A 72,089-nucleotide genomic window follows, 5' to 3' on the forward strand; every position below is an offset into this window, starting at 1 on the left:
ATGCCAACAGTCCCCATGTGGTCGGGACAGTCCCGATTTCCGATGCATAGGAAGAAAGTCCTGTTATTTATCCATAGAAAAAAAATCATTTATTCTACACAGTAGAGTTAGTGAAAAACCCACGGTGTGCTCTTCGTGCGGCTGATACATCTGCTGATCACTAACTTATACAAAGGTAAGAACATTTAGTTACGTCTATTTTTGCTGTCATGATGGTCGTCTCGTGTTGAGTTGGGGGGATATGTCTATTATATGATAATGACTGTTTTTTGTGTATGACCCCTCTCTTGTGTATGATGCATATGACCCCCCCCCCCCCAAAAGGGACGAGCGTCCCGCTGACCAGTTTACAAATGTTGGCAAGTATGTGTAATGCGGAAATGAATGCAAAGCAGTTCATTTTCGGTCAATCATTTATTAAAATTGTTTGCCGTTTACGATTAGTTTGCTATTTAAGTGCTATTTAAAAGTGCATTTATCATTAGGTCAGTAATAAAAACACACATTACTGTCAAAGCCCCTCCCTTAATCCTGACTGAAATCCAATTCCCAGTGCCTGGATCCGGTGATAGAACCAAGCATGACAAAGCATCAAGCATTTCCCCTTGATGAGATGAATTCAAAGACTGCAGGACTGTTTTATTGGATCCTTTTTCATAACACACTATAAAATGCAGCTGCTTCATTTTTGGATTTGTTTGTGATAATGTTTCTCTATCCCAACCTTTAATTGCAATTAATCAGCACTAAAAAAACTCACAAGTGCACACTTTTAAATCACTGAGCTCTTTATTAAAATCACTAATACAATAGGATTTTGTTGGAAAGGGGTCTGAGATTTACATGCAGCTTTAGGAGCTTCGTAATAAAAATAATGTAAATATAAAAATGAATAGCAACCTAATAGATCAGTGATGGCTGGCTCTTAACAAACACCCTCCATGTACATCATAGTTGAATCGGGCAGGCGTTCTATTTCTGTGTCAGTGCTCAATGCTCATCTGCAAGGTCTGTACAGCAGTCAGTATGAGTTGCATGAGCTTAAGATGTCTGGCTGCAGGGAGGTCATTTCTGTCGTTCTCAGCAGAGGAGGAGGGGCTGTGGGGACAGTGAACGCAACTGAGGGCCTTTGAAACCATAAAACACTATATAAAGGGTTAGATTTACATTAACATGCAAATAACTGATCCATGTGCCAGCAGCAACAATTACAATTAAAAAGAGGCCCAACCATGAAACTGTGAAATGGAGCATGGCCTAGCAGCCCCTCCTCTGCCTAGTCAGCATTGAATTAATGGGTTTAGAATCCTCAGCGGCTCCGCCCCCTCATAAATATTTAGAGAATGCAAAACCATCCTTAGGATACAGATCAGGGAATTTGCCAGTGTACTGACAGTAAACAAAACAGAGGACTGTTCTACTGTTCTACTGTTCAATGTGTTCAGAATGAATCTGATTATCCTCCTCCCCATGTACACTAAATATAATAATTCAATAGTATAAACTACTATAGTTATATTACAGTATTAGCAAAAGTATTTTTATTCTGTTTACTGTATTAAATGCAGGGACTATAGTACTTTGCTAGTCCTATTGTATTATACCATGGTATACAGACTAAAGTGGTTTGACAATACAATAGAAATACGCACCTTAACACTGTTAACAGGGTTTAGTGCAAACAGCAGGGAGCCATGACAGTGGTTTGGCGTGATGAGTTTGCAGCATTACACTGTTCTGCAGGGGTGCATGACCATTTGTCAATGATTAGAGCCTTTACTTATTTCAGGAGGCTAGGGGAATAAATCTGCACGTCATGACTGCTCTAATAGTGAGGCATCAGAATCCTGAGCAGGCTTGGAGTGTTCTAATAGTGAGGCATCAGAATCCTGAGCAGACTTGGAGTGTTCTAATAGTGAGGCATCAGAATCCTGAGCAGGCTTGGAGTGTTCTAATAGTGAGGCATCAGAATCCTGAGCAGGCTTGGAGTGTTCTAATAGTGAGGCATCAGAATCCTGAGCAGGCTTGGAGTGTTCTAATAGTGAGGCGTCAAAATCCTGAGCAGGCTTGGAGTGTTCTAATAGTGAGGCATCAGAATCCTGAGCAGGCTTGGAGTGTTCTAATAGTGAGGCATCAGAATCCTGAGCAGGCTTGGAGTGTTCTAATAGTGAGGCATCAGAATCCTGAGCAGGCTTGGAGTGTTCTAATAGTGAGGCATCAAAATCCTGAGCAGGCTTGGAGTGTTCTAATAGTGAGGCATCAGAATCCTGAGCAGGTTTGTACTGATGCACCTTCCATCCCAGTTTCAGCTTTCTTGCAGAGGACAGCAGGTTTTCCTCAAGGACTTCTTTGTACTTTGCTCCATTCATTTTCCCTTGCCACAACAATGATTCACAGTAGGGATTCACAGTATATTCTTTGGGTTTGTGCCAAACACAACGCTGTGCATTTAGGCCAAAAAGTTCCATTTTAGCTTTGTCAGACCGCAAAACTGGGTGAACACTTATCCAACCAAGCTATTTCAGTTCTTATTTTTCAATAATTTTCTATAAATTTTCTAGAATATATTTTTCACTTGAAAGTTGTGGGTAAGATGTGTAGATAAATTTAAAAAAAAAACTATTTTAATGCACTTTAATTCCAGGCTATAAAGCAACAAAAGGCGAACATTTTGAAAGGGGGTGTGGACTTTCTATAGGCAATGTGTGTATATTGTGAATACAAGTAGAATTGCATGTACCTGTTCGTCTCATGTATGCAATATTCTGCCTTCGCTTTATCTAGTTCGTTAAAGAATTAAAACGCAGTTCAAAAAGCAAAAATCCCGAATTGAAGCTGAACTTTTATTGAAAATCAATGTGACATGAATCATTTCAAAGCGCACCAAATCTTAATCCAACATGCAAGAATCCCAAACTGAGTTTTTATCCCAAATTAACCCGACATGAAAGGTTTGACATGAAAAGTTCATCAGATCCTCAAGTTTTTTCTTCATTGTTTTATTTATTTATTTATTTGTTTGTTTATAATCAATTTTGCTTTGCCGCACGGTTGCTTAACAAACCAAAAAGTGTTTTTTCCCGTGCGTGTCTCCCGTGAGTACAGACAGGGAGTTGACCGTGCATGTTTATATTATCGTTAACACACACACACACACACACACACACACACACACACACACACACACACACACACACACACACACACACACACACACACACACACACACACACACACACACACACCGATTGAGTGCGCACAGCCAATCAGCTTCCAGATCTAGCGGGCTTCTATTTTGTACAGATGCCCGTCGTAACGTTGACGTGCTTAACTGTGAATTGTATTTTAAAATTAATTCACGCAATACCTTTTTTTTCCCTCTTAACATTATAATCCCCACCTACTCTGATTACATAAAAAAAAACTACTTAAACATACTTTTTGACACTGATCAACAGACGAGGGAAATCACGGCTGTGACAGGCCACTGTGATGAAGGCTCAGTTCGCAGCTACTGGACAGCAAATCAACAGGGAAGACACGATTGGTCCACAGTTCTGTCATCGGCTGGATCCAAACAACGCCCTCCTTCAAAACCAGCCAGTCAAACTCCCGACCCCGTTTCAGTTCTTTCAGCACCAGCCAATCCACTCCCTGCCTGCTTGGATGACGCCCCGCCTCCAACAACAAGTTTCGAGTCATACTCAATACTACACGGACTGTTGAACGATTAGAAAAGAGTACGACCCCAATAAAGAAATATGTTAGCAATAATAATAATAATAATAATAATAATAATAATAATAATGTTTTCTCTACGTGTATGTCGTTTTTGTATTTTAATTATGTTAGGGACTATTTTCCTCAGCGGAATATTAACTGGCGAAATATCAGACGTTAAAGGTAAATATAGGTTTTAAAGTTTGTTTTTGTTTTTAAAGATAAAATAAATAAATAAATCATTTTCTAATAGCGATAGAGCTCTCTCGACGCGGGCTGTACCGTGTGGTAAATGACTTTGACTTTTGTTAGAATAACTCCAGTCACGGTCATCCACAACATGGTACAGCCCGCATCGACGGCTCTATCGCGTACATGTGCGTAACTGCAGTGTTCAAAAATGGAAAAACAAAAAAACAAAAAAACGAATATACACACATATAGTAAGAACATTTTATTTTATGGTAGTACAGTTCTGAAAGAAAATGCAAGATAAACTAGACAGAACAGCAGTCCTTCTGAAGTTCTTATAGGTGATACAGTACTCCCACCTAATAGGCTCTCGGTAACTGTCATCGATAAATGTACTGTAGTCAAAGTAGGTTATTATAATAATAATCTTTATGTAGCGCCTTTCATAGTGGACCAACACCACAAAGCGCTTTACAAGATACGAGACGAAGATATGTGAACTACGCACAACCACAACAGTCTCACCCGAAACAGGGAGCACAAGGAGGTTAAGTGATTTGTTTGAGATTGTGATTTTGGACAGAAGAGCAACTAAACTGATCCCAGGGCTATGAGTTAGATGAAAAATAGAAGGGTTAGAGGAGAGATGATGAAAAGTATTAAAAATGTTAAGTCAACCCCTATCACTATTTCAGACAGCACAGAGACTGGGACCAGAAGGGTTGGGTGCAGGTGGGGGTTTGGAATGAGTTGTGAAGGAGCTGCTGATTTGCTGGGTCCTTCAAGATCCATCGGAATGCAGTTCTGAGATCAATTCGCTTGTAGGAACTGGGTATCCCTTCTCGTTTTGTAACTTCTTTTGTTTCCATTTTATGAATTATTAAAATAAAGAATGATGCAAAACTTCAAGACCCATGAAATGTGGCAGACTGTCCCTGAGGGGGACAATAAAACAAAACAAAGGCAAAGCAATTGCATTCCAATTGTAAATCACCAGCCTGAGGGTAGTCTGTATATTTGAATATTTGGGGGTGATGCATAGAGTAGCTGTTCTGCCTAATACAGGAAAGATACTGGGGCCATTCTTGTGTTCTTCACAACATTGTAGGACTGAGAGCAGGAGTTTTATGCTCATTGACAATGGCTTGGTGACTTGAACAAAAACCAGACGGCTTCACAAGATAGTTACCGGTATAAGCTATTTGGAGGGCATAAGAACACAACTGTACAGTAGCTTTCAGAGACATCAACTCCTGTGAGAAATGTACAGTACTGTGCAAAAGTTTTAGGCAGGTGTGAAAAAATGCTGTAAAGAATGCTTTCAAAAGTAGACATGTTAATAGTTTATATTTATCAATTAACAAAATGCAAAGTGAGTGAACAGAATTAAAATCTACATCAAATCAATATTTGGTGTGACCACCCTTTGCCTTCAAAACAGCATCAGTTCTTCTAGGTTGGGAGGACTTTGGGATTTTGTAGGCATATAGTCAGGTGTATGATTAAACAATTATACCAAACAGGTGCTAATGATCATCAATTCAATATGCAGGTTGATACACAATCATTAACTGAAACAGAAACAGCTGTGTAGAAGGAATATAACTGGGTGAGGAACAGCCAAACTCAGCTAACAAAGTGAAGTTGCTGAAGACAGTTTACTGTCAAAAGTCATACACCATGGCAAAACTGAGCACAGCAACAAGACACAAGGTAGTTATACTGCATCAGCAAGGTCTCTCTCAGGCAGAAATTTCAAGGCAGACAGGGGTTTCCAGATGTGCTGTCCAAGCTCTTTTGAAGAAGCACAAAGAAACGGGCAACGTTGAGGACTGTAGACGCAGTGGTCGTCCAAGGAAACTTACTGCAGCAGATGAAAGACACATCATGCTTGCTTCCCTTCGCAATCGGAAGCTGTCCAGCAATGCCATCAGCTCAGAATTGTCAGAAAACAGTGGGACCCTGGTACACCCATCTACTGTCTGGAGAAGTCTGGTCAGAAGTGGCCTTCATGGAAGACTTGCGGCCAAAAAGCCATACGTCCGACGTGGAAACAAGGCCAAGCGACTCAACTATGCACGAAAACACAGGAACTGGGGTGCAGAAAAATGGCAGCAGGTGCTCTGGACTGATGAGTCAAAATTTGAAATATTTGGCTGTAGCGTAAGGCAGTTTGTTTGCTGAAGGGCTGGAGAGCAGTACACTAATGAGTGTCTGCAGGCAACAGTGAAGCATGGTGGAGGCTCCTTGCAAGTTTGGGGCTGCATTTCTGCAAATGGAGTTGGGGATTTGGTCAGAATTAATAGTCTCCTCAATGCTGAGAAGTACAGGCAGATACTTATCCATCATGCACTACCATGAGGGAGGCATCTGATTGGCCCCAAATTTATTCTGCAGCATGACAACGACCCCAAACATACAGTGAAAGTCATTAAGAACTATCTTCAGCGTAAAGAAGAACAAGGAGTCCTGGAAGTGATGGTATGGCCCCCACAGAGCCCTGATCTCAACATCATCGAGTCTGTCTGGGATTACATGGAGAGATAAGCAACTGAGGCTGCCTAAATCCACAGAAGAACTATGGTTAGTTCTCCAAGATGTTTGGGCCAACATACCTGCCGAGTTCCTTCAAAAACTGTGTGCAAGTGTACCTAGAAGAATTGATGCTGTTTTGAAGGAAAAGGGTGGTCACACCAAATATTGATTTGATGTAGATTTTTCTTCTGTTCACTCACTTTGCATTTTGTTAATTGATAAATAAAATCTATTAACATGCCTATTTTTGAAAGCATTCTTACTTTGCAGCATTTTTTCACACCTGCCTAAAACTTTTGCACAGTACTGTATTTAATTCAAACATAGTGGAGAGTGGACGACATTCACAACAGATTAAACATACTCCAATCTCAAAATGTGCAGCCATTTAAAAAATATATTTTTGAAGTAGAATTCACACTTGATGGTAGTTGCAGTAAAACATGGCAAATGTGATGACTAATTTCAGCAATTTTACTGCAACAACTTACAAAATAACAATAACAACAATCAAATAATTGTGTAACTGTCAATATTCATTAAAAACAAAAAAAGCACAAAAAACCCCAAAAAACAACCATAACCCAGCACTGACGGCCTATACGCGTCTCAAAAATCACAAAGTATACTTGATAAACAGGGCTATCTTATTCTGTGTAAGTAATCATGTGGCTTCTAAGCAATTGAAAAAATACACTATCACTATACTATTGCAATTAGGAAATGCATAGTATTGCAAGGTTCACAGAGTATTTGTGGTATTGATAATTTTGCTTAACTCTTATTTTGTCAGGTTATTGGCAATGAAAATGCTCTGAGTAGTCCTTCAAAATGTGTGCTTTTACTGTTTAGTCATGTGAAGTATAGAAATGTTGTTACAATACTCACAAACTCAATAGGCCAAAAGCAGTCACACTAATAAGATGAACTTCAAAAAGTATCCATTTGCATTTACTCATTAGGTAATGTCTTATTAATTCAGATTGCTGTACATTTAACAAATATAGCTGCTTCTACCCATAACTGTGACACACAACGCTTTCCTCTGTTTATTAAAGGAAAGGTCATTCTCTATCAACTATCTTACCTTTTGGCAAACATTTCCCATTGTGTTTCTGTTTCTGTGCAAGAGCAAAGTGCTTGCTTTTCATTGGTACGTCAGTTTTAGGAAGTGGTAACGCAGATTAAGGTTGCCAAATTTGCCTAGAGGGGCCACCTAATGCGTCCAACCCCGAGAGTCTCTACACTATTTGTGTATTACATTTTTATTTTCACTTTGTCGTATCTCAGTCAGAACCCCACCAATAATTTTAAAAGAAGCATTCCTATTTGCCGTCAGCACGCGGAACAATGAAACGCAGACGGTGATTGGCTGATAGTCTTCCCGTGTGGATTTTGTGTGTGTATGTGTGTGTGTGTGTGTTGTGTGTGTCTCCCCCAGAGTCAATGGCTCCTCCTGCCAGTGAGACACAGAGCTGACAGCGAGGAGTACGGGGGGGATCTTTAAGAAAAATATAAATAACACCCAAAAAACAACTATTTCAGGGCGTATGAGGCAGGAATTTCACGTTAGAAGAATTGTATGTATTGGTTTGTTAGTAAAAATAGTTCTGGAAAATCAGAGGGAAGGGTAAAAATTGTTTTCTTAGAGATAATAAACTCGCCAAATGAACTCCGTCAGAGCAGCCAACAGAAGACCCAGGCGAGTGTCGAGGCCGCGCCCGGTACAACCAGAGAGAAACAACGGAGAAAGAGGTAAGGAAAGATATTTTTACACGCCTAATGAAAGGTGGCTTGTTGGAAAGAAGTGTCGTCAACGTTTATTGTAACACAGAACACCGGTGGGCCTGCGTTGGAAACGGGCGTGGGGGGGTTTGAGGGCCGTGCAAGTCAGCTAGTCACAGATAGGAAAGACCGAGGCTTCACCCACAGTGGCACATAGTCCAGGCCGCGCTTTGTTTGGCTCGATTTGCCCTAATCCCTGCTGATCTGGGCACAGTGTTAGAGGCTTGATCTGTTCAGCGCACCCTGATTATAATTATTGTTTCATGAAATAAACACTTTAAATTAGATAAACGCTCCGTTTTAGGGGATAAACAACTGAATCACGTAGTTCCGCAATTTTTCCCCCTCTCTAAGGGGTGTAGTGTTCAATCTGAAGTAACTTGTGTTGGTATCCCTTCTGTCTTTAACAATAATTTGTTTTAATGGTATCACAGTTAGCAGTGTAAACTGTGTGCTTGCTGCGCAGTTGGGCTAGTGCTTGGTTACAGGGATCTGACCAACACTTAAACTGAAACAGATAACCCATAGAAATGTTTATATAGCGCCGACGTACACGAGAGTGTGATTGTGTGTGTGTGTTTATTTTTAATGATAAAAAAAATATAAATCATCTTGCTCCAAATGTGTGAGTGTGTTGTTTTTTTTTAATGACCGGGCCGTGGTTTGGATGTCGGGATTAGCCATCTGTGTTCTTCTATCATTACATTAGCCACCATTGTCTTCCGAGTGTTTGGAAACTGCTGGTCGACTAATTTTGTAATTTTTAAATGGAAACTTATTTTCGGTTTGGGGTTGAAGTACTAATCCAGAGAGTGTCAATTTTCAATTATATATGTTTGAACAACGTGTGGTTTAACATCCAGTGGCTATATGTTGAATGTCTGTACATAACTGTGGTCGAGACCCAGTATATTAACCAGTCTTCCTGTTTTGGTATTTTTTGCTATATTTGATTTGTCTTAACACTCAACGCGCTAGAGCTTTATATTATATATATTATATATATATATATATATATATATATATATATATATATATATATATATATATATGAATGAATGAATGACATTTATTGCTGGAACATCTTGCTGGAAATCATGATGAATCGAGCCCATTTATGCAGCATATTTATATCTATTCACATAGGTTTGTAAAATGTTACGATGATAATGACGGTATGTGTTAGAAGTTAACCTTGTTAACATGGTTGATGTTTGTGACCATATTTTATTTTTAAATACGAATTCTGCGTGCTAAGCATGTCGATAAGTTAGCCATAGACATGTTTTCAAATCAGTAATTCTTTATAAGTAATTCACACAAAGCTGACTCAGTTTGCATTGCTGTTGATTAAAGAAGAGACAAGTCAGTGGCTATTTGTGTATTACTGCACAACGTCAATACAAATGAAAACAAGTTTACTGTGGCCTATGGCAATATTGAAATTGTCATCACATGGACTTAAATTTGCACCAGTTTGGCAAGTTCCAATATGGATGAGAATTGATAAAACATTAATAAAGAAAAGGAGTTATATTTTGAGTGATGACTGTTTAGTGTTGGTGACAGCAAAGAAGGCTATAACCTAATGCTTTATTTATCCTCAGAGCAGGTAATGTACAGGCAGACATGGAGTGCAAGCATCACAACACAGTGAGAAATGTTCACCTTATATTTGGCCTCTCTGAAAAGATAAATCACCTGTTTAGAAAAAATAAATCAATCCCAAAGTAACAACTTTTGCTAATTAACATTGCAAATGCTACAGGCGTATGAAGTAGATTATCTAAAAGATGGTGAAAAAAATAGCCTGCTAGTTTAATTTATTTGCATTGTGACGAGCACCTGTAGGCAGCAGAGGTAAAAAGTAATTACCCATTGCCCCCACGCAATGTTGATGTACCAGGCAGTTACCATGGTTACCACCAGCAAAACTTAAGTTGTATGGAAGGTTCATTAACGCAAAATGGTGCAAAACCGAATGTTGCTGGATGAGGAAACCTCTAAAACCCACACGTTTTGCTGCACTGGGGACATGCTATAGAACAAGGTCAGTTTTGCTTCAAATCCAGAGCTGCAATAAAAGCTTCAACACTCCACACAAGAAGCATAAGCAATTCACATTTAAGGGATAAATGCAGGGAGCATTGTGCGTATGACAAGTTAATCCTTTTATATGGATAAAGTCTAAGACGGAACCGGACTACTGTCTTCAAACAGTGTTGATGAATACTGTAGCTGTAGATATTAAATTGCAAATATTTTGGTTTTTACCATTTTAAGGTACTTTATTTTAAGAAAAAATAATTGTATGGACCATGTGGAACATTTTTTTTTTTTTTTTTTTTTTTAATCTGTACCATGTGGTGGCATCGGAGTTCAGGCTGCAAAAGAAAAACTGACAACTATTCACATGGTTATTGTTGTAGGGACAGAACACATGCAATATATCTGTGATGTCATTAAAGGAATGACACTAAGATAATCTGTCACACCCTGTGCAAAGAAGGAGGCAGTGTTTTATTTAAACTGCAGGAATGTTATGTTAAACTGACGTTCCTTCCTTGACACGACTGCTATGCTTCAGGTAATTAATGCACAAGTTGCATTGTGGTAATTAATAGTAGCCTAGGACTCCATATCGTGGAGTTGTTAGTATATCACTCTTTAGAGATCTATATTTAAAGAACCGCTTACTGTCAACGAAAAACATAGATGTGGCGTTCTTTACTACAGGCTGCTGAGAGTATCAGAATCTAGGGAAATATGGTGGAACCTGACTGTCTGTTTCCACGCGGCTGCAGTGCAGCTCCGGTGCCCTTTCAAAACATGGCCAGATGTGGATATTATCTGTCTGTGACATTCTGCCTTGTGTGATGCCTCCAAACCTGTCGGCGCTGTTCATTATTGCACCCATTATTTTGGCCAAACAAATTGCTCTTGTCTAAGTGTCAGATCAAAAGACGATAATTTGTGATGGACACGTTCGTGTTGAATGGGAACCTGACTTTACGTTTTTACATGTACATTCTGTGTATGTAGGTCGTGGTGTTCTCTCTTTTTTTTTTAAATTATACAGATAACCTCTGACTTGAGTCCTGTAGTGCCATATCGACCATAAAGCCTTATGGATTATTTGTGGAACTGGGTAAATGTTCCAGAACATAAATGCAGTGTTGAGTGGCTCACCATTTTGCACTTTAGCACATGGGTAGACTTAGGGATTAAGGATGGGTTGTTTCCATAGATGATAACTTAGCCTAGCTGTCCATGAAGAAGCGTGCAGTTAGGATAAGATCATACTCCAGTGCAGAAACATTTATTTTTCAATATGTTCTTCACTCAGGAAAGTTACTAACTTCTCCATGTTTGCAGTCCTCTATCAACATATCCAGTGTGTACATTACTCTGTCACATAGTACCTTCAGCAGCTTGGAGAGATTCATTGTGTTTCTGATCTAGGAGTATCTGCTGCAGTTAATGAAAACATACTGTATCGTGCAGAAACTGTCTGGTTTGATTTGGGAATTGTCTTGGAATCTCCTTTTTGGTTCGTCGGATTACATGCCAGGTATAACGATTCAGTACAGTAGACATGTAATCTGTTTTTTTCTTTTCCTACAATAGTGGAGGGGATCACCTCAAAGGTTGATGCCTCTTGCAGCAAAGTGTAGCAAGAAAGCAAAAACAAAGTAATTATCTGATTCAGTTCTTGGCTTCTGAAATGAATGTGAGTCACATGGTTGTCAATTTACAGGTGTAATTCACCTGGTGTTGCACACCAGTTAACTGTATTCATGTTGCTATTGCTGAAAATTCTTTCTGATTATGGCTTTTGCAGATAGAAGAGAGATGTTTTTCAAAATCTGTTTTTCACAGGAAACTCTTCTAAAGCCAAGTTATTGCTAAATAATCTCTTCTAGAAGTTCTTTTGTTTTTGTTGTGAAAACATTTGTAGAATCAGTGGCTTGTTGGTGATGCAGGCATTCTAATCTGGACTCTTTCAGATACTGTGTGATTGGGCATACTATCCGTATGTGTGAGCACTGGTTTTGTATGAATCTGTTGTGATGGATTTTTTTTAACATTTTGTAACATAGAAAAGGTATTTGTTGTGGATTCATGGTGAAGTACAGATTATGTATATCATTAGTAGTGTGCCAGCAATGGGACTATGCGTCTCCAAATGGCTCTTTGTACTGTCACAAATCTGCCACGTTATAGTGAACAGCCTGTGTAGTTCTTGACCACAAGGTGATTGTAAGGTACCATTTTTTATCATGGGCTTTCTGATTCTGGAGAGAGACTGTCTGAGCTGTTACACAAACACACACACAACACAGGTGAAATTGTGGTACCAATTCCATAATTCCATTTGTTTCCCCTCGACTCCTGTTAACGTGTCAAGGTTTATGCCATGAAAATAAAATGCTGATGACATAAGAGCCCTGCAGCATCCTTGTTGTCTGGGTAACGAGAGCACAAACAAATACTACCGTACTCCTCACAATGCTTAAAGCAAACAGTATTTATTTATTTATTTTTTGTAGCTTACTGTTTTTAATTCCTATATGGATATATAACCAGTTTTAAGAGGTGAAATCTCTCACCCTGCTGTGGTTTCAAATTTCAATCACCTGGAAAGGTTTGAGAAAGCCACCACGTTAAAGGTAGTGGAGTTTTCACCTTGGAGGCTGATGCTGTATACATTCTCAACTAAGCATTTCCGTGAGTTTGAACAGACTCGTGGTGCATGTTATCTGTTCTGCTACGAATTATCATATCAACTGGTTTGTGTTTTGCATTCACACTATCAATGCAAATGTGTTTTGTAAAATTCAGTTTCAATACAGTGCAAATGCAAGAACGATTCCTGTTGATTGCTTGGTGGAGCTACAATGCTACTGTGGTTCTAAACTATATACAGGATGGCAGCCCTGAATGTAACTCTGGCTACCAAGGATTGTGGGAGATCAGAGTTAACCGTAGCTGTCACATAAATCTGAAACAGTACTGAAAATATGCCAAGTGAACCAGGAAGAGGGGAAAACATTAAGTGCTTAATGCTTCTCGCAGGCAAAACATAAAGGTCTAATGCATCGTGCAGGTCTAGCTTGCAGATATATTGTAGTTAAAGGTTCAGGTAATGCTCATAAGCCTGAGTGTTATTTTCAAGAGTTTAGGTTTTCAACGCAAGCAGGAATGTGATGTTTAAATATCCCTGTCCTAAATTATCCAATGGCAGTCAGCACCCCCAACACAGTAGTTATTGCAAATTTGGCACCATGGTGTGATATGAAGATCACATTTCCATATTATAGAAAATTAATATGGCATTTGATTTTCAGGTTTTCCTAGTTGTCAAAGAGTAATTGCAAATTACTATTTTTACTAGTCAATTGGGAATTGATATATTATCAGTGTTTAGCACAGTGCTGCCTCATATTTTTTACAATTTGATAAGTCGTTGGGCATTTGTAATTGTACAGTTAGGTTATATTTGACAGTGAATTTGTACTATACTTTGCCATGTGAAGACCCTTCACTAATTATCTGTCCCCAATATTTCACGATTTTGTAATTGTCAGATGGTGAAATAACAAGGGAGCACTGTACTGTGTAACTGTTAAAGTATATCTTTCAGAGCTTTTTTATCACTGAAATAGATGCAGCAGTGTTATAAGAATATTAGCATTATTAAAAAAAAAAAAAAATTATAACCCTAAAATGTGCTTTAATGTGGATCAGGGACCATGCCTGCCAGTTCTCGGCTTGTATGTCTGGCCTAATAAATAATAATAGTAATAATAATGTGGTGGGGGCTCCCGAGTGGCGTATCCAATAAAGGCTCTCTGCATGGAGTGCAGGATGTGTCCTATAGTTTGGACGTTGCCGGTTCACTGCGTGAGTCCGCACTGTGAAAAAAGTGGTCGGCTGACACCACATGCTTCGGAGGATAACGTCTGTTTGTCTTCGCGGCTCCTGAGACCGCGCAGGGGTGATAGCGGTGAGCTGAGCCTAAAAATTGGACATATCAAATTTGGAGAAAATAGTAAAAATAATTGGCAATGACTAAATTTAAAAAAAATAAAAATAATAATACGGTGAATACGTACGTGGGCGAGGGTTGCACAAACTCCAGCCTGTCGGGGCATCGAGTGCATGCCTTGCCAGAAAAAAACAGTGCTGCATTACATTCCTGGGTGCGGTTTGTAGAAGTCAAAATGGACTTCACTGCAAAATCTGTTCAACAAAAGAATTCTGTCGTTTGTGGCTCGCAGTTTCTCGACAGTGATTATCTCGAGGGAAACTTACTTGACTATAGCATGGAATTTAGAAGCAATCAACGAGTCAGGTTGAAGTCAGATGCGGTACCTTCAGTGCATGTTAAAAATCTATTGTTTTTAAATATATCATTGTGGTTTTATAGGAAACCACCATGAACACACACACACACACTGGTATAGATATACCCGTATTAGCCCAAATATAAGGCAAGGTTTTTTTTTTTTTTTTTAATGAAAATAAGTTTTGAAAAATACAACCTGCCTTGACAAAGCTGTTATGTTTTCAGTGGCAGTCGCCATGTGTGTTTGCCTTTTCGTAGGTAACTTCTATCCATCATGATTTGAGTGGGTGTGGCCATACACCACACAAAATCCATCATGTCTTTGTTTATTAATATTTTTTAACCATGTAAAAACTATTTTATTTTTATTGCTGGAATCTGTACAGAAATGTTTTGGTGTGTTTGACCTGCAAGATACACTAAGATTGTCACTGTGCTGGTAATTTTAGTAACCACAGATTTACTTTCTGAGATGTGTGATAATGTCTAAGCATTGAGCCTGGATAGAAGGAGTTGGTTGAAGACTTGCTTGATTTTTTTGATATGGGTCATTCCACGCCAACTCAACCAGAAAGGGGGCATTTTGTTTCCCAACCGTCTCAGATTCTGCTAGAAAAATTCACCTGGGGCTTTCTGGGCCGGCTGAGTTCAGAAATGCTAATTTAAGTGTGTGTGTGTGTGTTTTTTTTTTTTTTTTTTTTAAATTTGCCCTTTTGAGCTGTGACCTGTCAACCTAAAGTGACCATCACCAGAAAAATCACCCTGGGCTCAACTTAAATGCTCCCATCATGTGTAGCACCTTGTTCAACTTGTAATGAACAGGGCTTTCAAGGAAAAGAAATTACCAGGAGCACCTAACTCACATTTTGGTAAGTTGCCAGATGAGGGGTAAGCGACGAGTTTTATTCAAGCTTCAGCCCAGTCCTAAATCCTGTAGGGGATGTGGGTCCTAAAATGTTAGTATTGCTACAAGAACCTTAGGGACCACTCTTTCAAGTTTTGAGAACTTTTGAAAGGCCATAAAATTTCGCTTCATATTATGTAAGTTGCAACAGGATCAGGCATAATATACGTGGTAGAGATGTGAATATATGAAAAAACAAAACGCGCTTTTTCAAAAAAAAAAAAAAAAAAAAAAAAAAATCATGTTTGGTCACTGCTATACAGTGCTGTGAAAAAGTATTTGCCCCTTGTCTGATTATCTGAAATGACACCAAAGTTTGGTGGTTCTTTCATTTGTTTGGTGAGCAGTGTAAGCAAACATGCAATCTTCAAGTGTGAGAAAGTTATTGCCCCTAGTTAACTCAGTCCAATTAAAGGGATAATTAGGGTCAGCTGTCTGAATACTTTGGTTAACAATCAGGCCTGATTTGGGCCAGTCCTGTCCAATATAAATCTTATATAAAGACTAATTTTGTCCCTCACCATCAGAGTGAAGTTGTCAGCACACAGGTTCTAGAGGCACATCATGCCACGATCAAAAGAAATTCCTGAAGAAAAAGTTGTTGATGCCTATCAGTCTGGAAAGGCTTACAAAGCTATTTCCTAAGGCTCTGGGACTTCACCAAACAACAGTCAACGCCATATTGTCCAAATGGAGAAAGTTTGGGACAGTAGTGAGTCTTCCCAGGAGTAGTTGTCCTACCAAAATCCCTCCAAGAGTAAGGTGTAAAATCGTCCAGGAAGTCACAAAGATCCCTAGAACAACATCCAGGGATTTGCAACCTCTCTCACCTCAGCTAAGGTCAGTTTTCATGACTCCACCATCAGAAAGACACTGGGCAAAAACAGGATTCATGGCAGAGTAGCAAGGTGGAAACCACTGCTCACTAAGAAGAACATGAATGCTCGTCTCAGGTTTGCCAAAAAGCACCTGGATGATCCTCAAGAGTTCTGGAACAATGTTCTATGGACAGATGAGTCAAAAGTGGAACTTTTTGGCCAAAATGGGCCCCGGCATGTATGGCAAAAACGAAACACTCCATTCCACCGTAAAAATATCATACCAGCTGTCAAGCATGGTGGTGGTAGTGTCATAATTTGGGGGTGCTTTGCTGGTTCAGGACCTGGATGACTTGCCATCGTTGAAGGAACCATGAATTCTGCTCTGTGTCTGAGAATTCTAAAAGAGAATGTTGGGCCATCCATCCATGAGCTGAAGCTGAAACGTAGCTGGGTCATGCAGCAAGAGAATGATCCGAAACACACAAGTCTACATCAGAATGGTTGAAGAATTTTAAAGTTTTGGAATGGCCTAGTCGAAGTCCAGACCTAAACCCCATTGATGTTGTGGCAGGACCTGAAATGAGCAGTTTATGCTCGAAAACCCACAAAGGAGTGGGCCAAAATTCCTCCACGGTACTGTGAGACTGAGCAATAACTACAGGATGCATTTGGTTGCATTTATTGCTGCTGATGGGGGCGTACCTAGTTATGGAGTCTAAGGGGGTGATTACTTTTTCACATGGGGGCATTGGGTGTTGCATAACTTTCTTTTAATAAATAAATAAATTATCAATTTTGTGTTATTTGTTCACTCAGGGTCCCTTTTATCTAATTAGATTTTGGTTGAAGATCTGATAACATTCAGTGGCAAAAATGCAGAAAATCAGACTGGGCAATTACTTTTTCACGGCACTGTATATATTGTAATTAGAGATGGCTAAAAAAAACCCATAAAAACAAAAAAAGAAAACTCTGCACCGTTTAACCTCAATATGAAATGAACAGGGGGAGCTGAGCTTCTAAGCTTTCCAGCGATACCGCCCCTTTCAGTCTAGCTGCTACAATGATGGAACAATAGACTCAAAATGAAACCTAAGTGAACTCTGCCTGAAATTAAGCCTCTCATCATGTGACAATTTTTAGTTCCGGCTAGGAGTATTGCATACACACATTAGACGCCTTTGGAAAACCCTGAGTCTGAACTTTTAAACATTAACCAAGTAGGTGGCTTTTACGGTGCCCGAGTAATATGTGCGTAACCTTCAGTGCCCTGGCGCCCCAAAATGAATGGGTCTGAGTTTTAAGAGTTAAAGCGAAAGTCACCACTTGCAAAACAACACCTAGGTAGACTTACAATGTCCAGCACTACTTTGTTTATTTATTTTAACCAGAGCTACTTAGAATGTGGCTCATAGTGCTTTCATCACTGACACCCACTTCTTTAGAGGTTGATGTAGCTTGGTGTCAGAACGTTGCAGATATGTGGGAGAAACTAGGAAAATGCGTGATTCCCCCGTTAAATAAAGCTTTGTTTTGCCTAAGTCAGCTGCAGTTGGTGCTGCTGCAATGCAAACTTACTGTATATATTGCAAGCAGCATCAATTATGTGTAAATAAACAATGTGCATTTTGATTTAAATTATAAAAACATGATTACTGTTCTAGAACAGTGAGTCAAGCTGGCCATTTAAAAATCAAAAAATAAATAAAATAAAAATCCTCAGAAACAAAGCCAGGCAGTTTTAGCTTGAGTTGTAATCGGCTTTCCCTCTAAGCTTTTTAGATACTGAGAAACTTGCCATTTTGACTGAGAAAGGGTAAATTATCAGTGAGAAATCTTCGGCCATGCATTAACCCTTTTTAAATTTATTTTTCTTGCATTATACAATTTTGAAACAATAGTCCAACTCAAGTATCAACAACTTTACAATTTACTTTAAATTTAAATGACATTTACTGTGATTGCATGCTTAACTGGTCTGCTTAAATTGCTTTTATACTACTGCATAAAACACTGGCATCTGCACTGCCTTCAATTGTAACCAAATTTAGGGCTACTAATTGTTCCATTCTTGGGAATACCAAATTCCGTTTTTCAAAAATTCCATTTGTTCCCACTTTTTGTTAACGTATGAATAATTAAATATGGCATTTGAACATAAATCAAATGTTGGTAGTTAAAATAAGTAAATTTAATAAACATTACCACAATTTTATTTTTTTCGATGGGAATTACAGCTTGTTGCTGTAATAGTAAGTAAAGCACCTGAAGACACTTCAAACCTGTCAATGTTTATAGACATCACTTGGCTCATTGCATGCATTAAAATAAGCAGGAAACCCTAAGAATTATATTACAACAGTTCAGAAAACCAAATGTCCACAAACACAGTAGTTTAGTCTACAAATGAAGGTGTTTTGAAAAGACCTGTTTAGCTTATTCCTGGTATTTACAATAACAATACAAAATATGAAACGGTTTAGTAACAGTCCATCAATGTCATATGACAATAATTACTGGCATTATAATAATAATCAGGATAAAATATGAAACACTGATAAAGGAGTGTTGACTAACTTGTTGCTCTAAAACAGGTTCACTGCTATATTACCTGATTGTAATTTAAGTAGCGTGTGTAAATGCATAATTAATCCTCTCAATTCTTTATTTTCTAATTCTGCAGTGTTATTTGCAAGATTTAAAATAGAATGCATTTAAACAGACACGGTCTAAAAATTTAAAATTATAGTTTCATTAAAGGCAGGTAACGTTGAAAGAAATAAACTAAACAATGAAATACGCAACTAATTTAGCTTACTTCGGGAAAGCTCCGCCTTGAGCCCAGTATCTTGGGTCTTAGTTTTTCAGCATAGAAGAGTGCAGGCTTTGCCATTATTGCTGTCTTATTGGCTTTCTTATTCTCTGTGTTTGCGACTGGCATTATGATATTTAATGGTACCGAGTCATACGTGATCACGTGAATTACAGCAAAACTTATACTATCCTCGTATAGATAACACTATGTAACACAATTTTTGTTCCTGGGTAGTAAGTGTTATTTCCTAATTGCTTATGCCTCAAACGTATAGAAAATGGCTATTATTCCCCACAGACTTTGCTTTTGTGACCAGGACAGTGATATTAAACACAACGTGTAAACACAAGCGCTGAGACAAATTACGCACTAGCTTATCTCTCAAATTCTGTGTAACTGGAATTAGCAAATCAGTTGAATTTGAAGAAGACGGTGCCTCCTCTTCATGAGGAACTTCACTTCTGTGTTGCAATCGGGTGCAAAGAACTAGCAGTAATGTTTTTCTCTGCACTTAAAAGTACTGTAGCCAGTTCGAATGGCTGTAGTAGAGGTAGTATCTCAGACATTAGCTTCCACTGCTCAGTCGTGAGGTCTAAAGTAGCTGCGTCAGACTTTTTGGTCAAATCTGGGTTTTACAAAACTGCAATAAGTGGCCATTTTAATTCAAGGCGGCGTTCAAACATATAATAAATGGGAGAGGAAGTGGTGGGCACCTCGGGACACAACACACATCTGACTAAAATACAAAATAAAAGAACTCCCTCTATAATGCACACATAGTGAAGAAAAAATTAAACTTTCCGTGAATTAATCATACATAAAGCACCATGCAATGAACTCTGTATTTTTTACAAAAAAATAAATAACATTCGCACTCATGGATCATTTTAATTAGCAGCTTTTAAACTATAAATAACCTGTCTTAACGGCAGTCAGGAGTTCAATTCGAAGCAATAGACAAACAAACAAAGTGTGAAAAGGAGAGCAGGTCGGAAGAGGGAATGGGCTTGCCCCAGGTTCGGCTGTTGGAGCAGGGCTGAAGCATCCTCTCGCCCATAGAAAGCTGCAGTGCCTCTCGCAGCAAGAGAGTAAATACATTAGGAAAAAGAACCATATAATAGGCCTGATTTTTATTTAGTTATAAAATGAATGTTGAATAAGGTGTCTGTGTTATAAAGTGCCAGCGCAGCTTTTCTTCAGTTCAGCTTCTTTCTCTCCCTTTTGATACGGTATCAGAAGTTAAACGGAGTTGTTTACAGTTTGAATAACACTGGTACTATATTTACTGTAGAAATATTGCATGAATCAGAAGCCTAGTGAATTGGGGGACGTGCTGTAGGAGCATTATAATCGATAGTTATAGCGAGGGAGCACTGTGTGTGTGTGTGTGTGTAATAGTTATATATCTCATAATTTGTGCTGCAGGGATTTTACAAGCAGTAGCAGTAACTTACCCACACTACCCTGCAAACATGATTCAAGCACCTTACTGGTGCAGTAGTTCAATCTCAAAGCCTCCTTGTGTGTTTTTTAATTAAGCATTTATGTAACGGGAGAATGTTTGATATCCTAGGCTGCTGCTTTGACTGCTCATGCAGACTTCATGTTTTTAGTGCTGTGGAAATTCACTGGTAATCAAACCCTTTTACAGTACATTGACATCAGACTGAATATGGAAGCCATATTGCGGTTGTGTGACCTTTTTAGCATTCAGCATGATTGAGAAAGCAGGCAGAGTTATTTACTTCATATTTGGTACACATCTGCATTCTAAGATTTTCTGTTAAGTTCCATTACAGGTGTTGTCCATCAGATGAACTGTTTCATCAAACTTGATGCAAAGCTGAAATGTTTTACTTTTTATTTTTGCAATGTAAGGCAAAAAGCCGACAGCGAGCTAACAAAGCCTGCTTAAAACCTGTTGTAGGCCTGCTTTTAATTTTGTTCTGTTTTTTTTTGCAAAATTGCGTGGGATCTCATTCAGGTAGCATGTTTCTTTTTAAAGTAAGCTGTAGTTAAATTATTTGGTGGTAGTGTGGTGTGTGACTAACAGAATTGTAAATCATTGAACTTTGATCACGTGGTCTTCGTCCATTTTTCACTTCCTCCAAGCTATATTTTTTTAGTTTGAAGTTAAAGGTCTTAAGCTAGTGAAACATGTTTGAATAATGTTCAGTGTTAAAAAGTATAGAGCAGTGTGCTGTAAATGTTAACCTGCATAATGTTTCAGTCTTGAACCCAAGCTGTATAGGTCATGTGCTGCCTTTATTTCGCTGAAGTCTGTGGGTATGTTAATAGGGCAGTTAGTAATTTTCCATGAATACATTGTAGGTTCCTGCTCAGTAGGCTGAGGCAGCTTTAACCCTCCAACTCTTCCATAAATGGATCAGCAGCACTGCTGTGTGCATTCAGACATTATGTTCCTCCTTTGGCACAGATGATCCTGGTCTTTACAGCTGCCCCTAGCAATGCAAAGTGTACCTGCTTTGAGCAAAACTGCTGCCCTTAAACAAGGGCTGCAACGAAGGGTACATTTTGACCTTTGAAGGTTCGGCACACATTACCGAAGGAAGGTTTGAACCTTCGATGGTACACGTTTGCATAATTTACTGGTGACGTCACCATAGCTACTAGTTTTATATTTGATTGAAAATCCTGTTTTAGAAGCAAGCCATATAAATGGAATAATACAATCGCGTGTAGTTTTAAAAAAAAAAAAAAAAGTTATGTAGAACAGTAATCATGTTTTATAATTTAAATAAAAACATTCATGTTTGTGTACACTTAATTGGTGTTGCTTGTGATATACTGTATACAGTAAGCCTGCATTGCAGCAGCACCAACTGCAGCGAACTTAGGCAAAGCAGGGGGCGGGGGTGGGTGGACGGACAGACAGTGCTCAGTTTTCAAAATTAAAATTATTAGTGTTTGCGTATATTTAATATTTGAACTTACTGTACCATAGCACTTCTCTTACACTGCAAGGCTTGAATTTCAGCGTGGAATCGCACATTTTCCAAGTTCCTCCCGCATATCTGCAACTTTTAGTGCGGGAAAATCCTGCAGAGATATTTTTCTATCTAGGTGTTTTGCAAGTGGTGACTTCTACTTTAACTCTTAAAACGGAGCCCTATTCATTTTGGGGCGCCAGCGCACCGAAGTTAATGCAGTGTATTAACTTTTTTTATTTTTTTTGTTCGGGATGTCATCTGATAATCCAACAAGAATACCGTAGGCCAAATCGTAGAGTCTGAGGCGGGCGTCAGTGTTCAACAATAAAGTCACAACTAGTAAGAATGGTCTTCAACAAAACCAGGCCGTAAGTGGACTGTGGCACACAAAAAGACTGGGAGAGTTGTTATGCAAATAAAGCATAGTACTCGAAAACACATTTTTTAAAAACGTGATTATATGCCGACTGTGTAGAACGGTATATTGTGGTGCATGAACGAGCGTAAATTGTAAACTTTTGTTTTTAAGGGATCCTGTGCGACACTCGTGTTGCTCAAGGACCCCAAGATTGAGTGTCACGGTAGTTTAAAAGCTAAGTAGCAGGGTTCCGAATAATCTATGCGTGTACACTCGATCATCTCCCTAGGCTATGCCCCCCAATCAGGCGATGTTGTTGGGTAAGTGACTTATTACTCCACTAATTCTTCAACTAGACATACCGATTTACTCAGAGGGACCAAAACTGGATAGGGTTTGTATTAGCTAATGAATAATAACTTCAAAATAAGACGCGCTGTGTGTTGGGTAGTAACGGAAAAAAGCCGGGAAAAAAACAACCAGAAAAAAGAAAAATAAAAAAGGGAAGAAAAACGCCCAGAGCGCACCCTTTTTTTTGGGAAGCAGCTTTCTGTATGAGGTTTTGAGATGCACATGTGTTGTTTTTTTTTGTTTTTTTTTTGCAGTGATATTTTAGCGGACTAGATCTTAACACCAGCTGTACTACAGTTGCCACCTTTTGTGATAATGATAATGAAGTTTGATATGACTCAGCCACTTAACATGCAAGAAATTCACAGATAGTAAAAAGAAACAACAGAAAGCGACATATGTTCTAAATATTAAATACTTGTAATCAAGTCACTAAAAAATGTGTCAAGGTTATAAAACAGTTTTTGTTTGTATTGTACACAGATCAATATTCCTCTTTCTGATATTTAAACACAAGCGCAAATTAGGCAAACAATACAAAAATCCACTACACGCAGGATGAATGTTTACTCGCGACTTTTCTTGTTGTGTTCGCGTGCTTGCTGCATATTGTTTTGCACCTCCCTGTTGTGCGCATCTTTGTGGGGGGCAGATCGAGCGTTCTTGTAAGTTGGAGACTTTCTGCTGGATTAGCTTTGGTAACGGACTATCTCTGTTGCACCCAGGACCAGATTATTATGCAACCCATATCTGCTGGGAACTTCCTCATTCTGTGAAGACACACAAACATAATTGTGGAGGGTGACGGGCAGAAGGTTAGTGTGCCCAAGAATTTACACAGCGGACATTTCCGGGAAGCAGGGCGAAAGATCGCTTCTCCGTATCTTTTTTTGGTTAGTCGGTTGGTAAAAATTTTTGTGGTTTATATGGGTTTTTTAGTTAAATTATAGTGAAAAAATAGGGTGTCAGTAAAGAACAAAATAATAGAAGAAAAAAAAATAAAAAAAGTTGTGTGTGGGGGGGGGTGTGGGTGCGTTTTGTAAAATGTGTGTATAGGGGATGTTAAATGAATGAAAGATTAAGACAAAGAGAGAAAAAGTGAAAAAAAAAATTGAAGGATACAAAAACGTACAGGTGGGCAACAATGGGAGGGGTGGGGGCAAAAAAAGGTTATAAGGTGAGGGGCGTGGGGGGGCAGGGTGGGGTCGTCCGGGCGAGAGCGAGGGCGGTCTGGGGGTGAGGGCGTGTGTAGGGAGCGGAGGAACCGGATAGAATGATGTACGAATGTTTGTAGGGTGTTGGGGCGGGAAGGGGGGGGCTTTAGGGGGGGTGAGGGGGGGGAGGGGGGGGTACAATATGGGGGAGGGGGGGAAAAATAAGCCATAAGGGAGAATGAGATAAAAAAGAAAAGATAACAAGAAGTGAGAGAAAAACAGGAAAAGGGAAAAAAAAAGCGAATCATCCGCTGGGCCAGTCTACCCTTCGCGCCCCCTGTCTCAGATGGGGTAGTGGAACTTAATGGGGGTGTGTGGGGGGTGTGGGGTAGGGTGGGGGGGGGTGGTTGTTGGGGGAGGGTGGCATGGGTGTGGGGGTTGGGGGGGTGGGGGATTGGTGGGGTTTTGGGTTGGGGGGTTGGTTGCTGTGTTTGTGTTTTTTTTGGGGGGTTGGGGGTTGTTTTCTTGTTTGGTAGGTGATTGTGGGTGTGTTTTGTGGGGTTTTTTTTATTTTGTTTTTTTTTTTGTTTTTTTTTGTTGTTTTTTTTTTTTGTTTTTTTCTTTTTAATTGGTTTTTTTTTTATTTTTTTTTAAGACGTTATTGCCATTGTGCTCATTCGCAATGTTTCAGTAGAACGACCTTTGCTTTTATGTTTTGGAAGTTAGTATATAACTGCCCCCTCTACCGGTAGTCCACGCTGATGCGCTGGCCTTTCGTGTCTTTCTGGACCCTGTAAGAACAACAATACAGGAAGCCCAGGACGAACTACGCCGAGTCTATAGTGGTCGCGACCGTGCCAGTTCATGCAAAGTGAGTGTTAAGTTTTTTGAGCAAGTGTCTGATGCGTGACAGCTATGATCAGCGTTAGGAGTTCAAATTTTGTCCGATGTCCATGCTACTTACAGTGACTTCGCCTGGGATCGACATGCTATGCTGCATATTGAGATGCATATACCGATTAGTGCTAAGAACCGAAGAACCCTGAGACCTATTGTAGGCAGTTTATTTTTCTAGTTTTTTGATTGCTTTTTCCCCCCCCCCCCCCCCCGCCCTATTATTTTGCTTTGGCTAGTGAGTAGTGTGTTACGTAATTTTTAGAGCTGAGAATATCAAGAGTAAGGTAACAGGTTTTTCCTGTTGTCTAGGAACACTTTTAAATCTTCTCTCTCATCAAGTATTTCCTAACTGATAAAGACGCACACGTGTATTATTGCATTTGCGAGTATGCAATAGATAGGCTCGTATTCTTTATTAATAGCAATCGATGATATGAGACTTGTCTAATTTGTGAAACATGAAGCATCACACCTGCTAGAGACTCGCTCTGTGACATGCGCACCATGACAGTTTTGTGTTGCTTCAATTTGTAGTTATACCTTTGAGCAGTTCAAAATAGACCCCCATTGTGACTCATTCACAATAGACTACGAGCTCATACGACTAAAGTTACAAGTCGTATCATCTCGCTAGGACATAGGTGGGTGATTACGGCAGGGCAGAGCCGCCGATTTGTCACCGACCATGTCGAGCTTAATTACTCGCCGAGCCAGACAAGAGTGGCACTGGACACTTAGGGATCGTGTAGTTAACAGAGAGATTAGACAATAGTGCCGGATGTTACAATGCATGCGTGCGGATCAGTAGGCAGCATGAACATAGTTAGCTTTCTTAATAAGTATATAACAGTCGTCTACTAGGTTCTGATTTTGCTAGTCAGAGAGCTGTGACGTTTTACTCGAAGTGTAGATGTTGATATGCACACGTATTTTATATTTTTATTGATGTTTTTCTATGGATTCAGTCACAATATATTGTATGGTAGTCACTCGCGCACCTGAATTAATTAGACACTGACTCACTGATCAACACTACTAAAATCAAGCTTAGCTTGGTGATATGCTTCGGTAGTACGCTTAGACTCGTGTTACTTGTGACCTTAGATGCAAATATCCTTGATGCCGACACTACTCGCGCAATGTTCCTGTTCAATTTGCAGTTGTGAGAGTTTCCCTCAAAGCGTGTGAAAAGTTAAAGAGGTTTACTATGATTTTAAAAGTGTCTTGTGTCACTCCTTTTTCACTCTTGATCCTTCGAGACCAATGATGTCATACTCTCTTTTTTCTATTTTGTTGATCTTTATTTATGTTCGCAACTGGTAGATTCGATCAGACATTTGTAAGTCATCTTATCACATATGATTGCATCAGTGAGTGTGAGCGTTATTTAGACCATCACACAGTGACTTACCCATGCTAAACTCGAATTATCGTCACTGACTTGGCTTTGAGGGCAAAAGACTAGCCTGCAGAAGTTGTTTAGTGTCATGTATTAGCGTCAGGTGTTAAAAGTGATCAGCGGTGGATTGCCTGTGACCGGGACACGGAGATGAATAGTGTAGCTATGTGTGTGTTTCACTCTTACAGTGTTGAGTTTAGTCGAAGAGTCGCGTGTTGTCTGGAGCTATTTAACTTGTACAGAACTCGCACGAGTTGATGAGAGCTCTGTAGTTGATCAGATGGGTTAGGACCTGGTTATTCAATGCTGTGACTACGCTTGTTGATCAGACACGAGGCAAGTTTTGCTTGAGTACTGATATGTCAATGAGCGTTATTTACATTCTGGTGTGATATTAGGATACAGTGAATGCTAGCGTACTTAAATGGTGTACAGAGGTCAAGGGTTATGATTACGAGGCTTAGCACACTTTTAGCCTATGCATTCTTATTGTTTGCGTTTGGTATAACGTGTTAAGTCAATGCAAAGGTTACTATCTATTGCCATTTAGGCTCTCAGGCTGCATGGTACTGGGAGCGTATTTGAGACTATATAGATGGGATGCCTTTTCTCTAAGTTTATGATGATATCAAAACATGTCTATATAGAGTACCAAGGAGTTGATGGGACCCAAACATTTTTCACAGTTTTGTAACACGATGTTTGAATGTATCCAGACTAAAATGTATTGATATTTATTGTTCATGAATGTAAGACGTTAGCATTAGAACCGTACGAAGATTGTTCTCACTGGCCTCCTGCATACGTATGGCAATATAAGCCATTCGGGTCCAGGTTCGACCTCAATTTACTACTCTTGAAAGTGTGTCGCTCGTTGTGTGTTTGGTTTTTGTCTTTCCCCTCTGTCTCCTGGCCTCTGTCTCCGCCTGTTTTTCAGTTTTGCTGTCTTGCCAGTTTGGTATTGTTGTTATGTTAGCGGGATGTCCTTTCCCCAATGGTATCTGAGTGCGCGCGCCGAATCGAATCTAGTGCCTATCAGGAGCATGACAAGGCAGTGCCCTCCAGGCTTATTTATCAGACCATTGTTCCGCTAGCGCTAGTTCGTGTGGACCTCTGTTCTCGTATGTGCTTCTGCCTGCTTAGGACATGCTCTGGCACCGTGCGTTGCCTGTGAGTATGTAGTCCGCAGCCGATTGTGCTTGTTGTACGATATGAAACTCCATGTCGATGTCGTCGCATGGCAAGGAGGAGTAGTTGCCGCGTCAGTTTCGCTAGCGCATCTACTAGACATGCTCGCCAGGGGGCAAGGTGGTGTCGCCGCCGTCGAGTGGGCCGTTTTTATGGAGCCATTTCGCGGGCGAGAATTTCTTGCGCTCTTCAGCGATCACCAACCTTCGCTTTCATATAGCGGGAGTAGTATTTGTAGGTCCTAACATGAGGAGTCTTCCGCTTCCATGCCCCATGTTCCGTCTCTGATCACACACTGGTTTTGTTAGAGTCTACAAACACATTCCCCAACCGACTTGACGAAGACAGTACAAGAAGCCGATACGTTCTTATAATTCTGAATGGGAGATGAAGTCTTTTATTTTGTCTCCCATAGACCATTTTACTTGAAACATTACAAATACTTCTGTGTAGTAATAATAAAAGCCAAAAAACAGTATTCATATTAGTTTATCTGGATGGCTATTGCCAGACTCATTTAACCCGATCTTTCTTTTTTTAATTCTTATTTTTTTATTTTTTTATCATTTTTTTATCATTTTTTTTAAACAGTTTGTTCAATGGTAACAATGCACTGGATACTGAAGTAACTGCAGCTACGTTTCAGCATGAATGTGGCAGTGCGCCTCGTTCATCCTTGACCTCTGTACACCAGAAGCAGTTGTATTAAACAAGAATGTTTACATAAATTTAAAGCAAACTTGCCTGTGTTGATCATTATCTATGATAAGTATATTGATTAGGTTATCAAACAAAGCTTCAAGTGTAAAGCTAAAAATTCTCCAACATAGAAAACCTGCTTTTTTCCGCAGCAAACGGATCCCTGGTCATAACATATTCTGTGTCAGCAGGTGATTTTTTAGGTTTAAGTAACACTTCTAGTGTAGTACCTTTAAAACACATTGCTGTCAGTAATGTTGATCTTTTTAAAAGCCTTTTACACGCTTTGAGGGTTTAAATTGAAAAGATTCAAGGTTTGGCAAATTATGTCAATATAAGATGTTATGAGTACCGCGTAAGTGATTTGTATGTGATGTGGTGTTTATCATGTGATGACAAGACAAATTGGAGGAATGCTTATTCATTAAATAACTGAGCCTGTGGCATGCTGCTCTGAACCTAGTAGCCTGTTATTCTTTTAGCTAATGATTTCCTACTCGCTGGTTATAATTGTCATTTCTCAGATCTTATTACTTGTTGTCCATTTAGCTGACGGTGTGCAACCTCTCTGCACTCCGATTTTAAAATGCAACTTTGTAGTGCTAGCATGTGAAGCCTATGTTATTTTACTGCAAGGAAACCAATGAAGCAAAAAATGTGGGTGTAGAGAGAGGGTATTTGTTACTGTCATACATGATGTTTAATGGTACAAAATTGCCTGCTGCAATACTTGGTTTAATTAGGAACTGAATGAATTTTCCAACACAGCCTGTTCCTTCTCTTGGATATTTCAGCTCTAAATTCTAATTCACAATCATTGATCCTGCTGTCTACCTTTCCTTTTAAAAATTGGTTTGTACCATATGCATTCATGGATCCCCCTGTGTGTAGTAGTGGACATGATTTGACTCATCTGCCCATCAGAAACTTGTCAAAACTAACTTCATTTGATGGACTGGACATTAATGGCATTCGTTGGCTTCCTGTATTTTTTTTCCTCCACGGAGATAGTGTTACAGTAGAGGGGGCATTTAGTACTTTCACAGTAGCTGTGTTCTACTGAAACTTGGAATGGGCAATGGCAATGTACATGTGTTGGTAGTGATGTTTTTAATAAGCATTTTTGTCTTCACAGATGAGGAAGTTCCAGCAGATATGGTTGCAGAAGAATCTGGTCCTGGTGCACAGAATAGTCCTTACCAACTCCGCAGAAAGTCTCTCTTACCAAAACGATCGGCTTGCCCCACAAAGAACAACATGGAGGTGCAAACAATATGCAGCACGCACAGCATGCATCCTGCTGTAGTGGATTTTTGTATTGTTTTGCCTAATTTGCGCTTGTGTTATTAAATATCAGATAAGAGTAATATTGATCTGTGTAAATAACAACAAAAAACTGGTTTATTAACTCTTGACACATTTTTAGTGACTTGATACAGTATTTAATATTTATAGTCGGTTTGTTTTGCATTTGCTTCAAATTTTACATACCGTGTATCATTTCAGTGGTTTACGGTGTATCAATTCCTAGAAATGATGTAAAGAATGTATCTTGGAAGATCTTCATTAAACGTTACATTGTCAGATACGTTTTAATGTGTTTTTTATACATCCATGTATCTTGTTTTAAATATTGTGCTGTGGTTCTTTCACTCCTGAGGTCTGCTGTAAACAAGCCTCTTTCCCCTTCACAGAGCTTGTTGGCTATTCAGGGAATAGCTACAGTACCCTGGATGTGGCGTTGTTGGAAATGTTTAGCTGCGTATTGACTCTGTCTTTTTGTTTTATTCTAGGGTGCTTCCACGTCTACTACAGAAAACTTTGGCCATCGAGCCAAACGTGCTAGAGTATCCGGCAAGTCACAAGACCTCCCAGGTTTGCTCAGTGATTTTAAATGCATGTATAATATATTCTTTGTGTGTGAATGTGGGTGGTGGCACCTTCGCACTAGACATGCTGTCTTATTTTGAATTTATTGTGCAAATTTATTGACGGCCTGAGTAATCTCTCAGTAACACTACTCTGGCCTCCATCACTAGCAGAAAAGTGTGTCTACTTGGCTTAGATTTAGTTGCTTTTTTTCATTTGAATGTTTTAGAAGCTGAGGAGAAAAACTCATTGGCATAGTATTGAAGTTGGTGTGCTTTCTTTTTCTGTTAATGTGGTCAAAATCCCACTCATGAACATGATAGAATGCCAGTCACATTTTTTTTTTTCTCTTTTTCTCCTTTTGTAGCCGCACCAGCAGAGCAGTATCTACAAGAGAAGCTACCAGATGAGGTGGTTTTGAAAATATTCTCCTACCTGCTGGAACAGGATCTCTGTCGAGCAGCATGTGTGTGTAAACGCTTCATTGAGTTAGCTAATGATCCCATTTTGTGGTAAGTGAGCAGCTACCTGCTATTACATTGTTTCTGGTTTATTCAATGTCAGATTTGCAAACAAATGCATTTCTGAAATTGTGAAAAAAATAGTTTTTTTTTTTTTTTTGAAACAGGAAAAGGTTATACATGGAATTGTTTGAATATACACGTCCAATGATGCACCCAGAACCTGGTAAATTTCATCAGATTAACCCTGAGGAATATGAACAGCCAAACCCCTGGAAAGAGAGCTTTCAACAATTGGTATGTCAGTCTTGGTTTCACAAAACAAATAAGTCATAGACATTTTCTTTATTACAACAAACATATTTTTAACTTTACTACAGCAGAAACATGTCTTTTAACCTTGCAACTCATCACATAGTGTTTGTGTTCTTTTTTTCCACTCTGAACATGGTTATTTTTAACACATTATAGCCAATATGTTGCAGTTTTATTTTTCTGTGTTTCAAAGGTTTTAAACAATGTTGTCTATCTTTCATGTTTTCAGTATAAAGGAGCACATGTAAAGCCAGGGTTTGCAGAACACTTTTACAGTAACCCTGCCAGATATAAAGGAAGAAAAAATATGCTTGTAAGTGTGTGCTTGTTTTTTTAAAAAAAAAATTGTTTATTTGTTTATGATTTGATGCAAAGTTAATTTTTAAAGGGTAACCCTTAGCGGTCCATTTATTCAGCGCCTGTCAGGTCAAATTTATTTTCACATGCGCTGCTTATTTTACACTTTTTTTTTTTCACAGTAAAACAGGTTGAAAAGGCTCTGCATATCAACAGGACACTCAGTACTGCATCTCCAGCCAAGCCCCACCCCTTGTTCACTGTGTTTTATAACATACCTCTTCATAGTCGTGCATACTGATAAGTCCTGTCTTGCTCAGTCGTTTTATCACCAAACTCCTCAAAAATGTGATCCAAGTCATTATTCTATTACTATAACATTTCAAAGCTCTGCAAATGTCCATGATATTCTTTGAGTTCTGGATGCGGAAGCAACTATCTTGTTTATGTCTGTGTTAGATCTGTGGTGCAGGGCCTCTGTGTATTGCTCAGATCTGCCTTTTTTTTTCATCGGACCGGAAAGGGAAAATTGTAATGTCGGACCTGGCAAAGGGTTACGCTCCATTGCACTTAGTTTATTTCCCCTAAACAGTTTTGTCTATCTAGGGAGATGACAAAATGAAAGTCTAAATAAAATAAATGAGTAAAGTTTTAAAGTAAATCAAATGGTTCTTCTTGGAGGCACTGAGACGGCTGATGAGCAGCTACAACATGGCAGCCTCCAATGCATAGTTCTAAACCAGCAGCCTTGTTTGACAACTGATTCGGCTCTAGTTAGAAATAATGTGCAAAATATATAAAATTTGACATCTTCCACCATATTTACTGCCTCCTCCTCCTCCCCTCCTGACTGTGACTTGTTTTTCCCTTCAGTATTATGATACCATTGAAGATGCATTAGGAGGTGTCCAGGAAGCTCATTTTGATGGACTGATATTTGTTCACTCGGGTATCTACACTGATGAGTGGATTTACATTGAATCACCTATCACAATGATCGGTGCAGGTACAGTTTCATTTTTATTGAGTCTTTTATTATATATTCCCATACAGGCATAGCCTGTGCAGTGGTGGACAGTTTATTTTGTACAGACTGAAACATGTTGGGCTTGATATTCAGTGGCTCATAAAGCTTCAAGGATAGTGGAAGGTGGAGGATAAACAAACTGGAGGTCCTGGAAGCAAGACCTGAGCTCTGAATGTAGAAAATTGGCATGTCATGAATACATTTAAAACTGTTTTATTAGAGGATTTGGGCTACTTTTTAAATCCTGTAGGCAACATTTTGAATGTGGCATTTTACAAAGTTCAATTCTCCTTTTATTTTGTTTCTAGTACAGTATGTAAACTTGCTCTCAAATATTACTCAAAGATGATCCGCTATGGAGTAAAAAAAAAAAAAAAAAAAAAAAAAACTTTAAATGTAAGGGTACATTTGTGCAACATCAGATGACTTTCATTTTACACACTCCTTTTTAAATACATTCACATTGATAAGCGCCTTTAATTTTATGTGAATTTCATTGTTGTTTTTATTTTTATTTTAGCACCTGGAAAAGTAGCAGACAAAGTTATTATTGAAAACACTAGAGATTCCACATTTGTCTTTATGGAGGGATCTGAGGATGCTTTTGTTGGTTACATGACAATTAGGGTAAGTGGCTTCCACTGTATTGTAGACCAACGTTGTTGTTTTTTTTTTTAATATAATCTCATAATGTTTGTCGTAAGACTTTTTAACTTGGATTCGCTATTTTTAATTTCAACAGTTCAACCCCGATGACAAATCAGCCCAGCATCACAATGCACACCACTGCCTGGAGATCACAGTAAACTGCAGCCCAGTAATAGATCACTGTATCATCCGCAGCACCTGCACAGGTCAGTGTCCCTGCAACATGCTGGGCTTGAAGCGCTTTTCATTTATAGTCATGACTGCTTGTGTGTTCTACATAACCCTTGTTTCACTTCTGCTTCCTATTTATAGAATGTAAGAATTGTATAAGATGCACAAATGCCATAAAAAATGTAATATGTCATGTGCTTTTTTCTTTTTTTTTCTTTTTTCTTTTTGTCTCCCCCCTACAAGTGAAACTTTCTTATGTTCTTGCAGTGGGCTCAGCAGTTTGTGTTAGTGGCCAAGGAGCTTGTCCTACTATCAAACACTGTAACATCAGTGACTGTGAAAATGTTGGATTATACATAACAGATCATGCACAGGTATGCTCAAGATTAAGGAGTTCACTCCCTCCTGTTTTATTTTCATTAAATATATAGATTTTGTCTTTGTTCAGTTATTTCAAGTATTTAAACATTTTCTGAATTGACTGGCCAGCTTTATTGGGAGGTAATGTAATCCAACTCAAACCACTAAAAATAAGTTATGGGTACAGGTGAAACCACCGTTTTGAAGGAGAGGGGATAAATAATAATTGCTTTCAGGTGGATAAACTGCTGTTTGTCTCCTCAGGGCATATATGAAGATAATGAAATCTCCAATAACGCTTTAGCTGGAATCTGGGTAAAAAACCACGGCAATCCGATCATCCGAAGGAATCACATTCACCACGGGCGGGATGTTGGTGTTTTTACGTTCGATCATGGCATGGTAAGTAGAACACAACACTTGGTTTCAAGACTTTTATCTGTAAATGGTTTGCCACTGTAAATGTTGGCTATAGAGCAGTAATTATGTTAACTTAAAACTCAACTTGGAGCCCCATTTACATAGACTCTAACCATTTGACAATGTGTACAGTGACCACCACACTGTCAGTTTAGAACGAAGCAACTTCTGTCCAGATGCTGTTGTGTCATGCGATGATTCCGTATGTTAATGTTGGCTTTCTACAGTGCAGCATTACGATCTCATAGCTGTAGTGGCCCTGTAGCTATTTAATATTACTTAATATCAAAGTACACATTCTGCATACTACTTGAATCCTTTTGATCCACAGGAAACAAATATTTTACATCTCAAGAGTGACAGAAGATCAAGAGAGTATACTACCCCTACTTATTTGTTCATTAAAAGATGAACAAATAAGTATTTTGGTTTAGTTTTTTTAAACTAAGTGTTTTATTTTAATGGAAGTATGAGGTGGTGAAATATTTAAGTTGCACTACGGATATTTCTGCACAAGTTAGATTCTTGGGTAAATGAAAATTAAATGCTAAATTTGATTCTAATGTGAAATTAATTTCTCTCTTAGGGTTACTTCGAAAGCTGCAACATACACAGAAACCGAATTGCCGGTTTCGAGGTGAAAGCCTACGCAAATCCTACTGTAGTCAGGTGTGAAATTCACCATGGGCAGACTGGAGGGATCTATGTCCATGAAAAAGGAAGAGGACAGTTCATAGAGAACAAAATCTATGCAAACAACTTTGCAGGTGTATGGATAACTTCGAACAGCGATCCCACAATTAGGTATCTTTGCATGCCTAGGTTTGATTTATTCCTTAATTTTTCCTTTATCTGATTTGAAACATAGCCCGTGTAAAAGAGGATGTATCTTTTGTGAAACAAAAGTAGTGGGAATGAAGACAGTGCTTTTATCAATCACATTGTGAGAACTTTCAAGACGAGATGGGGTGGGGTCTGTGGAGAATTGGAAAGAAACATGCAAGGGAAACAATGCAGCATATATTACACTAGTCAAGAACATTCACAACACACTATATATTGATTTATATGATATATGCGCTGCAATCTGTGTGTCCTTAACCCTTTGCAGTCCATTTAGTCATCACCTGTCGGGCATGTCCGGTCCATTTTATTTTCACACAAGCTGATTATTTTACATGCACTGTTTTGAAAGTTATTTTATTCGCAGTAAAACAGGTTTAAAAGGCACTGCATATCTGCATCTCCAGACCAGTCCCATCACTTGTTCGCTGTATTTATCACATATCTCTTTATAGTAGTGCATACTGATAAGTCATCTCCTGATCACTCGTTTTATCACCTCAATAATGCTGTCCAAGTCTATTTTATACTGTAACATCTCAAAAAGCTTGGCACATGTCGGCGATATTCTTTGAGCGTTTGATGTGGAAACAGCTGTGTTGTGTTTGTGATATTCTTTGAGCGCTGGATGCAGAAGCAGCTGTCTTGTTTGTTTATATCTGTGTTGTGTCTGTGATATTCTTTGAGCAGTAGATGTGGAAGCAGCTGTCTTGTGTGTCTGTGTTCTGTCTGTCTTATCGCTCAGATCCGCCTTTTTTTCCAGTCTTTTTTTTCGGCTTCTTTCGGCCTTGATCAGCCATTGAAAGCTTTTTTCCGTAGAACAAACGACTAGGGACCTGTGCATGACGACATGGTCCGACATCGGACCAGAAAGGACAAATTGTAATGTTGTACCTGGTCCGAGAGAGAACTGCAAAGAGTTAAAATTCATCATGTTTGTAGTTACTTGCTGTTGTTGTTCCAGGGGCAATGCCATTTTTAATGGCAATCAAGGTGGAGTTTACATATTTGGAGATGGAAGAGGCCTTATAGAAGGAAATGACATCTATGGCAATGCGTTAGCAGGCATACAAATCAGAACAAACAGTTGCCCTATTGTTCGACACAACAAAATTCATGATGGGCAGCATGGAGGCATTTATGTGGTAGGTCCACCTTCAATACTTGTATTACAATTTTAATACTGTGTTAATATATTCTGTATTAAATCATCTTTATACTTGCCTGTTATGCCTGCAGAAGGTACAGCAATTCTGTTTATCCATAGCTGCGATAAACTTGTATGCATTTATTTAATATGTACTCTATTGATTAACATGAAAGGAAATATATCCCGTCAATCTGCAAGATGCAGCCCTTCGAAATGCTGTACTAAACAAGATTACCCAACAAACTAATGTTTCATTCTGCAGTGTTACTTAATCAGTTAAGAGCACTGACATTAGGGAAGAAATAAAGCATTGTAGTTCAGTGTAATAGTCTGTTCAATTAATTGAAATGTTTTCTTTTTTTGAATTCTCCGTTTCGGTATTTGTTTTCGCAGCATGAAAAGGGACAAGGTGTAATTGAAGAGAATGAGGTGTACAGTAATACTCTGGCAGGTGTATGGGTTACAACGGGGAGTACTCCAGTGTTACGGAGAAACAGAATACACAGTGGAAAACAGGTATACAACCCTAGATGTCATCTTGGTTATAAAACGCGTGTTGTCTTCATGCTTGAAACAATGACACCTACGTTTAATTTAATAGGTGGGAGTTTACTTCTATGATAATGGACATGGAGTGCTGGAAGATAATGATATCTACAACCACATGTACTCAGGGGTCCAAATCAGGTAGATATCAGCCCTTTTCTGTGACACTGTGTGTGACTACCTGTGCCTGCCGCCATTCTTGCCAAAGGCTTGATCTCAGTGGTTTGTTAGAATAAAAATATTGAAGTAGTAGTAGTTTGTTGTTGTTTCTTAGCAGATGCTCTTATCCAGGGCAACTTGCTGTTGTTACAAAGTATCACTGTACAAAGTATCCAGTTAAGAAATATCACATTGTAAAATAATTGCATTACAGAATATCATATTACAGATAAGAGCAGTTGTAAAATCAGTAGCAAAAAGATACAATTCAGATAACAGCAAAATAAAGAATACAGTAAACAATTACATGTAACCTGAGAGCAGTTAACTTTTATAGTACTGTTATAGTAAAAATATTTGCTTATACAAGTCCAGTAAGAGCATGTAGCAAGTACAAGAAATGAATAATAATTCAATTAAGAGCAATTAAACAATGTGACTACAGATACCTGTAAGAGTAAAATCAAATGACGTAGTTTATAATTAAGAGTAGTAGTAGTAGAGTATGTTGAGGTATGGAGCAAGTCAGAGATATGGGACAAAACGTCAAGGCATCATCAGCATAGGGAAAATATGAGAAGCCATAGGAGGAGATGAGGGGAACAGGTGTAGAGAAAACAGGACTGAGCCTTTGGGGACACACATTCCTTTGAAAGGAATTTCAACTTGTACTTGTACTCATTATTTTGAAATGAGTGTTGTTTTTCTTTTTTCGTGTTTATAGAACTGGAAGCAACCCCAAGATCAGACGGAATAAAATCTGGGGAGGGCAGAATGGTGGAATTCTAGTTTACAACTCTGGTGGGTACATTTCCTTCTGGCGATGGCACAGTTCACATTCCTTTCTCAGGGGAGTGCGTGCTTGAAAAGCATGCAGGTATTTATAGATGTTTAAAATCGCTGTGTTAATTTACCTGTATTTATTTTTATATTACAGGTTTAGGATTTATAGAAGATAATGAGATCTTTGACAATGCAATGGCAGGGGTTTGGATTAAAACTGACAGTAATCCCACTCTTAGAAGAAACAAAATTCATGATGGGAGAGATGGAGGCATCTGTATATTTAATGGAGGCAGAGGTAAATATGTACATGGGTACCTTCTGTGTTTAAGATTTGGGTTTTCAACATGATTATATAGCTGTTATTAAAACCCTGTATATATTTATTAAGAGTTTAGCCTGTTTTGTGCTGTACAAATACTTGTGTTTTAATCTGATTTGATGCTATAAAAAAAAAGTATCTAGGTTTTTGTTTCATGTTTTTCTGGAGGGGAGGGTATAGTTCTTGCATAAAGGCTCATGTTGACCCACACTTCCTAAAATTTGAGACTGAATATAGATGTTCAAATTTGTAGTTCATGTTTCAGCTTGACATGCATACTCAGAGTCGGTAATTCTGTTTTGGATTGTCCCAGGACTTCTTGAAGAGAATGATATCTTCCGAAACGCACAGGCTGGTGTCCTGATTAGCACCAATAGCCATCCTGTGTTGCGCAAGAACAGAATATTTGATGGCTTTGCAGCAGGTCTGTTTATGTATTTATTTACTTATATATTTTTTTTTATTACCTTTTGTTCTTGAAGGACAAAGGCAAGTCTTCTGTGTTTTTTTTTGTTTTGTTTTTGTTTTAAATGTTGGAGAACAACACGTTGGTAAACCTCTTTTGTTATTCCCTACAGGTATTGAAATTACAAATCATGCCACAGCAACACTAGAAGGCAATCAGATTTTCAACAACCGGTTTGGAGGGTTATTTCTAGCATCCGGTGTAAATGTTACAATGAAAGGTAATAACACTTGCTTCCTATAAATTATCTGCATTGTACTACTTGTATTTGGACATATTTGCAAGAACTCCAGAATTCTGTCGTGATTTCAGTCTTGCACTGGCTTAGAATTAATGTTTCTGTTTACACAGTATTAAATATTTGTGTGTAAATGAAAGCTTGGGTTGCCCTTGATAATGAATCACTTGCTTGCTGTCGGTGGCTAAATAATGAATTGTATTAATTTCCAGCAGCAGCACTTCCCTAGCTGTACACTGAGCAGCCGTGCCATGCAACTGTAGCAACGTTATTCTCTTGTTTTCATTGATGAGTTTGCAGTACCACATTCAATACAGGTTCTTTACATGAATGAATCCTTCATGATAACATTTGAGCGCATTTTCAGCGCTTGTCAAGTGCGTCAGTGTTAAACAGGTTTAAAAGGCACTGCATGGCAAAAGCACATCAGTACTGCATCTCCAGCCAAGCCCCACCCCTTGTTCACTATATTTGTCACATACCTCTTTGTAGACGTGCATGCTCATCAATCCTCTTGTGAGCAATCATTTTATCACCAAACTCCTCAATAATGCGATCCAAGTCATTATTTTATTACTGTAACATCTCAAAAGCTCTGAAAATGTCTGTGATATTCTTTGAGTGCTCAATGCGGTAGCAGCTATCTCCTTTGTTTCTGTCCGTGTTATCTTTGTGGTGCAGGGGCTATTTGTGTTGCTCAGATACTCCCCACCCCCCCCCCCTTTTTTTTATTTTGGCTTAATTTGTCCATTGAAAGGTTTTCTCAGCTTTTTCCAGAGAAAAAACAACTAGATCTGTGCTTTACATCTTCGATGTTGGACAGGGTCCGACATCGGACTGGAAAGGAAAAATTGTAATGTCGGACCTGGTCTGTCATAGGACCGCAAAGGGTTAAAGTGTGTTTCTTTCCACAATTTCAGTTTTAAGTTTTTATTATAAATCTTTTTGCATATCTGAATATACTTCACAATCTTGCTGTGCATTAGGGTGCCTCACTCATCTGTGCATTAAAGGTCAAGTCATTCTTTGACCACCCAAATGCTGCTTGTTCGTGAAACTTCACTATTTACTTAGCAATGGAATTAATAACCAATTTCAGATTTAACCTGATGTGTAGTACTATCAAAAGTGCACCGTTGTTGACCGTTGGCTTTTTCAGTTCTTGTTTTCTTGTCAAAGATTTCCACCAGTATTAAGTATGTTTGCGTGTGCACCTATTCTGGGTTTAGATCATAGTATCTGTGAACACACACGCTCAAATGATCTAAATCAAACAATGCTCAAGAAAAAAAAAAAAAAAAACTTGAATCTAGTTTTCTTGATACAGCAGCATTTGGCTTTTGTTGCACTGCTTGAATGCAACAGATTGAAATGCATTTTCCAAACCGCTGTGGTGTTGAAATCCCCACAGTAAACCCTGTGGTTTGCACAATGGTATCCTCAAGTATAGTTCTTGGAAAATATGTGACGTTGAAGATCCTATTTAAATAATAGCAATGTTTGGCATAATCCTTATTATTACAGATCATAAAAGTAATACTGCTGGTTCACCTTGAAGAAATGTGTACATGACAGAACTAACAAATGGTTGCTTGCTAGTACTGGTATTGTTACTGGGCTTTAGTACCTTACCACTATTTTGGTTGTAAAATGTATTGTGTAGTAATGGCATGGATACCTTTTGAAGCATATGGTACTGTACAAAGAAAACAGACTTTTTTTTGGTGGGGGGGGGGGTGTAGAATCTGGGGGTATATGCCAATGACATGTGTGTTGTATCTTTAAGCTTGGCCATTCTAATCATTTTCAAAAAACCTTTTTGTTTCACTGTAGATAACAAAATAATGAACAATCAGGATGCCATTGAAAAAGCTGTAAGTAGAGGTCAGTGCCTGTACAAGATTTCAAGTTACACCAGCTATCCAATGCATGATTTTTACAGGTAAATGTATACCATTTCTGCTAATTGACTTAAACAATAGTTGATAAAATATAAAATAAAATACATGTTCTGCTGGTCTTACCTTTTTTATTATTTTTTTCATTTTAGGTGTCACACCTGTAACACAACAGACCGCAATGCAATTTGTGTGAACTGCATTAAGAAGTGCCATCAAGGGCACGATGTAGAGTTTATTAGACATGATAGGTCAGTAAATGCCCTTTCTGTAATGTGATCAATTATCTGAATGTTAAACTGTTCAATGTTTCTGTTAGTAATTGTCTTTTCCAAGTAGTTTTTTTTTTATTTAAGATCAATTACATTTTTTATATATATATATACAAACTGGGAATGCACATGTGGTGTTTGGTTCAGTATGTGTTTCTTTCAGGCTGCAGCACATTTGCTTTGCTACATCATATGAGAGGAAAATAGTGTTTGCTCAAGTAATATCTGTGCAGCTCTCAGTTGTCTTATCATTGTCTATTGCAGCCTTATATTTAAGGTTCTTTAAATGCCTCCAGCCTTAATATCAAGTAAACTGCAATTTAGAAACCATTATCTATAAACTATATAGGACTTGTAGATGTTCTGAAGCGTTAGAACAGTAGTGAAATATTCTTACGATGTGCTTATTTGTTCCTGCAGGTTTTTCTGTGACTGTGGTGCTGGAACACTTTCTAACCCTTGCACGTTGGCTGGAGAACCTACCCATGATACAGATACTCTGTATGACTCTGCTCCACCTATAGAATCCAATACATTGCAGCACAACTGAACTCAAATTGAGAGCTTCTGGCATTTTAGTTAGCAACTCCATATTTAAAGTTAAATTCCTTGTGGAGGGGAAAACAGACAATACAGCTGCCCAGTTCTGAAGGAAGATTGCATTAAAAGTTTCGGTATCTGTGGACTTGACAACTGTTGCAGCTTTGGAGCATTGATATTAACACCCCCCACCCCTGTATGTATTCAAGAAGAAAGTAAATGAAAGCAAGCAATATGTTGACTCAGGATTAAAGTAAGAACTGGGCACGCTAGCATTACTGTGTAAAAACATTAAGACTTTCTGAAGGGGCAGATGTGGAAAAGTTACGCAGCAGTTTTGTACAGATCCAACTTGAGCTGGTGTTTTTACAAGCAGCGTCAGGCCATTCCCCACCCACCGGCAGTACCATTCTGTAGACACGCAGTGCTATACATATTCTGCTGCGTTGATGGATATATGGGTACCCAGTGCATTGGTATATATATGTATGGTAAAATGTGATCTAGCACTTCTGCTTTTTTTATTTTTAACATGTATTGAGAAATATAATTTTAATGCTTTCTCCATGTAGTATTTTCAAGCAAAAATCTTACTGCACTTGAATTTTTTTTTTTTAGCACACCCAAGACTTGCTGTAACTGTACTCATATCCCAGTATCTAAGTTCTTTCTATGAAAGAGGGAAAAAAAATAACACTAATGTTACCTCCAGCAATGTTCCTGGTTTTAATAAGAATGTGTTTAAAAAAAGTGTTTTCATGAGACAGGTTTGTAAAGATTTAGGATTTCAGTACTAATTTGTTTATATGTAGTGTTTTTATTTATATAGACCAGTTTCTCTTTTGCAGCAAACATAAGGTTTTAATTACCCTTTCTATATTCAATTTAAAGAAATCTGCTATGATATGTAATGCCCAAGGAATACTTCACATTTGTTATTTAAAAAGAAAATCATGTAATTTGCCCCTTTTGAAACATTTAATTTGGATGGGAACAAACACTGTCTCATGGAAGCACTCCTGCACACACTCTGTTCTTGGTGTTTGCTACAAAGTGTAATTTTGCTGGAGATTATAAAGTGATATGCTTCGTGCTATATTGAAGCTGAGACAAGTATATATACACAGCCCTATACAACTTCATTGCTTTTTTTTTTCTTCTTCATATTCATTGTGTATTGGTGACAGTGAGTTATCAAAACAGCCTGAAAGTATGCATGTACCATAACATCTAGACTTAATATATTGTGGAGTATTCAATAACCATTATGTAGAGGCTAGTATGAATTAAAGGGTTTAATTTCCTAGAAAAAAATGGAAACTGGTCATTTTTAAGAAATAAACTTTATTCGATCATTACAGTAGTGAATAACCTTTTTGTGATGGGGATTGAGGAACAAAGCATTGAAGAACAGAATGCTCCAAGGATAACATTAAAGTTCAGTTATGGTCTTCACCAGTGAAGTGAATGTGCTGGCATCTGCCTTTAGGTCTTCAGCATGTGAACAGAGTTCCCTGCAAAAACATAAGTCAGAACTAATAGTTACACAAACAAGGTATCCTCTACAAAATAACACTTCTTCCAATTCAAAACTGCTCAAAAGAGAAAGAAAGGGGGGGGAGGGGGGTAATTATACTGTAGCTGTTAAACCCTGAATGTTACACATATGCAGTAGGATTTAGATATAAATCCCATGAAGTATTAACAGTGCTGTCTTAATTTAAACTATACTACAACTGCTACATACTTTTTGCATTTGTTATTCAAGCTGGAGAAATGAAAGATGCATTAAATATGAATCATCATGGGAGCTGCACTTTTTACAATTCAGCTTGCATCCATTGTGGAAAGTGATAGTAAGACACCTTTTTCTTTAGAGCATAACAGGCATTAAAAAAACAACATTGGACATATACACACACCTGCAAATTCTCAATGGGAGAGGTCTGGCAAGCATGTTATTTGTTTAAATCTGTTGCTGTGTACACAGAGGCTTGCCAGTTCTTCAATGTAATGGTTTAAATATTTCATAGGAGGTGGTTTGGCCACCTTAAAGTTTATTTAAAAAACAAACAGACAACAGCCAGGTTACCTGAAAAGCACTTGACACCCTTGTTAAATTTAGATCCATTTCAAAACAAAACCACAACTAATAAAATTGAAACTGACTTTGGGACCGCAGAAATGGGGTTTAACTTCCAATTGCTTCAAGACGAAGTAGTCAAAATATGTAATCCACTGTCATTTGATTTATGCCTATCATGTAAGGCTGCTTTGTTTATTCAAATTCCTTGCAATGTCATGTGTAGACTTGTATTCTTCCTGTGTTTTTGTATACACATTATTTAGCCCAAGTAATTTAATGCCCTTTTTGTAAATACTGTTTAGTTATGCCACAAGTTGTGTCTTTGTTGTTAATGTTGCTGTATTCAAAACTTTACCTTTAACTATATGTGAACCACACTATATAGGTTTGCTTTAAGAAACCAAATGGAGTGTGCCAATTTACATAAGAGAAAAATCTTAAGCCACTATGAATTGGGAGGACTTCTCATGGTAATGACAATGATGCAGAGTGAAGCTGCACTTTTGCAAATGTGTTGACATCTGAAGTAAAAACACTTCATACTAGGACAGTAAAAGAATCTGCTATTTCATACATAAAAGCTACTTACTTGAAGACCCTTAGTGAGACGGTGATTCTCTCAAATTCTTTTGCCTTTTTGTGACCGGTCTGAATGACTTCCTCAGGAATGTTTGCAAGCCTGGCAGCATTGAAACCATAGCTTTTAGGACAGGCCCCTCTGATAAACTTGTACAGGAATGTGATTGTCTCCTGGCTGGGATCGTCACACTCATTTTCAACCATGCACGCCTGCAAACCATACGAAAAGATTATCACATGAGCATTTGACACAATTCAGGTTAATTTATATCCTTGCAATCCTGATGAACATTTCATAATGTAAATTACTTTAAATCCCTAGTGCCTGAGAAATCAAATTTTTCAGGTTAAACCAAAATGACAAACATTTTATTGCTCACAGTTGACTATGAAAACAAGAGCCTTACTCAGCTAGATTGTACCATCAATTGTTAGTCAACTGCTTGACACATTGTGGTTGCCAATGTCCATTAATCATTTTAAAAGTGTTCACTTACTGAGTTGACAGAAGTTGAACACATCATTCACACTGCCTCCAACAGAGAGAACAGTATTCTTCAAGGGAGGAAGCTACAACTGCCTTTAGTAATGCCAACAACCTGGTTTCTCAAGCAAAATGCACAGAAGGCTAAACTATGAAAGAATATAAAACATTCACCTGGTAATCATATTGTAACAAAGGGTTGCGAGACACTAGCTTTATAACAAATAAGCTGCTCTGTGAGTTATATAAAATAACACTTGTAAGGTTGCCCTGGATAAAGGAGTCTGCCAAATAAATTGTGTAACATGATCAAGGTGCTTAGACTCTTCATAAGCTGAATTAGTGTGCCATATTTTCTTTTCATCTCCAAATGTTTTACAGATTGCAAGATCCTCAGAGAATTAAAAAAAATAATACAAATAGTACAAGGGGGTTCAGGAGAAGTTAATTTTAAAACATGTACATGCTTCCATTTAGTACCACCACACATTAGCCGTTCACTAAAACATGCTTTGTGTGCTGCTTACCATGTGCCCGAGCCGTACTGCAGTGCAGTGTGAATAGTCCTCCACCAGGGAGTGGTAATGTGTGGAAAACAGAGTGCGGCACTGGATATTCTCAGCAAGCTCCTTAACCACAGCACTTGCAATGGCAGTACCATCATAAGTAGCTGTGCCCCTTCCTATTAAAAAAAATAAAATTAAAAAAAGCCTCAAAATACAATACAAATTCACAACAAGCAGCTCTCCACTGGAGTTTTACAATGTTGAAAGGCAGTTTTTGTACATCCGTTATAGGTTTTTACAGGTTCAACTTTTAAAGAAATGCATTACCCAGTTCATCCAGCAGTACCAGAGAATGGGATGTACCATGATGCAGAATGCTTGCTGTCTCGCTCAACTCCACGAAGAACGTACTTTCACCTAAGAGGGGAACCACACACCCAGGAAAGCTGTTAGCAGTGCTTGCTTCAGTGGCCGTAGTCGTGGGTTTGTAATTAGGAAACACACACACCCCCATTTGTGCATAATAAGGTTTTAATCCTATCAAGGGTTTCTGAAGGCATATAAAACCAAACGAGAACACCACCATCGGTGGAGTGCGTCACTACAACCCCTATTTCAAATTACAGCCTCATTACACGATAAAAATTGAACTAGTAAAATGCGTTTAGAATAGTCTTAACTGATACATTGCATAATGTTTCCTTCTGTCAGAGCACGTGCTGCACCCTGAATAGAGGTGCAACAATACACAGATGTCACAATATGATATTTATCGCAATATGTCATAGGCGGTCATCCTAACTGGCTACGGCAAATGTAATGAGTCAGGGAGAGCATGTTATCATACCAACTATAACATACACTTATTCTTCACTCAAGAACTACAATGAGGTATCTTGTATCCCAATATTTGATACGATATCATGTAAAGAAAGTATCCAGATTCACCAATACATAATGAATCGTTACATCCCTAATATTCAGACTTGGTTATTCAGGCTAACTGGAATCAAGTTTAACTGTCAAGCGAGTGGATGGATTCTCATGAATCTTCCAGGTTTCCCCAGACTTGAGGAAGAGATAATTTGCCACATCCAGCCACTGCTTTTTGTTTTGGTACTATAGCAACTTTGACTACTATTCTTTTATTTATTTATTTCAAGTCAGACAAATGAATGTTTAGTCATAAAACTACAGTGGCATTATGGAACCATATCCTTCTTAAGTAGTGAAAACCCTACTGAACGAGAAGACTGCAGTGTATAGGAAAACAGTTAAAAAAATAAATAAAATAAATATTTCACACTACTACTACTACTAATATCCTCAATGACATTTTCCATATCCAGCTCACCTGCCATAATTCTGTCTGATGCTCCCAGCCTGGTGAAGACTCGATCCACAGGAGTGATCCGGAAACTCTCTGCAGGAACATAGCAGCCCAGCTGAGCCAGGATCACCATGAGCCCACACTGAAGAGAACAGCAGAGAATCAACAAGACAGCCACTGTTGGGTGTGATAAAACACAGATCAAGGTGCACAAACAGCATGCACCTCCCAGCGCTACAGATCAAGAACCCCCTGTTTGGTGGGCATTCGGACAAATTACATTAAAAGATCACTGTAAACAATTCTGATGTTGGGAAGAACACCTTGGTTTGCAAATACTGTAGCCAAGCAGTTCCGTGTGAAATGCCTCAGCTCAGTTTAGCAGAGTATTCATTGTCCAATGCACGCATTACCGCGAGAAGACATTCTTTCAGAGGCAGATCAAGTTAAAACAGCAACAGAAAAGTGACTCCAGCCACCTGGGGAGATACATGACCACTTCCTACCACACCACTTCCTCCAGTACCACCACAGCATAAATATTTATTCATCAGGGGTGGGACGATTCATCGTGTATCGATGCATTGCGACACTACACCTTTGTTTATCACGATACAAGCTTGAAATGAGCAGCTAATATGCCACATGTATTAAACTGCAAATCATGAAAGAAAAGGTCTTGGTTGTCTGAACAAACTCCACTTGATCCTAGACCTATCCCATTGTTCAATGAGCTGGCCAGACACTTCTGGAATCTAAGTAGAGGAAAGAATGGGTTTTTATTCTGTATTCCATTGCTAGCAAGCAGGGAATGCTGACACCGTACTAAAGGCCTCAGAACAGGCTGCTGAAAAGCTGCCTGGCCAATGGGAGCAGAGACCGCTGTGATTCTGGCCAATGGGAGTGTAGAGTTTCAGTTTATTTTTAGCATTATTTTGCAACGGAATTTCATATAAATAGAAACATTGTAGTCACATTAACAGTTGCGGCAACTATAAAGTTGTGATTTTTTTCACGGCCCGCAATTCTTACAGCCTTATATACACAGTCTAACAGTGTGAATGTGTTATTCTCTCAGTGAAAACAAAGACCTTGGCAGGCTAATTCGAAGATAAGGCTGATTCATAGATAACCTATTGTAGTGCGAATCAACAGTTTCCATCTTCACACAAACTGTAACCATGGCAACAGCCGTGAGGTGGTAAGATTGAAACAGCGTGCATTGAGAAACGCACAAAAAATAAGCAACCTACACTGACTTTTTCAAGAGAAAGGGCACGTAATTACTGTATTCAGCATGTAAGTGTACTTTATTTTTTTAATTTCTGTTTTCTTTTAATACAGTTTAAATGCTGATCAATGTGAAGTTGTCTTGAAATAACTACTGTATAAAGATGTTCAATTCAATTTGGGAGTTTCTTCATTAAATTCTGATACAGCAAATTGCCAAACCCTATTAGTGAACAACCTGATGTTAAACATTTCTCCAGGTCCCAAGGGGTCATTATAATGAAGTTAGACATCCATATATAGGATATCCCTAGGCCTTTTCAGGAGAGGAATTATCAGTATGCACCAATATGAAAAGGTACGTGAACAGCAAACAAGTGGTGGGGCTCGGCTGAAGATGCAGTAGCGAGTGTCCTGTTGATATGCAGTGCTTTAAACTTGTTTCACTGTTAAAAAAAAAAAAAAACACAACACTTTAAACAACACGTGTAAAATAAACGGCGCATGCGAAAATAAACTGGACCTGAAGCGTCTGGCACGCACTATATAAACGGACAGCTAACGGTTAAGCAGTCTATTCAGGTTTTAAAGTAAGCTTCAGCACCCTTGCACATAATGCTTTTTTTTTGCATAAGCTTTCAGTAGGACCTGGCCTGATCTTATACGTCTTCCATCTACACTACCTGTATTTGTTTAACCAGTTCAGTGTTGATCCATGGTGGACTCTCTTTTGTTGGCCACCAGGTCGCCATCATGAGAGTGGTAACTCCAACACAGGAATCCCCTCACCTGTCTCATAAGGGTTGACTTGCCGCCCATGTTAGGTCCTGTCACAAGCACGCAGGAGGCCTGGCTTTCACTCTTCTCTTCACCCTCCTCGCCACTGCATCCGATGAACACGTCGTTCGGGATAAAGTCACTCCCAAAGAAGGTCTTGGTGATGCAAGGGTGCCGTGAGCCTCGCAGCTCCAGGAAAGGCACAGCACCATTCACTGGCAGCACTACCTCCGGACGGCACATGGGCCCATCCCCTCCTTGGCTGTAGTTTGCCAGAGAGATGAGGACGTCTGTGAAAAGCAAAAGAAAAAGCGCTGGTCAGATTAATATATAAACACACTGGTCCACGCCTCGCTCTTCCATATCCCCTCAGCCCCCCTGTCCTGTACTCGAATTCTAGTTTGAGAACGTCAAACATTACACAAGTTTGATCATTGGCTTTGTAAGCTGGCCATTGAACATTCCAAGGCACAGTAAAGGCTGATGTGTTTAGTCTGTATTTGAGACTGAAAACACTGGGATCATATGTTCTACTTGAAACAAAGCTTATAAAATAAGTGTTTATATATATATATATATATATATATATATATATATATATATATATATATATATATATATATATATATATATATATATATATATATATATATATATATATATATATAATTTCACTTGTAAAAACACTGCAGTGTTAATCCCTTTGTTTTTTGTTGCTTTATATAACCACGATATTCCAAATGCAAGTTAATGCGTTTTCTTCTGATTGAAAACCAGAAGTCTGATCATGCATGTTATGTTACTGCTTTTTTGCTTGCCATAAAAGGGAAGGCACAAGAGGGAAAAGTACCTAGCACTGCAATGCATTCCACAGCAGTTTGCCAGTTCTTGTAGTTATTGTCAAAGTTGTAGAACAGCCTTCTTAGGCAGTCCTTCAGAGCCCCATCCCTTTTCTCCTCGGAGGCCACCAGTTCACCAATCAGCCTCTCAATCTCTCTCGTCCAGTAACGCTTGTAGCCCTTTCTAGTGGACTTGACCTCATACTCCTCTGGCACATGTCTCTCCGTCACAGTCTCCGGGATCTCCATCTGGTAACGGTTCTTGCCAATTCCCCAGTAAACAATGGACTTGGAACCCAATCGCTTGCGCTGCTTCTCCAAATATTCTTGTAAACTGCGTTCTGTACCCTTGATTTCAGACAGGGCTTGATCAAACTCCGGATCGAAGCCTGCTTTTGGGGTTATGACACCGGTGTTGCGCGCTTTCTGGTGGTCAAAGGCCGTCTCCCATCTCTTGAGCTCCGCTGATAAGTCAGGGAAAAGTCCCTCGTTGTTTTCATCTCTAAGGCTGACTATCTGCTTCAGCAGTTTTGATCTGAAGTTCTCCACAGCCGGCTGGATGATGCTGGTGACCTCCAGCATGACTTTGAAGCCCTCAAGCGCGGAGAGGAAGTCTGCGATCTTCCTCTTGCTGTAGGTGACCTCCTCGTAGAGGATGGCCTTGCTGTCAGGATGGTCCTGGCTCTTCAGAGTGGAGCCCAGGCTGTGGATCTTGCTGAGGAGCCTCTCTAGGTCTGGCAGTTTCTTAAGGAGCTCCCTGATCTCGCTTAACTTGTCTGGGATGGCCATCAGGTCCTCTGCGGCATGGAGGCGATCATCAATAGAGGAGGGGTTGCACAGCGGCGCGCACAGCCACTGCTTCAGGAGCCGCTTGCCAAAGGGCGTGCAGCAGCTGTCCAGCCTCTCCAGCAGGGTGCCCTCAGTGGTGCCCGTTGACCCATTCTGCAGGATCTCCAGGTTGCTCAGTGTCACGCCGTCCAGCACCATGCGCTGCCGGGTCCTGGCAAAGAAGCTCGAAGAGCCCTTGGCTTTACCCATCTCCATGTCCACAGGCACGTACTCTTCGAAGTTGCCCATTGACAGCAGCTCCTGATCTACAAGACACTTCTTGAGGTAAAACACACAAGCTCCAAGTGCCGACAAGGCTAGTTCATAGCCTTCTCCAGGAGTAAGGCCCAGGGAATCACTGTCCGAAGTCATGCTTTTTAGCACAGCAGGCAGTGTCTCTTCAGGATCTCCATTTTTCTTGTTACTTTCTTTGAAGTAGCCCTCTTCTGCTAGGACTTTTAGTGTTTTGGATGCATCCCAGAATTGGGATCCAGATTGTAAGCCCTCTAGTATAGCAGAAGCCAGAGAAACTTTTAGTATTTTTTGGGTTTCCACCGAGAGATTGCCCTTCTCGAAAAGCAGCTGGGCTGGAGCGTAGTGTGCAACCAGGGTTCTGAACCTGGAACAGTGGCGGTCATCTTGAAATTGACCCACGTAGAATTTGCCCACCGAAGTGTCCACAAAACCAACGCCGTACGTACGATGGCATCCTGAAGACTCCTCGTCAGCTTTCTCTTTGACACACAGGAGGTACTTGCTATGGCTCTCAGATGAAGCTCCATCTATGACACTGTAGGTCTGGGTGCCTTTGGTGATCACCCTGCACACCTCCCGCCGCACCACTCTGTCAAACTTAGTTGGGTGCGCCATGGTCTTGCAGCGGGCTTCCATCATATCAGGAGTTTCCAACTGCTCCACCCTCGCCACTTTGTATCCTTTTTGGACCAGAACGTCAGAGAAACGCCCAAAACCAATCTCCGGGAAGCCGGAATGAGCCCAGGATCCCTTCATGAACATCAGCCCCAGCTCGGTGACCCCTATAACAGCATCCATGTGATACAGCTCATAGAACTTGCCCACTTTGTAGAAAAGGACAGCATCAAACATCTCAGACTTGAGCTGCCACCATCTCCTCATGCCCGGAGTGCATTTGTTAAGGAAGTCCTCCGAGACGTAGAGAGTAGTCGGGTCATAGTTCGGGTCTGTCTGTTTTCGTCTTTTGGAGTCCTTCCTGTTGCCATCCTGGAGCCAATCCAGCTTTTCATGATCCCAAACCGTCCCTCCGCCTCCTGCTGCTGCTGCACACCCAGCAGAATTAGTCTGGCTCTCAAAACTCTCCGGGGCAGAAAAAGCAGACAACCTCGACTTGGTGTTGGCGACCACTGCGGGCAACCTTTTTGGTGCCTCTGAGTGGCTGCTTGATTTTGCTGTTCTCCCCTTTGCTGTACTGCTGGCCCCCTGCTTCCGCTTGATGGGTTTCACCGGGCTTTCGGGGTCTGCCTCAGAATCCGAATCAAGCTCACTGACCTCGTTCTCATCCACGCCACTGCTCGCCTCATCGCTACTCATCTCCGCCTCATCCGGATTGAACTCCTCGTCCGAGTTCTCGCTGTCTGATGGCACCACGATGCGTCTCCGCTTTGTTTGCTGACCGCCAGTTCTGCTCTGCCTGGCTGGCCGTTTGTTATATTTGACCTCCTCCTCCTCCTCGCTCACTGATTTCCCATCAATCTGAAAAAAAAAAAAAGTTAAAGGTTTATCTTAAAACCTCTTGTGTCTTCTTGCTTTACTGCAGAGCCTTATCTTTAACCTATCTTTAGATATCTACAATGCAGGTAAAAATCATAAGAGGGATGGAAATAAGACTCCCATTAAATGGCAGTTTGATCCATTCCCAGTATCACTATGAGTTTAATAAGACACACCTGAGCTTGTTACCAATACACTATGGCAAATCAAGCTCCTAGTAAAACCTGGAATGGTTCTTATTTCCATCCCTGCAAAACAACTTCAGTATATTACTAAAACTTTGGCAAAACACTACAAGATGACACAGGACTTAAGACTACCACGTTGACTAATATTGCCAGATGTGGTGAGCTGATTAAATAAGGGCTACTGCAAAGAGGCTCCAGTGCTGAAAGAACAGCAACGTGTATACAATCATGATCAAATTGGAAAAAACTCATTTTCTATTTAAATCCTCACATGATGAATGCTTATAAAACTTGCGTCAATAATTTCCATGCGAAATAGAAATTTCCACTTCTGCCTTTCCATTTAGATTGTTAGTGATTTAATTGTTTAAAAAAAAAAATTGTTTGGCAGTGCTTTCCACAGTACTTTCAAATAACAACAAATATACAATTTTACCACGCATGTTTTCAATGCTAAACAGACAGCATTAAAAGCATTCATTGTGCAGCAGTTCAGAGCCATTCAACAAAGCAGAGCCACAGCTAGGGTTGGGGTCAATTCCAATTACTTTTCAATATTAATTTCCCTTTAATCAATTCCAACTCATCATTAATGACATCTGCAATTGGCAGTATTCTGTTAAAATGAGTTACTTAAATGGAAGGTCACTATTCATTAATTAAACCCTGGCCACAACACACAGCTTCCCCAGTTCCATGCACAAGAATGACTTCATTATGCACAGATCCCTGCAATACCAGTTGACGATGCTCACAGACCCTGCATAAACACCTCTGGATTGAACCAGGTACTGAGGTTGGCCCCGCCCTGAACCTCTGCTACTGCTGATCAGCTCACCTCCATCTCATCCTCCTCTTCATCTTCATCTTCAGATGGTTCCACACACACGGCCAACTGAAGCCTCTTCTCAGCGTCGTCTTTCATGGCACTGTCCGCCAAGTCCACTGCTCTGCGAATCTCAGGCCTCCCGCTGAAGAACACACCACCCACTTTCGCACTGCTTGCACCTGAGCCTTGCATTTAAAAAAAAAAAGTTTAATTAAATTAATGCCCAGTCTGAAATACACCCTGAATAGAGGCAAACCATATTTCCTAACATCTAAGATATGCAATTCTTTCTTTTTGTCCAAGTAGTTTTCTTATGAAGTTGCAAGATTAAATGTTTTTTTGATAGAGTACCTCACAGCATGTAGCAATAGTACCAAATCATTTCTAAAACTGGCAATTGCATTGTCAGGGTTAAAACAACCACCAATATGAAGTCCAGAGTACTTTTCATGAAATCTCCAGGACCTTATTCAAGGAGCAGGTTGTTTATTACAGTACTTAGGACAGTTACAGTTCTGACATGCATTATCATTAGCTAATAAGAATTGCATCAATCAGGCACTAAAGGGCAAGCTGCAGCTTTCCTTGCCTTAACCTACAAAACGCTCAGTAGTGATACATTTAGAAATACAAAAAAACTTAAACCATTCAGTGCCATTGTCCATTAACATTTTAAACTGACCTACCTTTATTATTTATTTATTTCTATTAACTAACTATATTTAGGGCTTCTGATTTTCAGTTTTAACAGATAAATCCCTATAAAACACCCCCCCAGCTCCCGACAAAAAAAATGAAACCGGCGGATAGCCAATAAACACCAGAAAGACAGTGGAAATGGTTAATCAATTCACATTGACTTTACCCTTTTCCCCCATTAAAAAATAAAACTTACTACAAAAATAAGAAATCCATTTTCCAGTGCTGCTGGGCAATGTCCCTGCCTTCCTGACTTGCATCTATCATCGATTCGTTTTGAATATTTAACCCGCCCCCTAATTACTGAGTGACAGCACATTCCTGCATTCCTATTGGAGACTCTGCTTGCGAGATTTAAAGCGAGATTTCAATCAGGAATAGGGGCTTGTTAGCAGGATTATAAGCTGTATTACAGTTAAGATAGAGGATTTAAAACAGTTTTGTGGCAAAATGTAAAAAAATACTAAGACTTGAAATGCAAAACATAAAGGGGCTAAAAGGCTTCCAGAGACTGCCGTTGGACCCAAAGGTTCTCAGGAAGATTAAGAGATAATGCCACTGGACACAAAGGGTCTCAAGCAATACGGAGAAATAGGAACAAGGAAGATGACAAAAACCAGATGTATGTGTAGGGCACCAGGGTCTGGAGAGGAATTCACTGAGTTCAGAGGTCGTCACATTAGACTACACACACACTAAATATATGGTAACAGAATGTGTTGTACCTTTGCTATTGGTTAAGTGTCAGAGAGAGGGGTGGACCATCTATACAGAAGAGTATTTAATGTCATGCAAAAATTGTAAGAACAAGTATTCAGTTTGTCCTGTACTTGGGACCAGACTCCCTGCATATATCAAAATATCTAACAACTGATTGAAAAGGAATCTGTGCATTTTCTTGAATCTACTTACTCACCATCCTTTTTTTACATCATAATAAAACCAAACAGAAGCCCTAACTAGATTGTTAGAATAAACTGCTAACATTTGTTAACTGCAAAAGTCAAAATGCAACTCAAATGACAAATACAGCTTGTGTTCTGATTGTTTTCAATGAAATGAATTTGGTACTTAATGGATTAAAAGGAAGTTAGCCAAAGCCTTCCTTACCTTGGTACGGCTTGACATACTTCACGCTGACCCAGCCCCTCATGGGAGGCACATCGAAGTACTGCACATGGATTCTCTGGGCTTTCCCTTTGCCCCTCAGGAGCTCTGCAGTCTTGGGGTGATTGTACACAAGGCAGGGCCACCACGGGTGTCCCTCCAGCTTGGCCCACACCAGGTCTCCAGGTTTGAACTGGCACATGCTTTTACTGCAAGACAACAAAACCTGTTGATCAGCATGCTTTTTTTCTTTCTGCACTGCTGGTAGGTGAACTGGGGAAATGCAAACGTTCAGCAACTAACTTACTACCTAGAAATGGAAGTTAAACAGAAATAAAATCATCCCCTGGGACATAACAGAAGGGACATGGAGTTTCTAAAGAATGGCTGTTAAACATAATGCAAGGCAAGGTGTTAAAACAAAGTGGCTGTCAAACTTACTTTTCCTGGACATCACTGGTAATGGAACTTAATTGAGAAAAAAAAAATCATAGCATACAGCCATGTACCAAATATTAAATTCAAAATGTTCTGTATCAACTCTATACCCCAGTCTTTGCTACACGATCAGTCACACAGTCAATGTCATGTTATAAAACTGTGCCTTTAAAATGGGGGAATTCTGGGTACAGTGAGGGGAGGAGTCAGTTTGCTCTCTCGCTCTCTCTCTCTCTCTCTAGTTTATTCTGCTCTGACCCTTGAGGCTTGTTAGTTTTGCAGGTCCATAAAGCTGATAAGCAGCTAATCAGAAAGGTAACACATGGTCTCCAAAACATTAGCCACGCAATGTTGTTTATATAACCCTGCAATATGAAGTCACTCCCTCATGTAGTCTGAGATTACTGCCAAAAAAAGGTAATTTATTCCAATACAATACCCACAAGTCCTACTTGACCAACATAACTAAAGAATTAAGTAAATCTCAGGAATAGTTCCCCATGGGGTTAAGACAAAACACAAAAGTTTGTTGAAATGGATTGGAGATTTCCTTCAACCTGACTGGCCAATGTGAGGCCCTCCCAATCTGTGACAAAGGACCTACAATGTTATCTTTCAAACTACGTTTAACCACTGTAGCAGCCGAAGTGCAATGATACCAAACACAAATGTAAGATCGGGGGTGATCAATTAGTAAATCTTACTAAAACTGTATTGTTAAAGCAAATGCATAAAGCCTGCAGTATGTCTAATCTATTTGGCAATTACATTACTGCAATGTATTCTGCAATGCACAAAGCACCCACGCAACACAGGCAGCATGGCCAAAGACCCGCCCACACCGACAGACTGAGCTAGGCAGAGCTCCAATCACGCAGCAGAGACTCTAGAATAGGAATGTGTAGAATTAACACTGGCCCCACAAGCTTGAATACATTTTTACTTTTTCCCTTCATGTATGTCCTTCAGCGATTACAGGAGAGTAACAGGCAAGTGATACTGTAGTCCAGTGGAGGACATAGTGGTAGGCACTGCCTACCTAATTCTTTCAGTTGCCTAACAATTTCCTGGGTAGTAAATGTTTTGAACAGGAGCGCACACAACTAACATGTTTCAAAAGCACTGCTAAGATGCTTCTCTCACTTCCGCTGCATTAGATGTGCCACAGACCATGGCCATATTTTTTTTAGAATTATCTGTACCTACTTGAGTCATATGTTAGAATGGTAATGATTGGGCATTCCACAAACTCCCACCCACAAACAAGCCAACTGTGCAATCTATTGGCTACATCCTTTTCTGGTTTGAGTCAGATATTAGAAAAACAGTAGCCTGACAGAAGAACCAATAAAATGTACTGCATGCCTGTTAGATTCTGAAATGACCAATCACCATTTAGCCTGTTTTACTTGATTAGAAACGTCTTGAATTTTCCTGTGCTCAACACAGTAGTGTGTGGTACAGGACTGAGTAACAGCTATGGTTGTGCGAGAGTTTCTCAATTAAATACATACCATTTGCAGTATCATATTGGTTTTCTTTAGATGTTTGATTAAGAGTGCTGGTCATCAAAAAAACAAACAACTGGTTATAGATCTATTATGAAACGGAAAGGGAAATAAATATACATTTAGGCACTCCTGATCACAAAGGTCTGTAAAGTGGAGCCTAGTCACATGACGTGGCATCTTACTACCGGCTTGTCTCATAACTCACTTTCATTGTGTCTTCATTCCATTTTATTTTCAACTTAAAATATATATTCCCCAAAATGGGTCATGTGCAAGTGGTTTCTAACAATAATTGTTTGGTAAAGCAACTATTCTGTTTTTTCTCTAAATAAAAAAAAGTTACAGAAATACAGCATTTCAGTAAACAAACAAAAAAAAAGCATTTGTAAAATAAAACAAAAACACATTTAAAAGTAGCCAAACTGGAGCCACTATAAAAATGGGAAGTGCAGTGTGTATGTATTATATGCATATATATATATGTATTATATATATATATATATATATATATATATATATATATATATATATATATATATATATATATATATATATATATATATATATATACATACACACACACACACACACACACACGATGTTTTCTCATTTTGTGAAATGAAATGCATACTCAGCTCTCACTACAAAACGTTCTGCAGCTTATACCCCACAGCAGCAAGTAGTAGTAATGAAAATCAGATTTTGGCTGCAGAAGCCAACGAAAGTGTTACTCAGCTGAATCCCAGAAACAATCCTTCATGTTGCTCCACTGAATGATCGATCATGGATTTACATGCATCTGTTGCTCCAAGTTCTTCTGACCTTGGCTCAAAATAAAGTGGTCATCAAAGGCCTCAGCTAACACGTTTCCCCACCTTCCTCATTTTCTGGAACTAAAAGATCATTTTGTTCCAAATTTTACTCATGTGATTTGTTAGAATATTTTTCCGTTTCCCCTGGCAGTGGTTTCTAGTGACAATAATTCTAGCTTCACAAAAGAAAAAAATTGTCATACCTCTGATGGATTCAGGTCACAAGGCCTTTGTGGATGCTAACAGATGTTACCCGAGCTGTGAACTCTCAATAATTCTTTATCTTGCAAGGCAACGACTTGCATTGTGTGGCCATGATGTGAAACCAGAGTGTTGTTAACAAAGGCAACTTGTTAGAGTTGCAAGATGATCTTCTGTAATGACATAGCTTAATAAAAAAAAAAAAAAGTTCTCTTAAGATAATCAATAGCTGGTCATGTACAAAACGAACACTACCTTATTTCTGCATCCAGGTGCAGACTACACCATTGTGTTTGTCCAAGCGGCCCTCAGACCCACGCACATAACTTGCCTGCTTCCGATATTCAATTGCCTACCATGTGACCCGATGTAGGCCCCTGCCTAATCCAGGTCTTCTCAAACTCTTGGGGACCCCCTGTGGCTACTGGTTTTCAATCCAACCCAGTTCTCAAATTAGACCTTTTTGCTTGTTTTCAGTAAATAAACAGTTGCAATTCAAGTTACTTATCAAATGTTATAGCTAACTTGAACTATGCAACTGTTCAAGAGCTGAAAACAAGTAAAAAGGTCTAATTAAGCAGATTATCAGTTCAATTTAAGAGTAAGTAATTGAGCAGCCACAGGGGGTCCCCAGGACCGAGTTTGAGAAGTCCTGACCTAGTCAAAGTGTAGTGTTACCTCAACTAGTAATCAATTACATCTTTTAATTATTTAAGAATATCTGCAAGTCAATAAATCAGTAGTCTATTTTCATAAAGCGCACCCCCAGAATGAATTATTCAGTCAGTACTGATCAATCTCAATCGGGCACAGCATGTGTTCTAAACTAGTTACTGCTGGTTCAGCAAATCGACGAAGTGATTCAGGCAACATGAGCGACTTTATAAGTGAACTACCGTTAAACCCATTCAAACATACATGTATACTACACTTAATATACAATCATTGGGGATGAACACATTCAAAACCACGACATTTCCCTGTGTTTATTTTCCCCTTTGCAAGCACACAACAATTCACTCTCACGGTGTTACACAAGGGTTGACTTGTCAGACATTATAAAGCACACAATTTTAAAAAATTGATTTAAGTTGTAAACACAGATTAGCTAGTCCCAGAATAAAAAAAAGTCGGTGCCCAAAATAATCAACAGATATCCTACTTGATAAAGTGAAAACACCGACCCCCCCCCCAAACCCACCCCACCCTTAAAAAAAACACAAAACAAAGGCGTAATGCAAACATTACACAAGGGGGGTCAGTGTCTTACCTTTCTGCTTCTGTCGTCTTTTTCTTCTCCCCGAAGAGCTTGCAGAGCCCCGCTTTGGCGGGTGCCTGTTTGCTCAGCTTTGTCGGGGCTTTCTTGGAAGTGTCCGCTGCCCGCTTCGCTTCTTCCTTGGGAGAAGTGTTGGACTTGTGCACTGAAGACGGCAGGTCCGCCTCGGTGGGGCTCGGAGACGGGCTGGATTCCAGTTTGGTTTTCAAAGGGGGAGACTTAGCAAAGAAGTTGAAAATACTGCTTTGCTTCGCCATGTTCTCTTAATTATGGGCTTGCTTGGCACTTTTTGAATGAGCTGTAAACAGCGCCCGCGACCTACATCACTCCCGGCCTCGCTCAGACACAGCCTAGCGCAGAATTGGCGCTCGCGGGAAATAATCACAAGGTAAAAGGTTGTGGAGGCGGGGCCCAGAACGGGACTCGGCCAATAGGAAGACAGAGTTACACAGTTTGCAACATGCGGCTGTGTGTCCTGCCCGCAGGCTTGCAGTGCTGTGCACTGTGTTGGGAAAACAGCCCAATGCAAAGAGCCTGCGTTGTTGTAAATCAAAGATGCATTCATTTACTGGCTGTAAAGTGTATAGCAAGGAACATTAAGCAGTGACACCACGTGCAAAATAAGCCTTTATAAGTGCAGGTTCACTTTCACAATGTACAAGTGACCTACTTGTTCTGCCAAACATTATTATTATTATTATTATACATCATGGGGATAGTATTATGCTATAATTAATGCATAATTACTATTAACTATGTTTGGCAAATTAGAAACAAATAAACTGTTTTGCAATAATTTTCCGTTTAGAAAACAATACGTATTTGTGCATGGTTATCAATTGAGTGATATATTTCATAACCCTGGCATCGAAAACCTTACCATAACAACTTTATTTAGAAATCCTGTGGATTGAGTTTCATTTCCTGTTTTTCGCTAAGGAAAAAAAAAAAAAGTTTTATTGTTTTCCACTTTGATAAAGGAAGGGTATCCTCTGACGTCACGAACCTGAACTCTTTCACGTGTCTGTACTCAACAGTTTAACAACGAGCTAACCAGTGCTTAAAAATCCATTCCCTCTCAACTTGTTAACCTTTTAAACATTATCACAGCCCCCCTTTGATTTCGCTTAGGTTATTTTGGCTCTTAAATTTTTTGTTTGTTTGTTTTTTTCAGATGATGCACATATTTCAAATCGTAGAGATAAACGGCTTCATCCTACTTCAATCAATCAGCGTTTATATTATATAGCGCCTTTCATAGTGGACCACCATCACAAATCGCTTTACAAGACAGTGAACAACAATGCATAATACATTACATACACTGCATCGTACTTGCTGCACAGTTGTAAATAAGACCCATTGCATATCTGTTTGATCCATTCCTGGATTTGCAATCAATTTAATACGACACACCTGAGCGTGTTACCTATTCACGGTGGCCAATGAAATGTGTAGTAAAACTGCTATGCTATAGGAGTCTCCATCCCTGGGCTGTCGGTTACATCGTCCAATTGCAGTTCCACCGTTGCCGTGAGTTACAACAACACACGCAGTGGTAAAGTACCAGCCAGCAGCAGAACAGCGTGCGGGTTTCAAACGGATTTCAGAACCTGAGTTATCACGCCTTTATAATATGGTCTTCATGGTGTCATGGCTCACATTAACAATCCTTGTCTTTCAGTCTGGGCATTGTCTTAAGGACAGTTGTTTTTACTCTTTACAACCACCGGGGGGAGACAAAGCCTTATTAACCATTTCAAGCTTTTACTTTGTTTATTTTAACAAAGTTAGAAGTGAATGAATTCTGGCTAATTAGAAAACACCCCCTAATTACGAGGGGCTATTATTGTCATTCTAAAAATAAATGTGTTTAAAGAAAATGCTTACATCGAAACTTGCTGTTTTAGAACAAATAGATACACCAACAAACTCAAAAATAATTTGTTAAATGCAGAATAAAACCACGTTTTATTTAACCAGCTCACAAGTTTCTGAAGACAGTAGGATTTTAGACCCACTCAAATTCGTAGTTTGAATAAATAACCCCTCCCATTAGATTATATTCCAGAGTTATGTGCTTACTGTAAATCAGACATGGAGGGATATCATATGCAAAAGAAAACTAGTGGAATTTCTTTGAACAAATTTTGGAGAAATGCAGAACTATTTCACAATTTACCAAGAAAGGTTGTATACCAATTCTGTGGATGTTGAAATAAATCTTTCTCCTCAAATTGTCACAGAGCAAAGTCAATCCATTGAAAACCGGGTTAAGCAACTAACGATGCTTAAATGTAACAGCAAAATATACAATGCACCAGAACTGAGAATGGATGCTTCTGCCTATTGGCTTTTTATGAATATGTGTGTGTGTGTGTGTGTCTATATATATATATATATATATATATATATATATATATATATATATATATATATATATAGATATATATATATGTGTGTGTGTGTGTGTGTGTGTGTGTGTGTGTGTGTGTGTGTGTGTGTGTGTGTGTGATATTCAAGAAAATGTTTTTTTTACAAAATGATTTGCGTGAAAGTGTATTGGTAAATGAAAACATTTACACTCGGAGTTCTCTTAAATAATATTGAAAACAGATTCCTTTTAAAATCCTGTTATACGGGTTCACGGGGATGCAGGCTTAAATAAATGTCAGTAACCATCTAGTGTTCTGTGTATTGACCCGCGAATACGTGCTTTGTAGTAAACGGTTGACCAATTAAAACAGTTAAAGAAACGTAATGGGATGATTTGTTTAATGATTTCTCATTACGTGACTTACTGTGGAGGCTATATTGGCATCGTGTGGCTGTAGGACTAAATTACAGGTTCAGACTTCGTGTTAAGCACAAGGCCCTACTGAGAGGTATACAACTTTGACTGTTTCAGACTGCAGGGACTGGACAGTATATGCTATCAGCAGCACTGGATCCAGGCACCACCCGTCTGTTCATTTGCCAGCCTCTCGCCTCTCAAGGGGATTTAGCGACTACATTAGTTTTTTTCAGTAAGTAGCTCTTTAATAGACTAGGTCTCCCCTCTGGATCAGTTCCTTGCTGATGTACTGTGCTTGGTTTGTTTGGTCAAACAGGATTCTTGTTTATTAGATGTCACTGCTTCAGCTGGGAAGCCTTGTATCTATAACCCTGTGCAAAAAAAGTGCATCCTACCTTCTGTTCCAAACTTACTTTTACTCATTCCAAGTGTGACCTCTCTTCCTACTCTCCAGCCAGGGCTTGAATTTCAGTTTTGTGTGTGTGTGTGTGTGTGTGTGTGTGTGTTATATATATATAGATATATATATATATATATATATATATATATATATATATATATATATATAGACCTTACACTGCACCATTGTTCACACTGGAGTTGCTTTAAAATAAGTTGCTTCAGGAGACCTAACAGCTGTTCATCACTGTGAGACAGAGCACTCTTCCGTTGCTTTTGACGTGAAGTTTTTGCTGCAGCAGAAGAAAAGGTGCTTTTCTTTTTAACCAGCGCTCCATTTCTTTTTTTAACTCTTTACACTCAGCCTTATTTCCACCTGTTTTTCGCTGTTTTCATTTATGTATGTTTAACTACTGGATAGTTTGTACTGCATGCATGTAACATATCAAATGAAAGGCCACGAAATTTCCGTTCATATTATGTGAGTTGCAACTTATGAATTATGTTTGGTCACAGCTATCTATATTGTAATCATAGATGGCTAAAAAAAAAAAAAAAAAAAAACACTGCACCATTAAACCTCAATATGAAATGAATATGGGCGGACGGGATGGACGACTGAGCTTCTAAGCTTTCCAGCGATACCGCCCCTTTCAGTCTTGCTGCTACAATGACGGAGCAATTGACTCAAAACGAAACCTAAGCTGTGAACTCTGTCGCAAGATGAGAGGCTTAACTTCAGGCGATCATAGTTCCAGCTAAAATTACTATACACACACACACTGAATACGTCATTGAAAAACCCAGTCTGTACTTTTAAACAAGCCACCAGGTAGGTGGCTTTTACGGTGACTGAGTAATATGTGCGTAACCTTCAGTGCCCTGGCGCCCCAAAATGAATGGGTCTGAGTTTTAAGAGTTAAAGCGAAAGTCACCACTTGCAAAACAGCACTGAGATAGACTTAATATCGTCTTTTTTTTTTTTCAAAACTGTACTTATTGCAGTGTACTGAGTTTCTATAATGCTTAAAGATGGCAGCCAAGAATCACGTACGAGAGAATAAAGTCTTGCGGCTCTTAAAATATCCAGCACTAGCATTTATTTTAAGCAGAACTTCTCAGAATGCAGCTCACAGTGCTTTTGTCACTGACACACGCTTCTTTAAGAGATTGTTGTAGTGTTTAACGCATTCTAAATTGGAAAAATCCAGTAGCTTGGTGTCTTAAAATATCTATATAAAAGATATTATAAATATAAAATATATTTCCCGCACTGAAAGTTGCAGATATGCAGGAGCAACTTGGAAAATGCGCGATTCTCCAGATTCCATGCTGAAATTCAAGCCCTGCCTTACTAAGTGACTTGGATTAACTTTATCTTTACAATATATGATTTAAAACAAAGAGAATAAACCCCACCCTACCCACCCTAACTGAAGAGATTAGATTATTTTTATGTGTATTCATAGCTCACACTTTTATCGTGAATATGGATCTATCCCAGTGTTCAAGGTCAATAATGAAAGTGTTTTCCCTGTTGCTGGTGAGGGTCTGTTTTTATATTGCCAGCCCTGACTGTCTGTTATGGCAGCACGTTTGTTTCTAACTCCCCTTAGAGCTAGCACATGCCTCTCACTGCCTCCATCTGTCAGCCTGGACAGTGCAACACATTATGAGACTTCCCTGGATCTCAGGATGCCTTTATAACACATTTACAACTGCACCATGAAACCAGTGTGTAAAACTACCTCGTCTGCAGCCACTTCCATTGGCGGTCTGCAAACCAGCCTGCAGCTGGACAGTACACGAAGGTTAAGTGAAAGAAGTGTTGAAAATGTGGTGTTTTTTTATATATTTCTATTTTATATGTTTTGCTGTGTTTTGTGTACATATTTTCTTTTCATTCTGTTTGAATTGTGTAAGTTCTCAATGTAAAGGCAAGCTTGTGGAAGTCACTGATAAGGACATTTTTTAACTGGGGGTCATTCCACGCCAACTCAACCAGAAAAGGGACATTTTGTTGCCTGTCCGTCTCAGATTTTCCTAGAACAGTTCACTTGGGGGTTTTCTGACACGCTGAGTTCAGAAGTGAGAGCCATTTTTTTTTTTTTTTTAAATTTCTCCTTCGACCTGTGACCTTGCAAAGATCAACCTAAAGTGAGAAAGGGACCTTGACCAGAAAAATCACCCTGGGTGCAATTTGGATGCTATATACATGTGCAGCACCTCGTTCTACTCGTGTTGAACAGGGCTTTTCAGAAGAAAAAAAACTATTAGCACCCTACTCACTTCTGGCAAATTGGCCCAACAAAGGGGGTGAATACTTATCTAATGAAGACTTCAGGTTTTTATTTTTACTTGATTTGTCGTCCTGTTGTGTAAATCAAAGGAAGAAAATCCCATTTAAATGCATCAAGATTTCAGGTTGTAACAAGGCGGGTGAATACTTCCTATAGGCACTGTATAAGCTTAAAAATAAGGTTGTATTTGGCACTGGATCTGCACGCCACAGGAGCAGATGGCTTAGCTTTAAAAGCAGTCTGTCTGCCCTGTGATTGTGCTAATGTATGAAATGTAGGAAATAATCACAGAAAATGCTCCTGTAATAAACTGATTTTTAGGTTTTTTATTGGCAAAAAAACCCAAGAGCTTTCAGAGGCCTAGCAGCCCCTGGACCCCCACTTAAAGGTCCCCCACCCTACTGAAATTTGAAACGAAGCCCCTGGTTTTCAGGTTTCATTTTTAAAGGCTAGTAGTTCACAGCATGCTGCTCTACTTCAAGAGGCAACAGCAGTTTGATATGGTTTTTTTTTTATTTATTTATTTTTTTTTACAGTACTTTTTGTTTGAATTTGTGATTATAATAATAATTACTTTTATATTGATGGGCAAATTATGTATGTGTTAATGTGTGAATGAATCATTATTAAAGAAGAATAATACAGCAGAAAGCATGGATGCAAATAAGAGTTCATTTTTTCCACTGTTTAGTTTCCATAATGAATTTACTCTCATAAGTTCCAACGTAAAGGTCAGAATTATGATCTTTTCTCTGAGCTACAAGTATATCTTACTATGCCCCTCCCAAGGACTTTTCAGCATGCGTATTAGACATTACTAAATTACAAAAGTAAGATATAATTTGCTCATACAGATTATCTGTAATGAATAGACTTTAGAGCACAATCTACCTGGTTTAATCCTTGCCTTTGTTATCCTGGTTCAGGGTACAGAAAAGTTAAATATTAGCAGCAACATAACTCAGATCTACGAGAACAACAAAAAAAAGCAAAATAATGGTTAAAACCCCCCAAATAGAATGTCTAAGCTACTTTCAGTCTTCCTCTCGATGATCATTGTTTTTACCTTGATACACTGCAGTAAACTGAAAAGGAATAACTGTGGAAGTGTTGTAAACATTTTCTATAGTAAAGACGATTAAAAAACTGAATTGGACACATGGTGGAGGCCTGTCTAGGGGCCCATAAGTGTGGCCCTTAAGGGGTGGACCCATACGGCCCTTGAAAATGTCTATGTGCTGCAGTGGCTGCCATCCAGCTGAGTCCCACTTTTACATGCTCCCCCACAGTACTGCACAGCCCCGCTTCTCCATTTCAATGCCAGAGTTGCATCTAGACTTGTCTGGACATTAGAGCAGCATGAAGCGATTATTCAGAGCAGCATGAAGCGATTATTCAGAGCAGCATGAAGCGATTATTCAGAGCAGCATGAAGCGATTATTCAGAGCAGCATGAAGCGATTTTTCAGAGCAGCATGAAGCGATTATTCAGAGCAGCATGAAGCGATTATTCAGAGCAGCATGAAGCGATTATTCAGAGCAGCATGAAGCGATTATTCAGAGCAGCATGAAGCGATTATTCAGAGGAGCATGAAGCAATTATTCAGTTATTCGGATTAAACTCTTCACTGGCCATTGAGGTTGACTGGGCTGAATCCAAGTGAAATAAGTGAAGAAACAGCTGCTTGGATGTGTGTGGGTCTCTGTTCTTCACAGTCTGAAAAAACAAACCCAAGCTGCTGTTTCTTCACTTGTTTCACTGTGAATGGTAAATCAGCCCGATCAACACCAATGCCCCTCCTCTGATTGTCAGCTCCTGGTTTCTGTGGCAAGCTCGATCCCGATAATTGGTTCATGGAGCACCCCTGGAAACACCACAGCAACCCTGCACTGTCTGACCAAACACCTCTGAGTCCATTCTGTGAAGTGCTGAGTTACACTGGCCAGCACAGGAAGCCCAAAGAGACCACTTCTGGTGTGCAGTAAACACACTGTTTCCAGGACTACAATACACACTGCATGTATCAATAATCAGCTTTTACACAGATGTGCAAACAGTGCTAAACAGGCCACTTTTAAGTGGCCACAGCAGAGTAAAGGTTGATCAAAGTAGCATCATATTTTAATAGAACCTGCAAATCTGTAATGCAAAGAGACTTTTAAAAAACTTTGAAAAGTTATTGAAGGAAATATTAATCTGCTTTGCCTGTCTGGTAATTACTAGCTAATACACAGTCAGAATTCCATTCCATGATCAAATAAATTGCCAAACATGATTCTTTATTAGGGTTTGTGGTTGTTAGGGTTTTATTTGTTAGTTTGGCTGTAGTACAAGATGCAGGCTGTAGGTGGGCGTACCTTTTAAAGATTTTTCAAAGACAAGACACTGCATTAGGGTTGAATAGTTCGCCGATAGGCAGAGTAGTGAAAATGGCAATGAAGCTAATAAGAAAGGAGATTTTTTTTTTTTTTTTAAAGTCAGCACTGTTGAGAAAAGCTTTGAGGTGAGGCCTTTCTATTGTATTGAACCTTGACCTCAACATTGCAGTAACTTCAGACCAAATTCAACTGAACGGAAATGATTGGAACCAGTCTGTCTGGCACCCAGTCCAGAATTCACTTTGCCTGAACTGTTCTGACGAGCCTACAGCAACTGGACACTGATCAGTGGGGTTCTCATTAAAATGGACCAAAATCACTTTTCTTCTAAAGTGGTCCAGTAGTTAAAGAAAACTGGACACTGATCAGTGGGGTTCTCATTAAAATGGACCAAAATCACTTTTCTTCTAAAGTGGTCCAGTAGTTAAAGAAAAGGGCTTGTTACCAGGAGGTTCCTAGTTCAATCCCAGTTCAGCCACTGACTCGCTGTATGTGTGTGTGACCCTGAGCAAGTCACTTAACCTCCTTGTGCTCCGTGCTTCGGATGGAACGTAAAACCGAGGTTGTAATGCACAGTTCACCCCCTAGTCTCTGTAAGTCACTTTGGATAAAAGTGTCTGCTAAATGTATTCAATATTATTATTATTATTTATTATTATTATTATTATTATTATTATTATTATTATTATTATTATTAAAGTCTCTTTGCATTATTATTAATAATAATAATAACCTGAAGTGATTAGAGTACTTGCAAATGAATGGCCTAGCTTGCAAAAAACAATTAGAACCCATTAAGGAGCAGTGAATGGATAAGCAAAACTCTTCTCAGAATCAAGTATTCTTGTATAATTCCCAATATTTAACTATTAATATGACAAGAACAGAAAGCTTTTCATGAGTCATTGTATAGGTAATTATGATTGTGAATGAAAGTAACTCAGTCGTACATTAATTCAAGATAGCTAATAAAAGGATTGACATAATAACTAACATTGTGAAAGTTGCATTGATAAGGTTAATGATGTTTCTCTAAGTTGCACTGTAATTGCTAAGGACCAGCGAAATTAAATAGATAACCATAATCTGGGGATATTTTGGATGTCGTTGAACATTGGACAGAAATGAAAAAAAGTAATTTTTTTCAATAAAACTTTGTTTTACTTTTTAAATATAAACAAACTGTACACCATTTAAAAGCCCTAATTCTTAGCTTTCTAATGAGCAGTTTAGTTGTATTCTATTCTTGGGTTTACCTACCTTTTTTGTATGATTTGTGCAAGGAGTGAAAATGACCTTCCAAACGTTGTGGTCAAACTTTCATCTGTACTGCCCAGTCTGAAGCTCGCAGGCAGATCTGCTCCATAGTGTCAGAATCTGCACAAAGCACTGATTAGGGGACTGATTCTGTAGCCCTTTCCATGGCCAAGAAAATGACCTGTCCATTGTTATCTCCAAGTAGTGTGACTTTTTTGGGATAACTCTTGTCAGAAATAGTTCTGCATATGTAATTATTATTATCCTTGATAATACATGTGCTAACGTTACTATACCAATTACCACTTTACCACATAGCGTGGGATTTTCATCTCTTCACAGATCATGTGAGGGTGTTAACATTAAATCCGGCTATAAGAATTTCAGACTAGAAAATCCTCATAGCTGAGGAGCATTAGATTGCAGATACAATAGAAATGGTTCAAACATATCAAATTAAACTTGGTGCTCGAAGCTACCATGATTGTACGGAAGTCGCTGAAGAGGTGCTGTCCAGTTTGAAGAAGGCCTGTTGATGGACTCAATGTTCAGTGAAACTTAAACAAAAGTGGGTGACCCACATATTTATTCAGTAAAGTTCTGCCTGCACAGCAAAATTGTTTAGATTTTTTGGTTAAAAAGCAAAATTTTTTTTTTCTCCACTCCACTATTTCTGTTTATTTCTTCTTTTTTTTTTAACTTTCTCAGGTGTCCAGTGTTGAAATGAGGAATGTTTAAAGAGGTTCAGTCACAGTTTTGAAGGAATGTCCAAGGACGCCACAAAGCCCTGGAACACTGGACACATTTTAAATAAAAAACGGTCTTGTGTTACAAAAATGTTTCAACTATTATATAGCCCCAAGGTATACCTGTAAAAAATTATTTATAAAAAAAAATACTACAAAAAATGTGTCAGAACTGTCCAAAATAGCCCCAGATTATGAGTACATAGAATGCAGAGCCAACAAAGCAATCCAGGACATTTGACCTAATTCTGTGTGTATTAAAATCAACTCATAGGCAGGAGACGAGGACTTTGAAAAGGAACTCTGGGTTATAGTGGAGTCATCATTAAAAGTGTCTCGCTAATGTAGCAATTATGGCAATTAAAAAGGCAAATAGAATGTTAGGCTTTTGTAAAAAGCATGGAATACAAGTCTAGAGAGGTGATGCTGAGATTGTACAATGCCTTAATTACTGTATATCCCACCTAGAATACTGAGTGCACTGTTGGTCACCTCCCTACAAAAAATATATCGTTGCACCTGGAAAGGTACAGAGAAGGGCATTGAATTAAAATAATTCAATCTCTTCAGCCTAGAAAAAAGAAGGGAAAGAGGGGACTTGATTGAAGTCTTTAAAATTATAAATGGTCACGCATATATTTCAAATTTAGCACAAAGAGTAGAACAAGAGAGCATAAACGGAAGCACGTTTTTACACAGAGTTATTGGAACAGCCTACCAGGTGCCTTGATAGGCCGAATGGCCTTTTCTCATCCCCAGACTTTTCTTAGGAAAGACGTTAATGTTAAACTTGCATTTGTTTTCTGTTTTTTTTTTTATCGATATATTTCTCTTGCAGTAATGAACTGAACACCTTTGTGCATATTTCAATGTAACTGAAATGTTTTCAGTTCAGCTTGGCAAAATGATATCAAACCATTGATTGTCTTTCCTTTAATGTGGCAAGTGGAAGTCTACAATATTCCAGTCCAACTACGGCACACTAACTGTTAAAGGCAGGGGTCAGTCTTGTAACGATCACTCTTAGCCCTGTCCCACAAAAGGCATGGTTGGACTAATAGTAGGACCTCTTTCACAAGATTAATGTGGAATCCCCATTCCATGCATCTCCTAGTTGCATTGATAGTGCTTGAAAAGAGCAAATTAACCATTGTTAAATCCACAAGCTGACTGGCTTGAACAGCCAGGAACCGATTTGTCAATTGCAGATCGCAGTTTAGAATGTGACTGATGAATCAAGTGGAACGCTCTTATCAGAAGCAGCAGAAACAGCTTTCTCGTTCTGGCTGAACCATCCATGCCTTTTAATTGTAAGACAATAGTAGTTTTTTTTTATTAATACTAATCTATTGGAGATTATCCAAATATGTAAAATATTGTTAACATTTTGTGAGCTGACTCTTTCTTGTCTTCTTTCTTGTGTTAGCACGAGATTATTTAAATGGAAATCCTGGCACTATTGTTTAGGGCAGTGAAGAATAATTATCAGCTCTTCCTAGCTGATTTCAAAGCTGTATATGTTGTTGTAGACTTACTTTAACAAATTTATGATTTGGTAGAACACAAATATTGTTGGACTTTTTGACCAACGTATCTGTATGCATTCTTTTTCCAAAAACCCTTTCTTTAAACCCCTTTTTTGTGGATGTTAGAATAAGAGAACTTTAGTAAAATTAGGTACTTTTGCAGCGTTACATTTCTATCTAACCAAGAGCACATTATAAACAAAATTATATATGTACTTGTAGCAGGGGGAGATCTTTGTTGACTCTGCCTGCGTGTTCACGGTGCTGCAGGAAGAGGGCAGCAGTCGTCCAACAACCGCCTGTGAGTCATGGCAGTGACACGGGGAGGTGGGAAAGTGGGTGTGTGGACTTTCCCCCTCTCTGAATGGCTGAGAGGCGAGTCTTGGGAGATTGTTAACCCTATAAAATAATGCTCCGCTGTTTCCTCAGGTCAGCCCACTTAGATGCGCCGAGAGTGCAGAAGCTCTGGTCCAGGACCGGGAATCAGCCGGGAGAAAAAGAAACAGAGTTTCACAACAAGACAGTAAGAGCAGGGAACCCTTGGGCAGACCCCGGAGTATTGTAATGGAGCAGGCTAGTTAGCCGGCAATGTAGGACGGTGATCCGGGTCTCAGGGGTAGCGGCGACTGGGATATAGCTGTCAAGTGCAGCACCTTTTTTTTCTTTGTAGTTTTGTTACTGGTTTATTTATCCTGTTTCTTTGTTCCTTCTGTTTTGAATTATTGTTTTGAAGCACCTGCAAGGGCGCTGGTATTGTGTACCATTGCTTGGTATTTCCCTGGTTCTGTTTACCATCGTTGGTAAGCGGACCACGGACCCACAGCGCCAAGAAAAGAAAAAGAGCACCCCAAAATAAAACTGGGCACCTGTGCGGTGTTGCCAAATCCACCTGTCTGTCTCCTATGTCAGTGAATTACCCGCCACCCTTCCACAGTACTAAAATACTTAAATTTTATTGGAGAGAAAAAGCAAACAAACAGTAGTACATCAAGCTCATGGAAATGCAGAAGATTTCAAACAAAGAAACCAGCTGCTAAAGTCATTCACAGATGTATTCACAGAATCGTTGAAGAAATAATTTCTTTGGAAAGATTTTATTATTTTATTTTATTTGCTGTATAAAAATGTTACAGGGTTGAATAATTGTTGAAAAAATAAGTAGTTCTATTTTTGGGGAATTATTTATTTATTTATTTTTTTGCTGTACAACAACACTTACAATCGAAGCATCTTAATTGCAATGGTAAACTGCACAGTAGCCACTTGTAAATAAAACATGCAATATGCAACAATCACAGTACTGAGGAATAATGCTCTCAGCGTAGTTTTCAATCCATACAGGACTCTTGCATGTGTTTGAATTCACTGCCGCTAAAGCCATGCTGTTGGCTCTCGATGCAAGTGCAATAGTGCGATTTAAACAGCAGATTTTCTGCACAGTCTTCCATACATTCATCCAAAAACAACGCTAGTGCTTTGTTTTCAGCCATCTTGAATGTTCTCTCGGCTTAACATACTGTTCAGTCAGAGTTAACTTATGTTACATAGCGCCACGGCAGAACGCTCTGCCTATTGAACGCAGCCCTGATAGTTAAAGTAATCAGCTAATCTAAGTGTTAATAGCAGTGTGTGACAAATCAGCATATGGGTGGGTATTGCCCTGTTTCAGAATACAAGAGTATTGTTGCTGTGTGTTGGGTCCACCACTATCGGCATCAGGAACCCAAAAATAGAAGACAGAGTTGCCCAGACTTGACGATTTTGTCACACAACTATTTTTAGAAAGGTACTGGCCTGCTGTGCACCTGACTAAACGCTACTAATTGTCTTGTGTCTGGTTGCTTAGTTGAGTAATAAGCCACCTTTTAATTGCGCCTCTCTCTCGATGTGCCTACTAAGGATAGGACAAATGATTCAAATGGGACAGATTCACAAAAGGTTGTTTAGGATGGGACACAAATCCGACAAGAGAAGAATCTTCCATCCAACTGTCCATTTGGTTACAGATCAGCCCTCGTGGGAACAGTCTGTTGCTGACATGCCGGGACAGTTACTGCTCTACATCTGCCTGTCATTATGAGCACTCTCCCCACTGCATCGTCTGCCGGCCAATCAATTTCATTTGTACATCACTGTCACTCCAGTAACATTACTGAGGCAATGCTAACTCCACTCATTGCTTCCTTAAACCAGCGCAGTATATCATTTAAAATTAGACTCTGTGACTTCACAAAAGCCATTTGCTGTTTCTAAAACATTTCTCAACTGAAACAGGATTTTATATCAATATAAAAGGACAAGTACAAGGGGAGTAAAT

General features: G+C 39.2%; 2 protein-coding genes across 4 annotated transcripts; one reads left to right on the top strand and one right to left on the bottom strand.

The window, feature by feature from the left end:
• Positions 1-7,873: 7,873 nt before the first annotated feature.
• fbxo11b (F-box protein 11b) lies at positions 7,874-42,261 on the top strand. 2 transcript variants are annotated; one of them, XM_041251378.1, is made up of 22 exons: positions 7,874-8,202; positions 29,254-29,381; positions 29,912-29,993; positions 30,355-30,499; positions 30,616-30,745; positions 30,993-31,076; positions 31,934-32,066; positions 32,608-32,714; positions 32,830-32,941; positions 33,150-33,280; positions 33,531-33,668; positions 34,273-34,490; positions 35,494-35,674; positions 36,073-36,195; positions 36,281-36,366; positions 37,109-37,185; positions 37,322-37,465; positions 37,803-37,913; positions 38,068-38,175; positions 40,027-40,135; positions 40,244-40,342; positions 40,784-42,261. In XM_041251378.1, the coding sequence occupies exons 1-22, from the start codon at positions 8,115-8,117 to the stop codon at positions 40,911-40,913; spliced, it is 2,664 nt and encodes an 887-aa protein (XP_041107312.1). In that variant the 5' UTR covers positions 7,874-8,114; the 3' UTR covers positions 40,914-42,261. The 2 variants fall into 2 exon arrangements, with proteins under 2 accessions (XP_041107312.1, XP_041107313.1); XM_041251379.1 differs by having other exon boundaries at positions 33,174-33,280.
• On the bottom strand, positions 42,231-58,741 carry LOC121316323 (DNA mismatch repair protein Msh6-like). Of its 2 annotated transcripts, none has more exons than XM_041251376.1 (10): positions 58,367-58,741; positions 54,138-54,343; positions 52,338-52,513; positions 48,746-51,293; positions 47,908-48,185; positions 45,913-46,030; positions 44,886-44,975; positions 44,580-44,734; positions 43,579-43,778; positions 42,231-42,417 (listed from the first exon to the last, which is right to left on the bottom strand). In XM_041251376.1, exons 1-10 carry the CDS (start codon positions 58,627-58,629, stop codon positions 42,336-42,338), a joined length of 4,116 nt encoding a protein of 1,371 aa, XP_041107310.1. In that variant the 5' UTR covers positions 58,630-58,741; the 3' UTR covers positions 42,231-42,335. The 2 variants fall into 2 exon arrangements, with proteins under 2 accessions (XP_041107310.1, XP_041107311.1); XM_041251377.1 differs by lacking the exon at positions 58,367-58,741 and adding an exon at positions 56,087-56,410.
• Positions 58,742-72,089: the final 13,348 nt, after the last annotated feature.

The sequence above is a fragment of the Polyodon spathula genome, chromosome 5 (assembly GCF_017654505.1).
Source record: "Polyodon spathula isolate WHYD16114869_AA chromosome 5, ASM1765450v1, whole genome shotgun sequence".
Taxonomy (NCBI): domain Eukaryota; kingdom Metazoa; phylum Chordata; class Actinopteri; order Acipenseriformes; family Polyodontidae; genus Polyodon; species Polyodon spathula.

What these genes read in the sequence shown, in the direction of transcription:
- fbxo11b (XM_041251378.1), top strand. Translation starts at nt 8,115, where the DNA reads ATGAACTCCGTCAGAGCAGCCAACAGAAGACCCAGGCGAGTGTCGAGG. An exon ending in CCACAAAGAACAACATGGAG is followed by an intron (nt 29,382 to 29,911) that starts GTGCAAACAATA and finishes GTTTTATTCTAG; the next exon opens with GGTGCTTCCACGTCTACTAC. An exon ending in TACTCAGGGGTCCAAATCAG is followed by an intron (nt 36,367 to 37,108) that starts GTAGATATCAGC and finishes TCGTGTTTATAG; the next exon opens with AACTGGAAGCAACCCCAAGA.
- LOC121316323 (XM_041251376.1), bottom strand. Translation starts at nt 58,629, where the DNA reads ATGGCGAAGCAAAGCAGTATTTTCAACTTCTTTGCTAAGTCTCCCCCT. An exon ending in AAGAGGAGGATGAGATGGAG is followed by an intron (nt 51,294 to 52,337) that starts GTGAGCTGATCA and finishes TTTTTTTTTCAG; the next exon opens with ATTGATGGGAAATCAGTGAG. An exon ending in ATCAGACAGAATTATGGCAG is followed by an intron (nt 44,976 to 45,912) that starts GTGAGCTGGATA and finishes TTCCCCTCTTAG; the next exon opens with GTGAAAGTACGTTCTTCGTG.